Raw genomic sequence first — 71,232 nt, forward strand, 5'->3', positions numbered from 1 at the left:
CCGTGCGGCATTCTTCCCTTCTATTCCCAATGTTTTTCAAATCCGTGATTATCAATGTACCTATCACACAAAATTCTGTTTATATTCATTATGTCTTTTAAAGTTCTATGTTTTTCTTTTCAATTATGCAGAAATAGGTATTTATTTATATTAAAATTTTAAATATGCGAAGCTACAGTTTACAAACTTTATATATACTTCTCAAACAATCCTAAATATTCAGCAGTCTAATTTGTTTGTAGACAAATGCAATTTTTATTGTAATTAGTAACATTAGGTTATTATTTTGGTTTATAGATTAATATACTTGTTAGGAACTGAATGCTAATATATGATCAGTTTTCAAGTCAGCGTTCATTGCGGATTTTATTGGGTTGCGGTGTTCGAAAATTGAACCAAAATTCACTTACATATTTTTTTGTCCTCGGAGAAGTTTCTCTTTAGAAAATTTCAGTAGATTGTGTTTTTTGTCCTTGGATTGTATCATGTATGGCTTTTGTTCTTATTGGGTCTTGTTTGATTTAAGTGATTTTTAATTTCACTGTTAAGGTTTCAAGTTTGTATATATAACGTAGTATTCAAAATTCATCTCCTCCTCATTAACAGGCAGTCAGATTGATTACAATGGGGGCAAATTCCCAAGAAAAGAAAAAACAAAAAGTGGACACACAGGTTGGATTTGAAGATCTATGTCCGGAACTTGTAGAAAAAATCCTCTCTCATATCCCCTTAAAACCTCGTACAATATTGAAGTGTGTATCAAAGACTTGGTGTGATTTAATAACCTATCTTCGCCACTCGAGCTCCTTCAAATCTTCCACAAGCATAGTTTATGATCGTAGGAGACAAGACACAATGGGTGAAGCCATTTTCATCACATTTGAAGACCAAGGGGGAGTAACTTGGGGACAAACCTCTCTCTCACTCAGTCACACATTCCATGGTGGCTTCTTGCTCGATTCTTGCAATGGCTTGCTCCTATATTTGGCGATAGATGAAGAACGTGTTACAAAGGATGGAGAGGCTTGTACAAAGTTTGTTGTTTCAGACCCTGTTCTTAACCAATGTCTAGAAATTCCTTTCCATCAGAGATGGCACTGTTTAATTTTTGCAGCTCTTGTCTTTGATGGGTCACAAAAACACTTCAAGGTGAAACATTACTCAACATACAGATTCAGCAAAGTAATCAAATGCTACATTTTTTCATCTGAAACAATGGAATGGAAAGAACATGAAGCAAGAGTTTTAAACTCCTCGTTTTCAAATGATACTAGGGGCGGCAGTGATGCTTCACTTTACTGGAAGGGAAAACTCTATAGTACATGGGGCAATAGCATGCTGGTTTATAATGTTGAAAAGGGTTTCTTTAATCTCGTGTCATTACCCAGAATAGGGCATTGACTTAAGGAAGAATTATTGTGGGAGGCCGAAGGTCAATTACATTACTGTCAATCAGGATTTGGAGGATTTCATATATGGACTTACGAAGACTTAAACTGCAAGTGGTTGCTCAAGCAGAGTGTGACAGATGATGAATTGAAGTTGCAAAATTGTGTGTTATTTCTTGATAATGAGGAAAAGATAAGGTTCCTAGAAAGTTCACATATACATGTTGTTGCCTTTGATGACGACTTGCAAATACTATATCTTAAAATTTCGGACGCTATCTTTTCTTATAGCCTAGAGACTCGACAATTAGCAAAAGTCATGTGCTCTGATCCTTCTTTTTCATTTGACTTGCACGAATTCGATAATTATTCATTAATCTTCAAAGCTTACCAGTTTAGACAATAGTCTTCTTTCACATACTGGCCAAGAGTAAAATGCCTCGTAGTTTCATTTGCTCCAAATGTTTTGTCAATATATTCTAAATTTGCTCTAATTTTGACGTACTATGGATTTTGTGACTCAATTTTCAAAATGTAAAAACTTCATAATATTGTGTTTCTTTAGCTTATAGATCTATCCCTTAGGTTTTATGTTTTATGGCTTTGGTTCTAATTTGGTCATGTTTGGTTACTTTGGTAAAATTCTTACTAAAAGGAATCAATGTTTTAGTAAAAGCATTGTTTCGTTGATAAGATAACAACTTGTTGAGGAACAAATTGTACCATTATGGTGATTTTTGGAGCTTCAGACAAAAATTTGGAAGGAAGTCTTGTATGTTATTTAATTAGATATTTCATGTATTCAAAGCAACCTCTTGTTACTTTGTTTTGATGTTTACAAGCTATCGTTACTGCTAAATGAGCAGTAATTTTGGCTCGTTTTTTAATGGGAAAATTTATTTTTTCAACTTCTTTATCAAACAAGTTTGCAAATTTTGGTTTTAATAACACAGTATGACCCATACCATACTAAATTTTTTAGATGGAAGTAGGCTTGAGCTCTATAGTTTATGATAATTTCCAATTGGCAAGACACTTTTTTTAAGAAACAGAAATTGAAGGAAAAAAAAGATATTTACCAAACATAGCCTATTTATCTTAGTATTAATAGAAAATAATGGTTGAAAAAATTTGGAAGCTTTCAGTACAAGCACCAATTTTTAAATTGAACAGTCAATTTCAAAAGGCTGCATCTGGTTCCGGGAAGAAGCTCAACGTAAAGGACTCAACATGCTCACTTAAAACTGAACAAGCTCAAAGCACATTTAACGTAGGGTACACAGACCCAACTTCTCGAGCAAGCGAACTTCCGGGTCAAGATCAAGCAATACCATGAGTCCAGGGCCAACTTATCCAAACACAAACAATCTTGGCTCAGATGATAAGCACCCTACCCGCACGGTAATTGTTAAATAAATTATACCAAACCTCTACATCTGCCTCCCTTGCATGCTACACTAGTAAAGTGTAGACAAATGAATAGCAAAATGTTGACGGGTTAAGGTTGTTGCACAACTATATTGACCAGAAGTTGATATTTCATAAGAAAAACTAGCAGTTTGACAATCATTGCCAGTTTGCCACTGAGCTGGCCTTTACCAGGATATCAGCTCACTTATAAAAATATACAGTGTCCAAGGGAAAAGGAAGCTCAAAGTTTCATGAATTGCAGCCAATTAGAAGCTGTTTGTCTGATCTTGACAGATTTCAACATGCAAATGAAAAATAAAGAATATATATTCTAAGACAATTAAATCTCCAGATTCCATGTACTTTCAGCAATTAATTTCGGCACCTTATTTTCCTCAGCCAAATTGACAGACGCTGAAATCTGGAAGATACAAAAAGTGAAAGTTAGAATACAACCTAACAAATTGTTTTTTTTTTTTTTTTTTTTTTAAGGGAATCTAAAAAATTGCCTAAAAATCTAAACCTTTTATTTATTTATTTATTTATTTTTTTAATAGTTGTATCTGACAAATCTAACATACAGTTGAAAGTTAAGTGGAGACATCTAACTAAATCATACGAGCATTAGAGTTTAAAAATCTCATTAACTCTTAACTGTACATCCAAATTGTTGAAAGTTAAGTACAAAACTTTGTTTAGCATTATAAAAATAGGGTCCTATAATAAGAAAAGAACATTCCTGAGAAGCATTTCTTAATTTCCAATAGTTTCTAGACTATGAAATAATTAAATTATACTCTATACGTAGACAGCAGACCAACAACATTTCTACGGACCTTTTAAATTACATAGCATATAATTTAACACTTATCAATGATATTGCTACCATTACTATCATCTCCACCACACTAGCAATGCAGCTACAGGAATACAACCTAGTTTCACCTTTGACATCACCACTACTGCATTCACTCCAAATTCATTGCCAGCATCAAAACCACTAACACAACTTTTGCCAGTACCTCAACTATCATTTCCTGATTGCCACCTTATTTAAGGAATCCCAGCCAGCCATTTCCAACACTACCCCTGACAATTGCCACAGTCAATCACTCCTACAGTACCATCATGACAAACACCAATTTCAAAAACATTTAGAATACTTTTTTATTGATAAGTTTACACAAGCACCCGGTGGTTTTGAACCTGCAACATTACCTTACCCAAGTAAGTCTAGAGACAAACCCAATTACACACCCGAATCCACAACATGCTTAAATTTCACCTTGTGATTGATGTGCCTAATTTTTTTTTTATAGCAAGTACCCGATGTGGTCCTATGTGTAAGTGCTGAAATCCAATCACAAATTGACACCCAAGCATGTTGTAAAATTAGGTGTGGATTTGGGTGTGTTCGTAGGCGAACTGTACCTTACCCTCTACCCTTTCTTATGAGTGGATAAGGTGTTGTTTGAGCAATAACTCATTTGCAAAAATTTTAAATTTCTAATACAATGATCATGATCCTCAATGCAATTGCATGTAAAAAATAAATAAACTATCTATTGCATCATCACAGCCAACTGGCCCTGAAATTATTGAGAGAAGACGTTTGACATTAACGCATTTTCAATTACAGAAAACCCCAGGTCTTTTGCAAATGATTTAAAAAAATAAAAAGAGCAAAGACTTAACCCATCTTCAAATTCAAACCATGCCAGGAGACCACCATTTATGAGGAACAACTGAGAAATGTTGTGCTAAAATGGTTTACTTATACTATTTAGTTACCTAACAGTAACAAGACACAACGACAAGAATGTAAAAGGTTTGCTAGCAGGTAATTCTTATTCAGCATTAAGTTTCTAGTAGAATTTTAATGTTGTAAACCGCTGAATGTGTGTTTAGAGGAGATAAGCGTGAAAATTAGAGAGCAAAAACTCATATGATCTGACTGATCAAATATACAGTCATTTTATATAAAATATGGATTGCTTAAAATATGTGGATATAAAGACTTAAATTTGAAGAAATCAAAACAAAGACATAAACTTGTTTTCTTTTTCTAGTATGCAATTAAATTTTGTTACACACATGCAAATGCATAAACATACAGTCAGATCTTCACAAAATCCTAGCTTTCATGAAAATAATAATTTTTAAACAAAAGTATTGGGCATGTAGTAAGCTGTTGTTAGCACCAGCCTCCAAATACTAAGAACCCACTCAGACCATAACTAAAAAGATAGTGAGACTTTGACAGATTTTTCTAGCTTAATCATTTGAAAGGTTCAGGTATACACTCCAACAAGCTCCCAAAAGTTACTAAGTCATGATTAGAACTTTGCCTACCAATAGATTAGCACATCCAAATTCCAAAACTTAACCACAACAACCCCATTTTTAACTTAAGAACACTAATTATCAATTCAATGCAGACCTATAGTTCAAAAAACACATGCTTCTCTAAACATCCAAATCCAAATGCAAATAGGGAAAGCAAGATTAAAAAACTCTACTGATAACACAAAAACAGGAATTCATATATACCTTGAAAGCCCCTTGGTGCTTCGAGTTCCTCACCCACTCCAGTCCAAGCACGTTGCTCGACGTTTGATATGAAGCCCTAAACACATCATCATCATAAACCCTACGTGATACCGCAAAGTCCCACGAATTCTTCGCCAAATCATAGCTCGGCTCAAAAGTATTCACTCCTCCATGCACATAAGTGTACTTCAGCTTGCAATTCCCCGACCCAAGGGTGTGATTGGCCGACAACTTGTTAGCCGAATCCAACACCAATGTCCCATCCAGAATGGTCCTGTTGTCCCCTCTGCTGTGAATGTAAGTCAGATTCAACGGTTTCTCCAGAACCCTAACCGAGTTCATGAACTGAAACCGAAAATCCTGCTCCACACACACACAATATCTAACTTATTATGTCTGTCTATGTGTATATTAAAATGTAACAAACCATCTACTCTGTTTGGTAACTGAAAAATCGAATTAACTCACAAGACAATCCGGAACCAACCTTACGGTGCGTCTATAAACTGTTGCAAAACTATGTTTTGAGTTTAAAATGAGCCTTTATAACTTTTTTTTTTTTTTTTAAAAAAAACTGTGAGGAGTTGCTGTTGCAAAATGGAGTTTTGGGTTTTAAAAACGCTCTTTTAGGCTCCCAAAATGACTAACCAAACCGACCCTAAGGGCCCGTTTGGATTGACCGGAGCGGAGGGAGAGTACCAAACGTAGCATAAGTACCTTACAAGTTACAACATGTATTTAAAGTTTTCTCGGGTAAAATTGTTACAAAGAAACAATATAATGGAAAACAAAACCCATTGAAGTCTGTCTGAGACTGAAATGTTTCTCAATTTTCGCTTAGTTTGGGTAAGACTTATGAGAGTGACCAAACAGGACTTCAAAATTAGGAGTGGTGAACAGTACCTTTTTGGGAACGTTGTAATCGAGGATGAAGAAGCCGGGTTTTTCGACGGCTAGAGCCAAGCCGTTTAAGCTGGGGCCGTTGACGACGGTGGCGTCGGTGAGTGAAGCTCGGAGCTTGACATCGCCGGCGTTGAAGGCGATAGTAGCGGCGGCGGCTGGGCTGTTGGTTTTCTCTAGTTCGTATCTGCCTTTCAAAGATGCCTTCATTTTTGGGAGAAATGGGAGGGACAGACTGACAGACAGCGAGAGAGACAAGCGGAGATATCAAGCCTTATTAATGGGTTGTAATTTGTAAAAGGTAAATACAAAAATGTTCCTGCGGTTGGTGGGGGTTTCTTTTCTTTACTTCTTTTTTTCTCTTTTTCCTTTTTCTTTTAAATGCTTTTAAACAAAAATGCTCCCTATCCCTGTTTTCTCAAACAAATTGGAAAAAAAAAAAGCCCTTTAATTTTGGGATTTAGCTTACCTAATGTGCATTTATACGGGAATTATGTGTCTTAAAATGATAGTATTCCATTTTGGGAATAGAAATGGAAGCCTTACCCCAATTTTAATTTAATTTTTATTTATTTTCATTTCCAGTTGGTCAAAACTTTAATGTGTTATCTTGTCCAATGGTTGCATACACTCTCATTCGTTGAAGTCCACCTCATGTGACATGGATGTTATATATAACCATTACACAAAAAATATGGACTATGATGATGCATAATATCATAGAGTTGTACGTTTAAATGAGATTTAGAAGGCATGCAAAATAGAGCACACGAAAACTAGGAATGGCACAGTGTGGTGTCAACCAAGGTTAGGGCGTAGCTATAAATTTTTATTTAGGGGGGGCCAACTTATGATACTAATTTATTAGTTTATACAAATTTTCATAAACACATACATTTATACACACATAATTTAGTATGTTTCATAGTGAATCCTTAAAATTTTCATTTTTAATATAAGTTATCAAATTGTCTACTAAAGTGAGTAAAAAAATTTCAATTGAACTAATGAAGTATTCAAATATATGAAAGATCCAAGATTTTAATAGACACAAAAAATACATTTTACAATAAAAAATAAATGCGAGGAAAAAAAAAATTTCTCTCCGGAGAGTTTCACTAATCACCTAAATTTGAATGAAGGACAAAAGAATTCAGAACTTGTAAGCTGTTAACAATATATATATATATATATATATATATATATGTTAAAGATAATAATGATCATTGTGCTACTCACTTTGGCAGTGTAAGGCATTTTGTTAAGTTCAGACCATGTGAGATATTCTCCATTGGAAAACTTTTTTAAGAACATCATTGGACTAGCTCAAATTTTTTGGGGGGGGGGGGGGTGAGTCCCTTTTTGTAGGCTAATAATTAAAATGTTAAATATTTATATATAGTATTAAAGTATTTTTAAAATTATGCCCCCCCCCCCCACTCATACAAGTAGCTCCGCCCCTGGCCAAGGTTCTTCTAATGCTTAAGTATGCATTATAAATCCATAAAATAAAGTATTAAATTGTTTAGGAATTTCTTTCACATATTGGCATTGTGGTGTTTGGCATTCTTATGTGAATTCTTGATTATTACTCCAATATTCTCACCCATTCCCTTTAGTTGGGGTGTGGAAGCGTCATGGCTACAATTATAGATAGTTTTATTCGGGCGTGTGCCCACGTTTAGGAGTGGTGGATTAATTTTGCGTGGACGATGCTCTTGTATCATGAGGATCGCGCTTTCCAAGTTAAGGAGATAAATCCATTAGTAATTGTATGATATAACCGATGTCATCCAATTTTGAGGCAAAAATTGTAGTGTATCTAAGGAAGTTGTTTCATTGATAAATATAAAAACAAGAACATGTGAAAAGTACCTGTGCAAGCCTAGGACCCAACGTGCTTGGTTAGCTCTACGGTTAGGTCCTCAATTTACTTGTATAAAGTGGGGAATGAGTTTCCTACAATGGGAAGACCTCCTGACGCCAATATGGCGGCACAAATGAAAGAGATTTTGACCCGGCTTGTATCCCTCTACCCCTTCGTGTATCCCCTGAGGAGGCCTAAGCGTGATAGTGAGCTTCTTATCTTTTGTTAATCCTCACAGCTTTTTCTCGTGTGTGTCTCTCATCTTGATTTCCCCAACCCCCTTTCTTACTCCTTCGGCCCCTATCTATAGACTTCCCTTAGTGGGATTGTCATGATGATGTGGAGGGTTTTTAGGTTGGTGGGGCCCTTCTAGGATATATTCTTGACTGGATGGGACCTGTTTCTCAAGATAGATGTGACTATCTTGATTGGTTTTCGGTAGGTGATTTCCCCCAAGGCATCATCGTTACCAAATAGTCAGGTCCTTGATATGTAGCTGATTTCTAGACCGGCATGGCCTACTACCCGTTATTGGGCACGGGGTTCTCGAGTATACTGAAATTGATGGGCTAGGCCTTTATATCATGCCTACACAGTACCAATAATATATAGAAAATATATGATTGAAATCAACACACACAAAAATAGACTAGTAAAATTCAATAATTAAAATCATTAGGGTGTTGGGGTTTGTCCGCTAATGTCATTAATCATTCACTACCAATCCAATTTTAGTACACAATTGGGTAATTAAACACATAAATTATACAATTGGAAGATTTAGAAATAAGCTTTATTGTCAACACTCTATTTGGTTGATTCTATCAATCAATCGTCCCAACAATTTAGTTCATAAAACAATAAGTTTATTAGAAAAACTCAATAATATCACTTACTTTGGAGGAAATGCAATTGCAAAAGCAATACCTAACAATATTATTGCGTTTTGCTAGAAATGTTGTAAAACCATATTTTAAAAAGTTGTTTTTTCTAATGGCAAATTGAGAGGTTGGTTATGAGAGAAAGGCCGAGCTAATTTTAGGCAGGTAGAATATCAAGTTTTGAATCACGGATAAGAAATATGAAAAAGAGTCTAACTACATGTGAATTTACTACAATAAATTTATAATCAAAATTCATTTAATTTAAATAAATTAAAACTATATTTTAATTCACTTCATACTCTACCAACTACAATGTGCTACTGTATATTATTTTTACTTTCCTTTTAAAAGTAATTAAAGTTTAAAATAGAAAAAAAAATCATACATATGAGTTGGAGGATTTGTATTCATTCCCAAATCCACCTCATTGCCTCGTTGGAACCTTTTATCATCACCATGATAAAACAATAATAAATCAACGGCAACGGTAACATGGTAGGCATACAACATGTTAGCACTCAAAAAAACATGTTTCCCTGGTGACCTTTTATACATTTATTTGAGACAACGCCCCCCTCACCTTCCCGCCAAACAAATTGGCGCGAGCGCGGGCGCGAGAAATCTGATTCTAAATCCCTTTCAAACCCTAAACACTCTTTTCCATCACTCTCCCTCCACATCTCTCTCTATCTTTCACCAATCTCTCTCTCTCTCTCTCTCTACCCATTTTCACGATCTAGCTCCAGATTGCTCTACCTGACTCTCCCAAGCGAAACGGTGCGTTCAATCCAAGGTCCATTTTCACGATCTAGCTCCAGCTTGCTCAACCTCACTCTCCCAAGTGAAACGGTGCGTTCAATCCAAGGTCCATTTTCACGATCTAGCTCCAGCTTGCTCTACCTCACTGTCCCAAGTGAAGCGGTGCGTTCAATCCAAGGTAAAGCCATTCAATGTAAGCTTATTAGTATTATGATTATTTGAAATGTTCACATTAAGCAGCTAGATCTGTATCTTCTGAGTATTTTCTCTTATCTAAATGGGATTTGGAGATTTTTTTTTTTTTTTTCGGTTTTTTCAGTTGTGTATGTTTTAAGTTTTTTTATCGCTCTGATTATAGGGTTTCTCTGGGTTTGGTTGAATTTCTGCATTTGCATGTTGATGTGTTTTTTTTTTTGGAACACTTTCAGAAATTTTGAAACTAAGGCTGTGTTTGGTTGTTGGGATTTGGGGGGTCTTGATTCAAGTTTCACATACATGGGTGCTTTGTGGAATTCAATTTTGACTCCTTAGACTTAAAAACCTCAACAACTGTTCTACAAGATAAGTAGATTGCTAGAATTCCTGAGAATTTCCAAAGTCCCATCCAATTTTAAGCAATTAAACACAGCTTTCAAGAAGCAATGTGAATGGATTAGAAAATGAATTTACCCAGGCTTACAAATCAAATTTTAACGATATCTCATTGCTTTTGTCAACTAAAAGTATACGTTTTGTTGTCCTTGAAATCTTATTGTTATTAGAAAACGAATTATTTGCTTATCTAAAGTTGAAATTGGGTAATTATACTTGAAATATTGTAACTAAAGGTATTGGTTTTGCTGTTCTTGTTTGCACACTGGTTTCCACCATATGGAAAACTGAGGTTGTGGAGAAATGCATGAAATCAAGCATGCTAAAAATCAAATTGGCAACACACCTACACACATGTGCGTGCTCAAGCTTGTTATTAAGAATTTTAACACTCGCATAATAGGGTCTTTCTCTCTTTATCAACTTTCTATTTCTAACTTTTTCTTTTTGATCCAATCCAATGATTTTCAGTGGGGTCCCTGCCTCCTGCCCAATAACAATGCAGCTCCACCCTGATTGTAGTTATGTTGTATAAAATTTAAACTCTGCATAAGAAATGTCCGATATTATGTTGATCTTTCATGCCTTAGTTTATGTGCAGTGGACATTTTTTCAGAAGAAGAATATCTAGAAGTTGTTTCATATCCTAGTCTGAGCTAGCAATTTTTAATGGAAAATTATTGTTTTATTGTGAGTGTTTGGTTTGTGAAGCAGCTCTTAAGATAAAGGGTATATTTAAATCAGAACTTTACCATCATTTATCACTGTTCCATTTACGATCACATTGATACTTTGTGTTATTGCATTTGGCCAGTTAATGAGTAAAGTTGCCGTTTGCTTCAGGCAGGCATTATAGCTACGGTACTGAACATCCCTAAACTACTGCAAAGAGTATAAGTTTCGTCTTCATCTAATGGAGTTAAGGAGTTGCAATCATTTGCACTTTATCCAGGCCATTAAAGGTAGTTTTGTGACAAAAATCCTCAATGTTACTCGTGGAAGGCCTTCACTCACCTTCAAGAAGTTAGAAGACATATATGAAGTTTTAGATGCCAAAAATCATGATTTGCTTCCAATGCTTCAGCCAAAGGACAAGAGTGAAAGTTTGTTGTGTGATAGTGATACGACTGAGGTCAAAAGTCCCCGGCTACATACAGTGGAAAGAAGAACTGTCAAAAGGGAGCCTGAAACATATGACTTATATTGCCATGGTGGTGACAATGGAATTAACAATGACTTGGCTGATTTAGAATTTAGTGATATGACATTGAAGCAAATTAAGGATAGATGCAAAACAAAGAAAAGGAAACGTTCAAAGTGTGTTAAATTAAGTATAGAAACTGCTGAAACTTCCTCCTGTCCAAGACAAGAATTTTCTGACTTAGAAACAGATGAAGAAGATCTTGACCTCCAGGAGCCTCTTAGTTGTTGGAAATCCAAACTTTCAAAGAAAATGAAGGCAAAGAAAAAGCATATGAGAAATCATGCCTCAGCTTCATCTCAAAGTTCCATGTCAATTGCTATATCTGAACAGGTCCCAACTGATACAGTTTTGCCCCAGTCTAGTGGGGATTTGTGGTCAGTTATTAATATTAAAGTTGAGGATCCTGAATCTGATCACTCAGATTGCCAAAATGTCATGTGTGTTGGTGATGATTATTCCTTGCCTTGTCGTGAGCCAAAGGGTTCTTGTGGAATGGTAAATAATGAAGTGTGTGGGAGAGCTAATGAATGTGTTACGGAGACCCAGGTGTCAATTTCATCAGTGGAAGAGCCCCAATATTGTGTTACTAATGAATTGTGTTACGAGTATATGGAATCTGCAGATCCCAACTTTCTTCAGATGTTAAGGGCCTCAGGAGGGAATTCTATGGAGGTGGAGTCCTTGCCTTGTCATGAGACAGAGGGTGGTTGTGGAATGACAACTAGTGAATTGTGTGAGAGGGCTGATGCAGGTGTTTTGGAGGTGTCAATTTCAAATGAATTTGTTACGGAGACCCAGGTGTCAAATTCATCAATGGAAGAGCCCCAATATTGTGTTACTAATGAATTGTGTTATGAGTATATGGAATCTGCAGATCCTAACTTTCTTCAGATTGTAAGGGTCTCAGGTGGGAATTCTATGCAGGTGGAGTCCTTGCCTTGTCATGAGCCAGAGGGTGGTTGTGGAATGACAACTAGTGACTTGTGTGAGATAGCTGATGCAGGTATTTTGGAGGTGTCAGTTTCATTGACAAAAGAGCCAGAATATTGTGTTACTAATGATATGTGTCTTGAGTATGTGGAACCTGCAGGTCCCAAGTCCATTCAGATTGTAAGGACCTCAGATGGGGATTCTGTAGAGGAGGATAACACAGAAACAACCAGTCACGAGTGCTCAGGTTTTCCTGTAGCAGATTCTGAGAAAAAGGAATATTCCCATTCAGTTCTGCATGACATCTCCCCAGGAACCATTTCTTCAAGCATCAATCATAGTTCTTACATTTCTGATCTCTCTCAAAGTAGTTCTCCTATGGACGAAAACAATGATATTAACGTTCAAGCACCTCATATGAGCATTTGTAAGAGCACTCAGTTCATTGAGTTAGGATATGGAGGTGATGCATGTGTGTTTGAGGATGACATTGTGGCTGATTTACCTTCTAATCCCAAAGTCACTGTTATTTCCAGCCCATCTGGTGACAGTAACTTGAGTCCTGATAGCTGTTTGGATTCTGTTGAGGATAATTCACCTACATCTGAAGAGAAGCAGCCCCAAAAGTCTGCCTGTGCTAATGCAGAAATAAACATCTCAGCAGGGATTCATCCCTGTGATGCTACTGATGAGCTTATGATGCCAGTTGATTTTGAATATTGTCATCATTCAAAGCCGCAGCATCCTCCTGAGAGGCTGCTTGCAACCAGAAAGGTATGTGACTATCTATGTGATAATTATTTGGCTTGATTTACATATGCAGATTTTGTGTTTCATCATGTGCTTTCACTTTCAGGTCATTTCTCCAACTTCCCAAGAAAGACTCCGTAAGGCTATGGATTCCCTTGAGTTACAAGACAATGAATATCACAGTAAGTGTATGCATTACCATGTTTGGATCTATGGAATCTTCATGTTTATGATCAATGCATGTTCTCCAAACTGGTTTGGATGGTGATGAATGATGATACTGTGCTGGCCAAGTGGACAGGGTATGCCAAATATTAAAAATAAAAAGCCAAACTGAATGATATAAATAAAATATATGGCAAATCCTGCATCTCATAGGCAGGAGGGATATATATATAAATCATTTAAAATATTTTTTACAATTTTTTCCTGCAATGTTGATCCAAAAGAGAAGGAAATGACAAAGTAAAGAAAGCCTGACATGGAGTTCATGGAACTGCCCTAGAGGAAATCCAGTTGAATGGTCAGTAAGAATTCTTGACTATCATTTCTGGTTCCTGGTACAGTTTTGTAACAACTGTTATTTGTGGAACAACAAACAATTCCTGTGTGGCCAAAGAGCAGCAGGGGGTTTTCTAATCATATTGAATATAAGTAAAGAGTAATTTTTCTCTTTACAACTTTTTAACAGTAAGATCATTACTGAATGCTAAGATATAACAGGTTCTTTTATTCAATGTTCATTTTGGTCATTTGATTGTAATTCCATTATGTGAACTCAAATTTAGTTATAATTTTTTATATTCTATTTTTGTTATTTGAAATATTTACACATTCACTATCTATTTTTTTGGGTTGTAATGATGTCAGATTGTCGTGGGAAATTAGATTTTGAGAAGAATAAAATTGGTAGAGTTGAAGGACCTGATCTGATCAGGGGTGCTGAACTTGGTATTAACCCTCAACAAATTACAAGGAAACGAAAGAATGATAAGCGAGGCACCCCTCCCAAAATTGTTCACAAGGTTCCTAATCTTTCTGGTGCTGTACCACGTTTTAGCACTGGGTGCACCTCTATCCAAAGTTGTTCACAGAGTGCCATAGAATTCTCACAGCAGCAGATGAATGACTTTGAATGTCTTGCCGTGAAACTTACAAAAGAGTTGAAGTCCATGAAGGAAATTCTGGAAGAGAGGTTGCTCCCTGAAGCCTGTCCAGCATCTTCCTTCAAATATAATGTGGATAGGGTGAGTTATTATACAATTTGGAAATCGTTGTTTACTTTTTTGTGGGTAAAGAGGCATGGTATGCCAGCCTGGGTTTTGAAGCCAAAATGTTTTTTTTTTTTTCAAAATTTTTAGGATGCCTCAATTCTGGTAAATATAAACCCAATTAACGTATTAGTTTTATTGCATATCTTACCATTAAAATTTGACACTGGCATCCGAATTGCTATGCATCCTTGACACAGCAGTTGAATCAAAGACATGTATACTCATACTTCCCTCTCTCATTTAATCTTTTGTTGTCTCATAATGGTCTGTAGAGGTATGTACTTGTCAAGTTGTCTAAATATTGGCTTGCTTGATTGATAGGGTCTGATTTTTTTGGTATCTACCATTCTTTTTCTAGTCCATTGTGTGAATTGTATGGATGTTTACAGTCCAAAGATTAATATACTTTTCCTTGTCTATTTTGGAGACTCTTTTTGAGCTTTGCTGCTCTCTTTCTTGGATTATTTGTAACTGGGTTCCATAGAAGTGAAAACTGGATCCATTATTCGTAAATCACATCCAACTTTGACAAAACTGCTGGGAATTTAACCTTGTATTTCACCTGTCTTTGTTTTAATGATCCTATAAATTTTGCATAATGCCTTTTGTCTCCTTCACAATACTCTCTTGCATGCTGATTATCTTGTGGGGTTGTATAGAATATACGTTCTTTGTTCTGCATACTCTAAAAGGAAAATTTACGACTTCTATCTAAACTTTATTTAGGCAAAATAATTGTTTTTGCATACAGATTATTACACATAAAATGTTTTACATAATTTTACAACTTCACACAAATGCATGGGTGCATATAGAGATCATGCTTTTAAATTCTTTATATTGGCAGGCAAGAATGGCCATTAAGAATGCAACTCGAATGGAAGAAAGCACAAAGAAATGGCTTTCAATGATGGCAAGGGACTGCAACCGCTTTTGTAAAATCATGGTTTGTTCCTCTTCTCATACTATTGAATTTAATTGGATCTTGATTTTGGAAACAAAAAAGTTTAATTACTTGCTTTTGGTTTTATGGCATATTTTAGAATTGCTTCTTATTATTAATTGCAGAGAATGACTGAGAAAGGTTCTGGTTTTTCTGGAAATGTTGCCCAAAAGGAAAGGAAGGAATCTACTTCTGCCTATGAAGCAGTAGGAATTTTGGTCAACCAAGTACAGAGATTGACTGAGACAGGTTCTTCTTCTTCTGGAAATGTAGTCCACAAAGAGAAGAAGAAAATTACTTTTGCAGATGAAGTTGGTGGAGAGCTTTGCCATGTCAAGTTTTTTGAGGATGACATGGTATCTTTGTCAGAATCTATTACTGACACTCAGGAATTGCCGGTTAATTAGCTTTGAGATACTTGGTTGTTGTACAATAGCATTTCTGGTATCTAATTGATAGAAGCAGAAGGAAATTGCTCGAGTCACGGAGGCTTTCCATAACGCTTACTGCACATAACTTCAAGGTTGGCCCGAAGCAGTGATATCAACCTCCTTTTCCTGTTATCTACTGATTCTTGTTCATATTTCCATTTATTTGCACTGTATTGTATGAAGAGAGCTAAATCTTGACATTAAGGGATTAGTGATTGCTTAAAAGATAATTTATTTGAAGATTCACTTTTCATCTGTCTTTTGCTTTTAACATCAATTCAGTCGCCCTTTGTTAACTTCTGCAAATTATTATTTCATACAAAAAATGAAAATAATATATCCCCCCACACAACCATATCCGGTATCCCTTTATTTCTCTTAATCCTTAAACCTCACGAACTGACTCAAATCTCCTTTCCTACTCTAAAACCACTAGGAAATTTTGGATGCTTTGCGTGTGTGTGTGTGTGTTGGGTAATCCTGGGTTCGTGTTATTAGTTCATTTACTTGTGCCCAAGATATTGTGTTCACATATAACCTGCCGTTAGAAACTTAGAATGTTGTGACACAGTACGATTGATGTCATTACCGGTAAAGTCAATCATTGATGTCAGCGACAAAATAGTTTTCGCATTATATGCATGGCGTGTTCGACTATAATAACTAATAACATACAATGTATTGATTTTTATTTTTGATAAATATTAAATATACAGGTGACAGTTTTTTATCATTACAAACAAACCAAAAGATTAAATTATGCCTAGAGGCTAGAGGCTAGAGCTTATTGGCTCACTGACAGGTCAACTGTTTATAACTGTATATATAAGATGAGCTTGGGTTGCTTGCTCAAAAAGAAAAAAAAATGACCTCAGGTTTGCTTGAGTGAAGGGAAATGAGGATTTGAATTAATTTATGTTTTTTCTCTATAGAATGACTTGGTAATTTTATTGAACAACAAAAAGTTTAGCCAAGATAAAATTATTTTAGGCGTTTAAAATTTTTAATTTTTCACAAATGATATATAGTACGCAATTGCTTTTTTTCTTTTTTTCCTTTCATTTACAGGTTTAGTTTATTTCTAATATTTTTTTTTAATGGGTACTCTTTATTTTAATGAAAAAATTGTCACATTATTTACTAACTAAATAAAATATGAATATTAAAACTAACTACTATTTGTTATTGTGTATTTAAAATAAAAGAAAATCACATTTAAAAAAAATATAGAAGGTAAGCTAAACAATAGACTACATTACTCAAACATATATGTCTATTGATTCTGATTAAAAAAAAACATATATTTCTATTGTTCACCCCGTGAAATCTTCAACATATAGCCACAAGAACAATAAAAATATTAATAAAAGTAATTAACTTTTAGCTTGAAGTCCAAAAGAAGCTCGGTTGTCCTCAGGTGAGTCACAGAACAAGATTTCCCAAATCTCAGAGAAGGCCTCGACAATAACTCCGTGATGTACGCGTGAATTCAAAGACAAAAAACAGTGCAAAAGTTCTTCCAAGTCTGTGGTCTCAAACATTTGCTTCTCCAGTATCATCTCCAACATAGACCTCTTGAAATCCTCGTATGGATTCTCTGTCTTCTTCACCACCGCATGGCTCTCCCTCACTTTCCCATTCCCACGCACACCACTACACTCACTTTCCAAAGCATACCTTCTCAGCTTCCGACCCTTTTTCACTTCATCACTTTTACTTATTTCCTTCTCTTTGCATTTCTCGCTTACACTCACCAAAGACTCACTCACAAACTCATTAGAACAATCCTTCGTAGAAACTAAGGTTTCTTTCTTCCAAGTGCATTCTGCTGGAGATGATGATGACGATCCAGTGATGCTGCGGTACTGTGTGCATGGTTTTAATCGGCAGCCACAACCGACTGATACGGTATTTGATGACACGTGGCGATTATTTGAGGGAGGAGAAGTGTGTTCTGGTGTTGAAGGTGGGGCTTTGAGGCTTGGGTAAATGATGTCTTGTGCTGTGGGGTTGACCGGAGATAGCCGGTATATTGCCGGCGGTGATGGATTGACTGAGAGAGTGAGAAGGTGTTTGGGACGACAGAAATGGAAGAAAGGGAATTTAAGCTTGAAACGTTTAGCCATGTCTGAAATGATTTTGAGGTTAATCAGCTAAGGCTGCTTAAGTCAAATATAGTGTGTATATATACTAAAAGAGAGGCCGGCATTGAAAATAGTAACCATGCCCTTAGATAGAAAGTCTAACTAAGGATATGTTATTAATTATGAGAAAACATTAGGTCAGGCTGTGGCGTAAAACACTGGTTTTACGCCATCCAATAGCCTTTCGCCACGTCACCTATCACTTAAAAACAGAACGATTTCAAAAAAAAAAAAAATATCACGCTGTTTTCCTTTGCTTCACCGCCTCTTGTCCTATATACGTTCCCACAAGTCTCACAACCCCTCTCTTCGCTTTCCTCTTTCTCTAGACTCTTCCTTTCCTCTATATCTTCCTATCTCTCTCTCGCTCTCTTTGTGTGCAAGCCATCCATGGCGTCCGATTTGGAAATTAAGGCCAAGGAAGCCTACATCGACGACCACTTCAAGCTCGCAGCCGAGCTCTACTCCCAGGCCATCGAGCAAAACCCTGAAAGCGCTAAGCTCTTCACTGAACGCGCCCAAGCTAACATCAAACTCAACTGCTTCATTGGTTTTTTAGCCTTTCTTTCCTACCCTTTTTGAGTTTTTCTCTTTCTTTTCTCTTTTGGGTACTGAAAAAAATTGTGGGTCTTTATTGATTTGACTATCTCCTTTTATTTTTTTTTTTTTCCTTGTTTGGTTGCTGAGAAAACATGAGGAAAATAAAATTGAAGACGTGGGTGGGAAATAAGTGAAGAATTTTAAGTCTATTGTGTTGAATTGTTGTGTTTTTTTGGCATTATTGTTGTTGTTGTTGTTACTGTTGTTGGGTTTTACCCCATCCTCTTGAGTAAAACTAGAAAGAGATGGGGTTTTCTTTTTCTTTTTCGTTTTTGTTTTTTCGGTTTCTTGGCAACCAAACATACTTTAGAGTGTTTCGTCCTTACGGCAAAGGACACGGTGTGGTGAAGTAGAGGAAAACGGCGAGAACTTTTTTTTTGGAAATCATTTTGTTTCTCTTTAGGATTTAAGTGATGGGTGACGTGGCGAAGGGCTATTGGATGGCGTAAAACCAGTGTTTTACGCCACAGCCTGACCCAATGTTTTCTCTATTATATACGTGCATGGTTTATACTCTATAACCTGAAAGGAATGTTGAATTCCTTTTGTGAATGTAGCGTGGATTGGGCATTTTGTTCAATCAATGCGTTTTGTGTTTTTTTAGTGGGCCTTATGGGTATTGTACTACCAAACTTAGCAAAATACAGATTTTTAGGTAAATTTGGGTTCTACAGCATTGTTTATATATTTGAAAATTATTTTACTACAGTATTTTTAGTAATAAGTTTTTAATTTTCAGCAAATGTTCGAAAAAGTTTGTGTAGTAGTTATTAGGCGTTAGGGTTACTTAAAAATGAACTCTGAAGTGAAATTTTTGTTGAGTTTCTCTCCAAATTAGTTTAAAAAGAAACCTTACAAACTCCTCATATATCTTTACATTGAGTGTGTCTTCTTATATCCTTCATACTTGCAAAATTTTAAGAAGATTAAATAATATCCGATTTGAATGAAATTTGATATGCATGTTAAGAATATAAGGAACATAAAATTCAGCAGTTAGATTTTCTAAATTCACACTTACAAAAAAGATATATGAGAAGTTTTAGAAGTTTCTTTCCAAACTAGTTTAGAGAGAAACTTTGTTTATGATGGGGTGTGGTTTGTTGAACTTGTACAAGGTTGATTGGTTTTGAATTTTTTTTTTTTTTTTTTGGGTTGTTGTTGTGAAGTGAAAATGACTGTTTATGTAACTATAGTTAATTGTAAAAATAATTGAAAATTTGCTTACACCGGGTGATAGACAATTAGACATTATCATTACTTGTTAGTTGTTATATTGTTGATGTAGCTCCAATTATATTTTACTAGCATATAACCTCGTGTATATGCACGAGTACATTTAAAAACAATCATAAGAATTACAACTTACACATTTTTTAACCATGAATTTATAAAATATGTAATGATTTCTCATTATATATACATGATTTAGAATTTAATTAGATCTAAACTCTTCTATTTTTGCACCCAATAATTCACTTGCCATAAACATTTAAAAATTAGATGGGGGCACATGCTCAAAATTGAACTTCAATTAAATTTCAATTTAGAATCTAATCGAATTTAGACTCTTTTATTTTTGCACTTAATAATTCACTTGACACACAAATTTAAAAATTAGATAAGACATGTGGTGCAAAATTAGATTCAAATTTAGAATTTAATTGAATTTTCTTTCAGTTTTGACAATATACATATACATACATACATATATATATATATATATATATATAGATTACTATATCAGTTTGTAAATCTTTTTATAATAAGATTGACAGTATAAATTATATAAACATTTTATATCTTGAAAATGTAGAAAATTTTCAAGGAGGAGAAGGGAAACCAATAATGTTTGAACGAGTCCTTAATAATTATAATAAGACCATCTAACATCAATTTTTTTTTTTTTAAGAAATGTGTCTTATTCTCTACCACGGATCCATCGTACAAAACAACATTGATGATCATCTTTTTTTTGACGCATACATCCCAAACTTATGCACAATTTTAACCTGTTGCAAAGGGATTTATACAATACTGCCGATTACGTTGTTTCTACTACTACTTCAAGCAAATATTATTCAGCTTTCAATTAAAAAAAAAAGATACATTTTTATATAAAAGTGACAAAATAATATTCAAACTCCTTATTGTAAACAAAAAAGAATATCAACAGCATTTTATATGATTTTAAATCTGTTCCAGCTTTCCAGGTTAAAGGAAACAAGTTGTTTACAGCCTCTACTTTAACAGATTCCATACGATTATTCAATCCACAAAAATCTTGGGGCCCCCCAATATATATTAGTTTCACACTATGTTAATTGTACAAAATATAAGCCTTTGGTTTTCTCTCGAGCTCCCTGAGATGCATGAGAGGACGAATTCTTGTACGTCTAATTTCATTCCTACGTGGACATATGAAACATTCACAACAATACAGACGAGAAGATTTTGTGACTATGCACACGCGTTTTGAGTCTTTTGACAATTTGACCTAATTAATTTACAAGATTACCACCACATAGAAAGCTGGAGTTACTAAGATTTCAACTCCAGAATTTTTTCTCTTTTAATGAATACTTCAACTCTCTTTTTCTATATATTAATAATGCTAGAAATGAAGCTAATTTACACAAAAAATTGACATTTCTTTTGGAGGTAGCCATTAAACAGATGATAAGGTTTTTTTTGTTCTAATTTTTTTAAAGGTCATATTGAAGAAGATTATCTCATCTTGTATTGTTCACAGATTAAATAAACCTTTAATGGAAAAGGAGAAAATAAATATTCGTATTATATGCAAGATTTCCCTGGCATCAGGAAAATAGTATAAAATTGGAATAACTAAACCAAGTAAAACTTTTATACTATGCTTCAAACAGAACAGCAAATGTGCTTGAGGTTTCCACTTTCCTTGTAATAAAAAATTGTTTGTATGCTTCAGATTCTTTCATAGTCCTACAGATTTTGGGTGTAGCATGTTTAGTACATTGTAATAGACCCCATAATAAAATAATTAATACATAAGAATTAGTAAAAAAATTTCAATAAAATACGATTTTATCAACAAAACAAAATGATTTCTTCTCTCTATCATTTTATTTTGTATGTGTGTATATATATATATATATATATATTATGAAATTAACTTTATCATTATGATAGTTATTAATAGACATTTCCATTTATTTCAATTTGTGTTTTTATATGAAATATTAAAGAGATGTGCTAAATCCACAATATTTTCACAACAAATTTTGGTGATAAGTTGTTGACCTATATTAGAACCAGTAATTGCTTACCACAATATTTTAGTGATTGACTTATATTAGAATTAGTAACAACTTACCAACAATATTTTAGTAATTGACCCTGTGAGGACCAAATTTAGATCCCAAGCCTAGGAGGATGGATGGACTTAGGCCCAAAAAGTCCAATATAATGAATTTGTAGAGAGTGAGTTAGAAAACTGGGCTTTAATGAGTTGGATGACAAATGTAACAAGTTTATGAGACAAGAAAAGGAAGATAAATTGATTCAAACTAAAGAAAATCGTCATCGGCACAGTCCAAATAGATTTGTTCTTATATACTTCTTTCAAGTGTGATTACAAATTCAGTTCTTGATGGCTACAGTGTTTTTCTCTTAATTTCTCGATCCCCTTGTTCTCAGGGGTCTCTTACATTATATATCTCTCTTTCTATGATTTGGCCCTCCGGTTTTTGACCATCCAAGGCACTACTTGAGTGCTTGTCCCATCGAACACCCCCTCTAACTCTCTGTGAGTTGGGGTAGTCAAGGCAGCACTGTTTAGGAGTCTTCTCCACATAAATACGACCAGAAAGTTAGATGCAGGATATTCAATACGGTGGCAACAGCTTTTTCTTAGATATTTCTAAGCTTTCATCCCTCCTGTATGTTCATAACGCTCGTCCCATCGGTGGAATTCCCTGGAGGGTCACCTTAAATGATGGGATATACATTTGATCTGTGCTTTGTATATCCGAGGAGATGCTCCTCCTTAGACCACCTTCCCTTACCTTTCCACTTGCAACCTACTAATGGGATTCTGAGCTTGACACCTTTACTACTGTTTATTCGTTTTGGGACCAACCAACGTCCTCGGCCAAGGCCGAAGGCCCAACACATAACTTTGGGCCCTTATCCCTACAGACCCATATTAGAACCAATGACAGCTTTTCACATATGAATTGTTGTGAAAATATTTTGAACATAGCACTATTCAATATTAAATATAAAATTTGATAATTATGATATTTATTAATATGTATTCATTATGATTGTGTAATTCTATAGAATTATTAAATAAATAATTATGATAATTATCAATAGATATTTATTATGGTTGTATTTTTATAATAAATTATCTACTCTATCATTTAATTGGCGGGTTTATACAGGGAATAGAATATAACTCCAATTAAAATATATATTAGAATATTGATATTTAAAATTGTGAGGATACACCACCGCGCACCCTTGGTGCGGTGGTCACTTTACAAGTATAAATGCTTGTGGGGTGTGGGGGCAAGGGCCGAGATTCAATTCTCCAGAAAGGAGCTTCACACACATATACACTTAGATTAGGGTAGAGTAGAAATTCTATCTTATATTAAAAAAAAAAAAAAAATTTTGAGGTCACAAAAGTTTAGGTGGCAAAATTTTATGATAATATCTAAAAGATAAATGTCTTTGACTTATATATATATATATATATATATATATGAGTCGTGTTTATTACACATTGCCCTATTATACACAAACTCATAAAGTACACATTTCAGTTTTTGAATTAAAATTATAACTTCAAAAATTAATTAGTGTGTATGGTATATTTAACAAGGTATGTGTAAGAAACATCTCTCTTTATATATATCATTATAGATAATCATTTAGTAGTAATTTGTTGTGCTTTTATAATGAGGAAATACTATTCCTTAGAAATAACCATTCTTTAATAGTTATTCTTTCATCTATAAAAATTAAAATCCTTAAAAAGATCCAAGCACATCAGCTACTCTCTCTTCCTCGTCAGGTTATCTCTTTCTCTCTCTCTTCCTGCTAACATTTTTAGTCATGGCTTCATTGTTCTCATAATTTTCCATGGCTTTGTTTTTTATCTCACTGTGTTATGCCTCCACACTAACAAATTAAAATTAGAAGAAGTCATGCTCTTGTTAGTTCTTTAGTCAAAGATAGCGCTATGATGTGATTCAAGGTTTTCAGACCCAAATCAAACCGGACCGGGAGGTCGAACCATGAAAACTGAGAACCGGGATAAAAATCGGTTTTTTAAGCATAAAGAATCGGATTTTTTGTTAATTCCATGAACCCCTAAAACCTAGGTTGGACCGCACGAACCGGTGAGAACTGTGCGGTCCAACCCCTTAGCAATTTTTATTTTTTTATTTTAAAAACAACTTAACACAATTTTATTCTACTTAATTAAATTATCCATCTCTTATAAGGAATAAAAAAAAATTATAATTAAAATCTTTCAAAGATATTCAACTTTACTTCAAAAATTAATCATAAATTTTAATATTTTCATGGTTATTATTTTATTTTATTAACTTTCTTATTTAATTATTAAATATATGCTTGAAAATCATTAAATTTCCCTCACATATATAGATATATTGTCAATTTTGCTAGTTTTATAAATTTAATATCTATATTTAGGCTTTAATTAATTATTAAATTAATTATGACGTTATCACGGTTCGACCTCCATTCGACCTCAAAAATCTTGAACCTCTCCCTTTTATGGTTCAATGAACGGTTCGAGTCTGAAAACCTTGATGTGATTAGGAAAAGTCGGCTGGCTAGATGATATGTGCTTCTTTTTTACGATTTGATTTTGATTTTTATAAAATTGAAAAATTGTATCTAATTACTCTAGTTTTTATATGTTCATATCTATATTCCTATAAGTAGAAACTGACACCATCATTTAATTTGGTCACTGAGTGACTGACTCACTAATATATGAAATGAAACCAAACATAACCCGGTTTCCACAAATACTCTTTTAATTAATCAACTAATGCTAGTGCTAATGCTACAGAAATAATTTATTTTTTTGTCACAAAATATTGACATGTCAAGTTGTTATTGATTTCGTTTACCATTTATACTATTTTATTGTTTATTATTAACAACATCCCACCTAGTAGATGTGAAAAGATTGTATGTTTATTAATATGAAATGAAACCAAACATAACTCAGTTTCCACAAATACTCATTAATCAATCAACTAATACTACATACAAAACTGTTTTTTTGGTCACAAAATACTGAGGTGTTAAGTTGTTATTGATTTTGTTTACCACTTATACTATTTTATTGTCTATTATTAACAACTTGCCACCTAGTAAATGTGAAAGATTGTATGTTTGGACTCTTGTAATCAATATAATACATGGTGTTAGGCATGTAATTGGTTACATACAGATGTAGAAAGTAAGTCAAATAACATATTAACTTATTCATTGTTAATCATGTGTGTTTTTAGCCGTTAGTTTGATTCTCACCAAAAAAAAAAAAATGGTGAAGGTTCCTTAAACAGAGGAAACTGTGCCTGTTCGAAAAAACCGTGCCCATACGAGACCTACGGGCAAGGAGCACCCTAGGCAATACAAAACTCTCCCTCCCCTCCTTCTCATTACCAGTTCTCATTTGCATATACATACAAAATCACCTGCTCCATTCAATCCCAACATCAAGTTTATGGTGAGAAAGAGGAAGGTAATTACCATTTTGTAATTAGGATTACCTTTCCTCTTTCTCCTTAATTTTTTTTCTTTCTTTCTCGGTGCCTTTCATAACATTCTTCATAATTCACATACAACTTATAAGTCATGTTTATTTCCATGAGGAAACTGTGTCCAAATTATGATAAGGAAGATGGGCTTGATACCGTGCTGGAGGTTCCTATACCTGAGGAAATGTTCACCAACATGGGCAGCAATGGCGCGCTGCGTTGGCAAAATTTGCGTGCTTTGATGAGAGCTCAAGGTGTAGATAAATCAACACATCTTGCGGCTGCATCAAACAATGAATTTATGGCATTGCTAAAGCTTGTTGGTACTCCTCTCATCCCTTTTCAAGTCCAACCAGACCAACCGTTAACCCGCCCCATCAAAGATTGTTCGATTGTAAGCATACATATAAACTTTTTTTCATTGTTTCAGAATAAAACATACATTGTTGTATCATGGAGTTATACCATTTTTCATATGTTCTCAATGATATGTAATCAAATTTACAAGTATGGAGGGTCTGATAAGTTTTTCTTTCCCACCTTTTGATGGTACACATTATGCTATGCCACACAATTACCACCTTTTGGTCGTTAACATTATACTATTGGATGAGTCTTGAATCTATAATCCTATTTTATATTGGTCTAAATGATGGAACCAATGGCCAAGACCATTTTTTTTCTTTCTAGGAGGCCAAAATATGAGTGACCTCTGAAATTTCTAAATGAAATTTTGGCCGTATATAGGGGTGGGGGTTTTCAAAAGAGGATGGCATATATGGCTCTCCTGGCCCATTGAAGTATTTTATTGAAGTCTTTATATGTGTTAATATGAGGGTAAAGGACCATGATACATTGTTATTCTTGCTATTGGTAACCTATACAAAAATGTTACTCTTTTTTGTTTATTGCCACTTGTTTGAATGTTGTGAAATTCACTCACCATCAATCCATGAATGCCTAGTGTGTTTAGCTAGCTTATTTGCTGTAAGTTTATCAGCTTAAAGACGAGACAAAAGAGATTTAAGTAAATTTAGTTTACTTTATGCAAATAAGTCACTTTTTTCTCCCGTTTTAAGAAAATATGCTGCTAAAAGCACCACTAGAACCCTTCCAATTTACTGATTTATTTATTTAAATAAACCCTCCATCCCACCACATTAGTTTCTTAAAAGGATTCTTTACCCTTAATAATGCTTTTTCGAATGCCTTTCAATAGGTTTCTATGCATTTTTCTATTGAAAAAATAATAGGGTGGAAAGGATTTTTTTTTCTTATTTGAGATAGAAATATTACTTTAGCCTAACTTAAGTATAAGAATGTGAAGTTCCTTCTTTGAACCTTGACATTTGCCTACCATTTCACAAGAACTTGTATTTGTAAAGTAAGCATCACGTTAATAGTGTGCAGTGACGAATGATTTTATTTTTGAAACACACTGATCACTACCTTCATTGATAGCTAGCTAACAAAAAAAATTTCTGTTATACGAACAGGAAGCTTCTACAGCGAAATATATAGTACAACAGTATGTAGCCGCTACTGGGGGACAAGCAGCATTAAATTCAGTGAAAAGCATGTATGCAGTGGGACAAGTGAAGATGGTTGGGTCGGAAATGCACCAAGGTGATGTTAGTTTGCATACCAAAGGCAATTGTGAGGTTGGTGGATTCGTTTTATGGCAAAAGAACCCGGATTTGTGGTATTTGGAATTGGTTGTTTCTGGTTTCAAGGTCAGTGCAGGTAGTGATGGCAAGGTAGCTTGGAATCAGTCTTCTTCTCAACCTTCTCATGCTAATAAAGGTCCTCCAAGGCCTCTGCGCAGGTTCTTCCAGGTATATATATTATTGCTTTCAAACTAGAATTGGCCTTCATGGATCATCTTTCTAATGAAATATACCTAATGTATCTATGTTTTTATATATAGTCATATATGCATCTCATATTGTTGAGTAACTAGGGATGGCAATGGAATTTAATGGCTCTTCTGATAGTAAGACTTAATAGTTTTTTAAAGCGGTTTGGGAAGGGTTTAGTTCTAAATTTTTAAGGCTTTAGAAAGAGTTTAGTTTTAGATGATTAATCTAGTGTACAAATGTATACTAATGCAAACAATATTTTTGTTCAATTTTACGTCAACTTGACTCAACCTGTTTGACATGAATCACAGTAAGATAAATGGTTGAGTTTGGAATAGAAATTTATATGAATTTAATATGTAAAATATTTTAAGGGTTTAGATTTGGAGATATTAATGTCATTCATATCAATAACTTATACAACATTTTCAAGCACCATCAAATATTGTACATGATCCTGTTGGACATACCTCAAAATGTGCTCCTTTGCATTTAACATGAATTATTTTCACTTTGTGGTCTCATCAGGGATTGGACCCCAGGTGTACAGCTAACTTGTTCCTAGATGCAGTGTGCATTGGAGAGAAAACCATAAATGATGAAGACTGTTTCATACTCAAGCTCGAGACTGCTCCACTTCTCCTCAAAGCACAATGTACACCCAACACTGAAATTGTCCACCACACAGTTTGGGGCTATTTCAGCCAACGTACAGGACTCCTTGTCCAATTCGAGGACACAAAGCTAGTAAGAATGAAGTCCATTAAAGGAAATGATAGTGTGTTTTGGGAAACAAGCATGGAATCGATGATCCAAGATTATAGATACATTGATGGGATTAATATAGCTCATGGTGGTAGAACTAATACCACGTTGTATAGGTATGGAGAGGCGTTTCATCACAGGCGGAAGATTGAGGAGTCCTGGAGAATCGAAGAGGTTGATTTTAATATTTGTGGTTTGTCCATGGATTGCTTTTTGCCTCCTTCTGACCTTAAGAGAGAACAAGATGGAGAACAAGGAGTTTGATTTGTTTTGCTATAACAACTTAACGAGAATATAAGTACAAGAAAAAAAGCTTGACGTACAAAATTGCATGTACATATAGGTGAATTGGAAATTTTTTGTCTTTTGTCGGTTTTTTTTTTTCACTTTTGAATTGTTTTGGTTTTGTAACTCCAGTTAGTGAGGAATTGAGGATCAAGCTTTAGGAGACTTGATAAATATGAAACCAGATAGAAGTATAGAACTTGAAATTTATTTACCTTTACCAATTAAATATTCTTCTTTCTTTGAAAAACTTTCTATTAAATGCCAAATCGTATACCACAAATAATCTAATCTATCTCTTATTATAACAATATTTAACAGATTAAGCTTTCGGACATATAATATTTTGGGGGAAAGTATCCATTACTTGATTGCCGACTAATCTTGAACAAATTAACTTTGGCCAAGCATTATTTTGACATCATTTCACTACTTCTTTTGAAATTTTACTGACCATATTTTGTTTATTTATTTATTTTGATAGTGAAATATGATTTTTTTTTTAATTACTTAAACTGTGTTTACATCCATCTGTGTTTGCCTTTCAATGATGGCCGAGGTATCTTATAGCCAAATTCAGGGGTTACAACTTAGAAGACATTTTCAAGTATTGTTCATGTCTAGCAAACAAGTGGTCTACCATATTGTCACCTTATCCAACATTACTTGTAATAAGATCTAAATTCCGAAGTATTGATAGTACAGTCAACAGTGGTACACCTCGTTCTTCTGTAGGCTACCTACAGGGATGGAACCACTCTTGGACTAGGAGGGATATAAGCACACCACTCACATCATTTTTTATTTATTTATCAGTAATCATTTATCACATCATTAATTTATAAAAAAAAACTTGTAATTTTAGCATGTTCCTCATTTTAGTGACTATAAAAAAATTTATAGATCTAAAATCTAAAACAAAATATACAAGCAAAAAAAAAAAAAAAAAAAAAAAACTCAACAACAAAAATTACCAAAACTAAAAACAAAACTAAACTCAATTAACTAATTTTATCCAAAATAAATAACCTAGCCCTTTAAAAAATTCTAAAGAAAAATAATTTTGTTCCTGCCCACACTAAAAAAAAAAAAAAATCTTAGCAACTAAGAAGTATCAAAATTAGAGGTTGAAATTACCGCATACAACCAATAGTAAAACCGCCCCCCCTAATTCAAAGTTCTAGCTTTGTCCCTGACTACCTATGATATGGGGGGACAACACCCATGGAATGGCCTTTGAATTTATTTATTTTTGGAGGGAAAAGATGCTAAACTTTCATTAAGAAAAGTTAATCAAGTCAACTTGGAGTACAATTTCAACGTTTGGTGGTATTTCTTCCATCCATACTATTTGTAAACAAAATAGCTCGCATTGCTAGGAATGTTCTACAACATTCCCTTGCTAGCGTACACGAGAGAATTTAGTACAAGTAGAAAAAAGAGGCAAGAAACTTTACATTTTCAGCAATATGGTCAAAATGTGCAAGTTATAGGTCGTTGTTGTTTAAGGTTTTGATTATGATCTCTGAGTCTCCCTCCAAAACAACCCATCTATTGCATTGAATTTTATAAGAATACATTTTACAAGCCTAGTTTTGGAGAAAATTTATCATGCATCAAATAAATTTATCCACCCTATGACATGGGGGTGGACATGCATCCCCATATGATAAGGTGGATACATACATGCATCTGATAAGGTGGATACATGTATCTGATGCATGTAATACCTAATTTTGAAGCACACATAAATGAAGGTCCAACTATGAGACTTATAATTGGATTAGACAACGGTGGGCAATAGTTGGTTAGAAGTTAGTTTTCCTCATGGGTGGTGACAATGGTTAATCAGGGTGGTCACATGACCATCCTGAATTTTTTTTTTTTTAATATACCTTAAACATTTTTGAGTTTTAAATTAATATGGGTCTTTTGACCACCCTAAAAAAGACTTGACCACTCTAAAAAAAAAACTTGACCACCCTAAAAAAAACTTGAACACCCTTAATAGCAATTGAGTCAATTAAAAATAAAATTCAACCTTTCCAAAATTTTGGTCCGTTGAATGTTGAACCAAAAAATTGCGAGAAATGCTATGTTCACAACATTTTCATAATAAATTCTAAGTAGCAGATTGTTACTACTGAACAGAAAATTAATTTCATTAGAAAGTTAAAGTTAGAATCAGTAAAAATTTACTACCTAGGTTTTGTTGTGAAAGTGTTGTAGAAATTTTGTGGACGTAGCACTTCTCAAAAATTACTCAAACAAACAAATTAGCCTAAAAACCAAAATCAAATGTTTAATTGTGATTTTTTAAAATTGTGTTTTCAAATGGCATATTTTAAAATTGCTATTTTTTATATAAAAAAATGCACACTTTTTAAATAACTAGTCTGTTAGTCCTTGTTTTAGTTTTTAGCTGAATTTGTTGGATTTATGTGATACATTTTTTCAAAAAGATAATGCATTTTGTTTATACTATTACTTGTTTAGGCAATATTTTTGTATTTTAATGGGAAATCAATAGCATAATAATTGTTTGGTTGTATACATTGAAAAAGATGTAGCAGATAACATTGATAGTGAAACTATCATATCACATAACGATTTCAAATTATAAAAACTTGTGGAATGAAATTTTAAAACTTTATGCATTTGTGTTGTTTTTATTTTGTGATGTTAATATATTCAAGTTTTATTTTTATTAAATTTTTTTAATGACCACCCTGAAAAAAATTTCTAGAGCCGCCACTAGTTTTCCTTTCCCTCTTTCTAAGCTTTATATATACAATAATAATGCAAAATTTTCTCTCACCAAATAGATTTTTCTATTGTAGGATTGAACCTTAATATGGATCTATCACAAATACTTGTTGAGTCGCATACGTGACAGACATTAAGGTTATGTTTGGTAACAGTTTTTATTTTCTATTTTTAAAAACTTGTTTTTGGGAATATAAAGAAAAAAACAATCTTCTTGTATTTTTGAAATAAAAAACATGTTTGGTTAGTTAAAATTAAAAAAATAATTTTTTTGAAGAAAAAAATAAAAAATACTAAATTATGTTATTATTAAGATTTGAATTATAATGCTAACTTATTAAATGAGAAAAATTCATTAAATCAAATGCGTATTTTCTTTAACTTTTGAAAACTGAAAACAGTCATTTGCATGTTTTCAGTTTTCTTTACAAATTGAGTTTTTAGAACAGTTTTCGTTTTCTATTCATTTTGAGTTGACAAACAAATTTTTTAGTTTTAAAAATAGGAAATTATTTTTAAAAACAAAAAATAAGAGGAAAAGAACAGTTATCAAACATATTTTAACTAATTTGTTGAGGATATAATGATTTATAGTCACTCGACTCCAAAATAGACAGGCGCAGGCGGGCTAGGCCCAACTGGGTACGACACATCGTGCCTTGACGCATATATCAAACATTCTAAAAAGAAATGGTGCCCCACTCAATGCACACATGAATAGAGATTGTGGATCACATCAGGCCCGAAGTAATTTTAACAACATCATATCAAACGCATCGTTTAATCAAGGTACATCAATAGCGTTCGTTGCAAAACCCTAATTCTTGTTAAGAAGCCACCTATTTAAAACCCTCGTATCCACACCTCTCTCCCCACCTCTTTCTCTCTCAAGTCTCAACTTTCTTCAATTACATATCGAATTCTCTCTTTGCTTCTTCAAAATCCATGGCTTTTCCTCGAATCGAATCGATCATTTGAGTGAGTCCTAACAATTTCTTATTTTATTTTTTCCAATGAATGATTTTTGCATCTGTTTACCCTCTCTTCATAAGGCAAAATCTGAATGCTGGAGGAGATATAACAGGTGCAGAGAGTGAAAAGGTTGGCTTTACCAGCCCATGGCAGACTCTTTTGTCCATTGCCTTGGTGTCAAATGGTCCTTCCGATACTCTCATTCATTATTTATTTTTTTTATTTTTTTATATATGTGTAGAATATGTGAATTGAAATGGCAGGTGATGAATATATTTGACTAAACCGCTTATTGATATTCTGATTATAAACTGTGCTGTCAAAATCTTAAGTCTCTGATGCCTTTTTTTGTTTTTCTGTTTATTGATTTAGTAGTATTTTGTTGATTTTGATTTTTTAAACGCCCAAATCTGCTTGGATGGCAAGTGATGAAAAAAACTCCTTATGCTTAACACTGAACTAAATGTGGACTAACAACTTCGCTTATTATCTGATGCCATCCTTGTTTGTCTTTTATTAGGATTAGTTTTTTTTTTTTTTTTTTTTTTTTTTTTTTTTGTTGCTTTTTTTAAAGTTTGAACATATAACCAATGATGTGAAAAAGCAGACGGGCGGTCTGAACTGATGCCATGTTGATTGTCTGCAATTTCCACTTTTGGAATATCTGAGGTGCTCCTTGATTATTTATGGTTGTGTTAATTTTCTTTGTGTCACTTTTGTATTGTTGTCATATGAAACCTATACATACTGCTATGATGAAGTTGCTTAATTATGTCTGGACATATGAGACTTGTCTATGATCTTTATATGCAATCTTGCTGAGCAGAATTGGACATCTCTAAATTATATGATGAAGTTGCTTAATTAGTTACATTTAAGATTTTACTTGACATATTTGCATTCTTGTTCTTTTGAACATCTTAGTTAACACATTTTTTTTAATTGACTTGTGGCAAGTGATGAATTTGATCTTATCCTACACACTGATGATCTGTGTTGACAACAACTCCGCTTATTTTCTGATGCCACTTTAGTTTGTTTTTCACATTGTGATTCAGTTCGGAGTTTTTTTAATGCTTATTTTGCATGTATATTGTTTTCTGAGGTAACTTAATGTGAACCAGTTCATTCATAATTTCAAGATCACTATTCACTTTGAGGATAGATGAGGAGTTCTATTTTCCAATTTTGGAGGCCATGATGCCCCCTTGCTAGTTTAATTTTTTTTGTTCTAAGAGCTTTCACATCGACAATATTTTTAGCCAAATTTAGTTCCTTTTGTTGGTTTAGCTAATCTACTATTCATATATAGCTAACATTAGACTCAATACTCTATCACTATTCTTTTTCGATAATATTCTCTCAACAAAAATCAATATTTTTCATCCTATCTTTTCCCAAAATATTGATTTTTATCTTTGTAAATAAAAAAACCACACTACAAACTCATTATAAAAAAACAGAAACATGAAGAAGACCTCCTCCAAATTGTTGGAGTGTTGGTCCTTTCTAGCCAAATACTGTGCATTTTTTTGCTACTTCTAGCATGCTGGGACTTTGTGGCGAATGATCTAAGCGATCTCTTGTTTGAATTGCACACAAGAAAAGCATTAATTAGTTTTAAATGTTGTTACTAATCATAATTGCACAATATTATTGTATGTATCAGTTGTCTATGGTTCCCTCTAAAAAAAAAAAACTCAGGTGCTGTGTATTCGTTTTTCTATTTTTTAATTTGTGTTTTTTTTTTTCCTTTCCCGATCTTCTCCATTAACTTTTCTATATGCATCTTTTTCCATTCTATGTACCTATATGTACAACAAAAAGCATTTGATGCCATTCTTGTTGGGAAGACTGTGAGCTTAATTAAGGAGTGCATTTCCATTCTTTCTTCATACTACTTAATCCAGTCCAGGGGTTATTTGAGATCAGTGAGCTTCACTCTTATAGAATTCTAAACATCATTGAAAACTGTAGGCCTTGTACCGACAGTCCTCAACAAATGACTTCCTAGTGTAAAATTCACCAGTCTTTCTTCTCCCTCAATACCATCTTGTGCCGTGACCACTCTTCTATTCAGAAAGAATAGCCTGCCTCCTCATACGCTAATATGCTGATTGCTGAACACTTGTGAATGCCTTTTCAGAGCGACCACACCTTTTCAAAACATTTTAAAATGACACCTAGAACCCAAAAAAAATCTTTTATATGAATAAATTTTGCTTGTCAGTACATCATATTAAAATTATTTGTTTTCTCTATATATCAAGCTTTCCTTTTAGGGACAGTAGCACAGTACTGGACACAACTGACATGTGTCCATCTTAAGACTTTTAGTTATAATTAATCTAAAAAATAGGTGATTTTTTTAATTAGGAATGGGGATTAAATTTGGGGGTGTAATTGTCATTAAAAAACAATAGAATTTTATTAAGCCAGTGGAACTTGGATACCTACTCTGCTAAAATGGAATTCACATTTCTACAAATGATATGTTTGGATACCGTTTATTGTTGAAAATTGAAAATACTGTTTGGTGGGAATAGTGTTGTAAGACACAGTTTTAAAGTTAATTTTGCCAAATTTCGTAACTCACACAAAGTAGATGTTTGGTGGGAATCCAAATGGCCATAGATTCACTTCAATTTTTTTTATAATTGGCTTGGGCATTGCATGGTTCTCAATTCTTTGGGAGTATTGATTATGATATAAATGCCATACATGCCAACTTGATATAATTTGAGGTTTGAGATAATAAATTTTAAGAAAGATTGTTTAATATATAAAATAATTAAAGGTTATATATTATTTTTAAAATTGAAATCTATTTATTGTTTTGGACAAAGTTTAGTTACAAAATTAGTTGTTACCTAAGACTACGACCTTTATAAAATAAAAATTACTATATATTTTAAAAATCTAACCGTTGACATGTTTTTTATGCTCTTAATGCATATGTCAAATTTTGTTTTAATTGAATGTTATTTATTATATGATCTATAAGCTTATATTTTATACATAATTTTAAATTATAAAAACTTACAATTTAAACAATTTATTGATGATATTACTATTAATTTTTAATTTTTTAGGAATTTGTAAACATGGGGATATAAGAAAGAAAATATAATCCAATAATAGATTTATCAAAATTTACCTCCAATAAAAAGATATTAAGTAAGGTTGGCAACAATCAATTTTATAGCTTAACGTTACAATCAATTTTGAAGTTAAATTTTGTCTTATTACTTTTTGATATGCAGAATTAATAATAAAAATTTTGTAATAAATCTTTTGTTTAATTGATAATATGACTAATAAACTTAGTTTTTCTTGTGAAATAGTCATCTTAGAAACACTCTTTAAAAGTAACTACATGGGATAACGTTGGTAAACTTTTGTGAGCAATACATGCATTCTCAACTGGTAAGTGAGTTTCAGTTAGTTCAATTGATAATATGACTAATAAACTTAGTTTTTCTTGTGAAATAGTCATCTTAGAAACACTTTTTAAAAGTAACTACATGGGATAACGTTGGTGAGCAATACATGCATTCTCAACTGGTAAGTGAGTTTCAGTTAGTTCAATTGGTAAAGTCTTTGATGGTTGAATAAGAGTTTTGAGGTTCAATTCCTGTCTATAACAAAAATTGATTAGTGTCTTAGTCTGATAATAAAGAGTTATTAGAACGAACGTTATAGATTGGAAAATGTTAATAATTTTAATTAACTAAAAAAAATGAAAATAATAAATTTTTTTTTTATATATAATTGAGTTCATCCATTGGTGTACTCTCTTCTAAAAAATAAATATAAACCATAAATATTTTCACCTTTTTTTTTGTTTTTTTTGTTATTGTTTACTACTATTAGTCAAATTTATCTATAGATCTCTTTTAAGATTCAACTTTTTTTTTTTTATTCAAGTTATCATATCTAGATTCTTTTTTTCTGCATTTATAATTAAAAATTATATATAAATAAAAGAAACACCAACGATAATATAAAATTATATCATGACTAAAATAAAACAACAATAGAACCTGATTTATGATATTGTTGTAGTATCATTTATCGGTAGAATCATCTAATAACCTTAACATTCAAGGATTCACCATTAACTAAATTAATACTAAAATCAAATTATGGGTAAAAGGAGAAGAAAAGAAAGGTAAGTTTGATACTAAACCGAAGACTTCTAGAGAGAGGACAAAAGAGAATATAAAGATTTATTTCACTTTTTAAAAGTATGATGTCGTACAAGACCAAAATTATATGATTTTTCTGCCCTCAAAAGACTACAGGTGATTGCCTAAATAACCTATGGGTAAATCTGTGTCTATGGGAAGAATTATAACTTAATTCCCTCTCATTTAGTTTTTTTTTTTTTTTTTTTTTTTTGGGGGTAAAATTCAACGAGTTTACAAAAAGTTTATAGATCTCAGGGGGTGTAGATTCATAATCGACATATAAAAATTATTGTGCGTCAAATAACATCAAAAGTGTTGGTTTCAGAAAAGGGAATGTCTAGCCTAGTTTTAGGTATTTTCAAAACTTTTTAAAAATATCTAAGGCCCGTTTGGTAATTTTATTTTAGTAACGTTGTTTAAGTGTTGTGAAAATATATGTACATAAAAAAATTATTTAAACAACACAACTTTCCAACAAAAAAAAGGTCACTAATTTCCAAAACTTTCCAACACTTTCTTGCCGAAATTCCCCTACTTCACTTTTTTCCTTCCCAATCTTTGATGTTCAAATGTCGTTTGTGTAGCATCAAATATTAGCCCAAACTTGGGGTGGTTTTGGTGTGTGTGTATATATATATATATATATATATATATGTCTGTGTGTGTGTGTGTGTTTTGGGGGGATAATCTGGTGGCAATTTGTCAATTTGGTCCCTGCAAACAATGATCTTTATTTCCGAATCTTTTCCTGTTAGCTTGTGAAACAGACATGATAACGAGGGCAATGAAAAGGGTTTTTGTCTTTTTCACGATGGCATTGCATTGGCCCTTGTAAATTGGCAGTGGTTACTGATTGACGCTCAATTTCGTTGCTTTTTAATGGCCCAAATGTCGCTTTCCCAGCTAAGATTGGGTTTGATTGAGATTTGGGAGGGCAAGAGACTTCAAAGGATGTGGTGTGAGTTGCTCACGACTTTGTTGTGATTTTACGTTTTTGGTTTTATGTCGTATTTTTATTTTTACTATATTGCATACTTAAAAGGTATGTACGACAGGAAGCTCCAAATAGTATCAATCGGAGAAGCCGTGAGGTTGTTTCCTTCCTCATACGCAGGAATTTTCCAAAACGTATCTTGTATTGTTGAATGAGAAATTCGTGCATTTTTGAATTTAACATACTTTTTTAATTACATTACTCTCCTATAAAGAGAAAATGTAATAAGGATGGTATATTTTACATATCTTTGATTTTGTTGTGTGAATAGAGAATATTTCACCACCACTTATTTTTGTACTTTATGCTAACTTAGTCATTTTATTTAATATAAGCATTTTTTTTTTGCCCAAAAAAAAAACTTTTAGAACTGTGTCAAATTCGTTGCTATTCCCTAATTTTCCAATTAATTAAAACAAATGGTAAAATGTTAAAAAAAAACTTGTCTTTAAACAATACTATTCCAAATTACTCTAAGATCTATTTGGATATTGTTTATTTTGCTAAAAACTAAAAATATTGTAGCAAAATAATTTTTAAATGTATGAATAGTACTATAGATCCCAATTAAAAAAAAATTCTGAATAAAGTACTTGCGAGTCCCATGAACAGTGCACGAGACCCACTAGAAAAGTATAATCTCACATCTGAAAACGTGAAACGCTCTTCTCAAAAAAAAAAAAAGAAAAAAAGAAGAAGAAAACGTGAAACGCAGACGCAAGTGCTTTTCAGCACTATCCAAACAGATGCTAACTAATAGATATATCAAGTTATACATGATATCTTTCTCCAAAAAAACAGTTATAGATGACATAACTCTTTGGGATGTTATACCAATTCTTAACATGAATATAGGTTGTTTTTAACTATCTAATTCACGAATTTGTGTTTGTGTATAATTTCAAAATTTTAAAAAATATATTAAAATTTCAATATTTTATAATAAAATACTTATTATTCTTTGATTATTTTGAAAGCATAGAGTGCAAAAGAAAATAATGTAATTACATGGTCTCAGATGAATAGTATTAATCGCATTAATAAAATATACATGAGAGGGCAAGATATACTACACACTTAAAATTCAAATTTAATCATTCAACAAATTCTTTTAACATTCTTTTGCAGTACGGACTCCGATTTCTCATCAACTGAGTTGACCCACGCAATTTCAAATGGGAAATATAAATGAAGTACAATAAATCAAAGAACTAGTAGGGAAAAAAAAACATTTAGCCGATATTCATACACTGTAATATATTATATTCTAATTAAACTTGATCGAAGAGATATAGGGCTTAATAATTGGGTTGAGGCAGTGGACTAGTGGCAACCCAGCTATCACCTTTCGAGTTTCCGTGGATATAAGATTCTATCTTTTTGCATATTATTTATATACAATATGTTTAGGTTAAAAATGTGTTTGATAAAGTTATTAAATGATATAAAATCATATTTTTTTTTTATTAACAAAAAATAAGATACTCCTTGTTTACCACTCGAGAGCATGACTTAGTGGTAAAAAGCTCTTATAACCTGTCAATTTTGTGAGTTCGAGTAATATTACACCCCACTATTACTTAGTTGATCCCAGACTAAACATAAGTCGAGTTTAAGTGGATTAGGGGCTATGATGCTCCCCTTTTATACACCTTTTATAAAGAATTTTCTTTTCAAAAAGCAACGACATGACAATGTCAAGACGATCTCATAAAATGCTTTTGAAAAATCTTATTTCACACTTATTATTACACATTTTGTACACTCTCATTTGAAATTGTGCCTTAAACGGTAATAAATGTGAACTATAAGTCTATATGTATATATAAATAGTGTTTAAATATCGTTACTAGCATACTTTAACCTTTAAAATAGGTCAAAATTGCCAAATACCATATGTAGAAATCTACTACTGTTTATAAAATAATTAGAAATTTATCACTTTTTTTAAACTTAAGTTTGTAAAATTCAAATCTACCATGTAATTCAAGTTTCACAAACTCCAATTCTATGAAAAATAGTTACTAATTTTTTATATAACTCGAGTTCTATAAAAAATAGTACGACAAATTTATTAAAAAAAAAAAAAAAAAACTCAAGTTACAAACTCGAGTTAAAAAAAAAAAAAAAAAAAAAAAGAAGTTGTACATCCATATAATATATTTTAAGAGAGTCTACATATTTTATTAAATAGTGGTGCGGGTCATCTTGGCCCTTTGAAAGAGGTGTGACCGACACTAGAACGCGGGCACGGCCGTACATACCAAGTCATCCATTCACACATGGAGGTATACAGTATACTGCTCTCTCGTCAAGCTGGATCCTCATATACCTGTACCTCCCTGACCCTACCATGTCGGTAGTTTCTCAAACCTTCAACTATTACCAGTTAATGCCTTTGACACGCCACCTACCATTCCATTATACATTATTATTCGTCACTCCCATTAATAACACACCCATGACCCATCCACCCAAATAACTCTCTCTCTCTCTCTCTCTCTTACTTTAAAGCACACTCTCAGAACCAGTTCTGCTTCTGCAGCAGCATAACTGTACTAAAAATACTCATTAGCTTCAAAAAAAAAAAAAAAATTAAACACAAATGAAGGACGAGGTTATACCGACAACAATACCATCTCCTTCGAGAACAACAACAACAACGTTGAAGAAAGAGAACTCGTCAGATCATGCCGGTCTATTCGGTAAAACCCGGTACAAGTTCTGGGCCTTAGCTGCAATTCTTCTTCTCGCTTTCTGGTCCATGTTCACCGGTTCTGTCAATCTCAAATGGTCCGCTGCTAATCTCGCTCGCTTCTCCGACCACCACCACTCTCTCACTCACGACGATCTTGATATTCTTGTACTTAACCATTGTCTCTGTCACTCTTGTGTTATTTTTTTTTTTAAACGAAAAACGCTAATCATGTCTGCTTTGTTTAGTCAGGTCTTTTTGGATTATAGCGCATACGTGACTAGCGGTTTCTTTGGGTTGTTACAATTTGCATGATAAGAATTTTGTGTTGCTGATTTGGTTTGTTTTGTGTATATTTATAGGAAGTGGAGGAGAGAAAGAAAGTGGTGCGGCACATGTGGGATGTGTACACGCAAAGCAAGAGTATAAGATTGCCTAAGTTTTGGCAAGAGGCTTTTGAAGCTGCGTACGAGCATTTAACCAGTGATGTTCGGGGTGTTCGAGACGCTGCCGTTTCGGAGATCGCTAAGATGTCCCTAAGCTCCATCAATCTCGACCCACCTCCTGGTCGCTTTGAGGTTTCTTCTTGATCTGTTTTTTTTTTTTTTTTTTTGCTATTGATTTCAGAATTAAGATCACCTTGTGAGCTGGCTAGCTTGTTTTTTTGCACAAAATTTCACTTTTTTACTGTTAATTTGGAACTGGGTTTTGCTTCTACAGTTCTCTTAGTATTGTTCAGTGTTCACCTTTCACATAGACACAGAGTAGAAATTTAAGTAGGAGGCTGGGTCTATTTTCGTCAACTTTTTTATTTTTTATTTCTAAGAAAGTATAAAAATTAAAGTTTCTATATATATGTTCGATTGTGTACTTTTGTTGAATTGAGATTCTGATTATCGCAATGTCTGCTCTGGTGATTGAATTTTGTCAAAAAAGCACTAATTTAGATTACTTAATTGTTGAATTTGTCTTCTGCCTTTTCAGTTAATGTCAAAAGTTCTATATCTTCCATTAAAAAAAAAAGTTAATGTCAAAAGTGGATTAGGAATAGTCTTGTTGGTTTAGTCACACACTCACACTGATTGGTCTCCTTTAAAATGAGAATCAGGATCAGGATTGTAACAATATATATATATATATATATAACTATCATTTATATATATAAAACTTTCTTGATTAGAACATACTACAATGGATCAATAGGGTGAGCCCAGAAGTTTGAGTGGATATGCGATGTCATGTCTGTATTGTTTGACTTGTCCTATGTGGTGGTTTTGGTTTATTTGGGGTTAGTGCGTGTCCAAGATAAATCAAAAGCCTAATCCTTACTATCTGGTTTATTACCAAACCCATTATGTTTCTAAAAGTCAGAATCCTAATATTATATTGTATTCCTTTACCAATTTACCATTTTTCTAATGCAATTTGCTCTTAAATGCCAAATGGCATTCTGACATAGCTGTTTAGTTTAATTAAGTTTTTATATATGTGATATAAGTGTTTCTTTTCCATTAGTCTATTTTGTCTTTGTTAGAGACAGTTTGGTAGAGTGGCCATATAAATTTCCATTGTTTGGATCATTTGACTTGTGCAAAACACAAGAAAACAATGGACTGCTTTGTTTAATAAACCTTGTGCAAAACACACTGTGTGAAAGAGTTTTTACCCCTTTGTTTAATTTATTCTGTGAAGTACAATGGTTTATTTTGTACATATAAGAAAACAATTTGATGCATTTTTAGTTTTTTATAAGGGAAATAGATTTCGAACTTCTTGTGGACCACCAATTGTATTTGAGAAAAGGAAAATGAGTTCCATTTTCTTAGAAAATTTTACATGAACCCTCTGTAAGAGTTGACTGCCAGTTGGGCGGTTAGGCTTGAGCTTGATATTCAGCACCCTCAATGTTGATACATAACTAATGGAATGCTTAAAATATATCCCTGACCTCCCCTACCCGATAAAAGTATCTTGTCAGCATTAGTAAAAATGATCTTCCCCTTGTGTTTAGCTATAGCAAGAGCCCCTAAATCATGACCCACTTGGCCTTCAGTGGTGATGAGAACCCTCTAGATCTGAATTGATCCTTCCTGGTTTATTAAATTGCTGGAGTCCCATCCCATATTGAGTTCATGTAGAAAGCAGAAGAGGAGTGTAAAATGATGTTGAATTAATAAGGGGTTCCTCTAAATTTTGTGAACAATGGACTGCTCTCTTGATTCTCTTAGTGGATGTGTAAATTTTGTATCTAGATTTCTAATGTCTGATCAACCAAGTGATAAATATTCCTCCATGACATAACAGCCTTTGTTTTTGTTAATTATAATTAAGATTATCTTCCACGTCTTCATTTTTGTGATTTTGCCCGTGGTTGAACTTAAAGATTGATAGTAGATTTTGCAATTCTCTCACACGTTTTCAAAAGATTTGAATGTTTAATTTTAAGTGAATAGAATACTAGAAATAAGTGTTTTTCTTTGGTTTGTGCTGAAAATCTCAACAAAGTTAATGTATTGTGTTTTTATGCTGTCCAGAGTACTAGAGGATCAAAAAAGATATCCAAGCAAGCAGAAAAAGGAAAGAAAGTAATCGCAGTTGGGAGTAGCCGATGATAACTTAATAATCCCATTTCCTGCTTAAAGTTCGGCAGAAGATGGTGACTACCAGAGTAATACACAATCTATCACAATTTTAGCAAAAAAAAGAAGAAGATATGTTTAATACCACCGTACCAACCTTAAGCTGAAGGATCATGGTGAAAATTAAACTGCTTGTATATATCCCTTTTTCAAATAAGCCTATTAAATTGTGAGTTTTAATCACTTGTATATTGGAATGAATTTCTGTGATGGTTAGGAAAGATCATAAGAAAATTGTCTCTGTAGTATGAATACTACAAAATAAGCATAGTATAAGAGGTTCTTCCTGATTGATTGTTATACAGGAAATATGATATCTGGTTACATTATGTATTGCCCTTCCTCATTGGCGTTCGTATGATGATGTGAATTTATGCAATTATGCTGCACGCTGGTTTTAAAAAATTATTAGCGTTGGTTTTGGATATGTGTATTTGGTTTAATCACTTTAAAGGGGGTAAAAATAAAAATATAATTATAATAATTGTTTTTATTTAAAAAAACAGGCTTTAAAGAAACTAGGAAAAAAAATGATATTAGTGGTAGATCCAAATGATAATTAGTAAAAATATACCAAATTAACTGTTGTGAAAAAAAAAAATTTGTTGTGATATTAAGTGTATGGGTTGAGCTTAGTCTAATTCTTTTAATCATATATGATTTTTAGGAGAGTAAATTTAGCTACTTATACTTAAAAATACATTTACCTATCAAAAAAAAGGAGAGTAAATTCAGCTGCACATCCTTTATTGTGAAGGAATTTGCATTGTGTATAAATAGCCTGTTTCCATTCAGGAATTTGGACTCCTACTCAGCTAAATTATAGTACTATTAAAAAGATATTTTATCTATATTACTATACATTTCAAAGTTTCAAAGTGATTTATTAAATCAAAAGTTTTTAATCAAAATTGATTACAAATATGCAAAAACATGTTTTAGAAAAAGATGTCCAAAACATTGCATCAGAACAAATTTTTGCATGATGGCAGGCCATTCTCTCAGTTTTTGATTTTGATATAGAATTCCCCAAAACAGTATCCTTGATTTCCTTACCTGTGAATTCTTGCAGAATCAAACCAAAATGTCCGGGAAAAAGCCAGCATAGCAACCCCAACCCCCAAAACTACCTAAACAATCACCTCCCAGCAATACTAGTCAGGCAAAGAACCATGGCCAGGTAGTCCTAGTTTCCCTAGTTTCCTTGGTCAATCGCTATGTGGTTTCTACAATCCCAAAACCAAACTATGAAAGGCCACTCCTAACCCAGTCCAGTTTTAGTTCTGCCTTAGTATACACAGTAGATGATCCCTTTGGCCCCTTACAATCCCAAAGATCATCCCAGCCATCCAATGGAAATAATAAGTCTCCTTACATTAAGAAACCTTACATCCAGCACATCTTTTATATTAAACCACACATGATCCATATAAAAGATCCATTAGCCCTAGCAGTGGAAGTTTTGCTATCAAATTGGCATTTTCTTCCAAAAGTCCAGAAAAATCCATTAGTTCTATAAGAGCATCCTCACCCAGGAAAAGTTTGCTCAAATAGAAGACATTAAGTCAAAATTGGACACCTTAGTCGTCCTCTACCACAAACTCATCATCACCAAGTTTGTCAATTGCAAAGAATGGGGCCAACACCCCTCCCTGCTCAAAATAATAGAAAGCACAAGAATTCAATATAGTTACTATTACTATATTGACGCCTTTAAAAAGATTTTATTTTATCAGAATAAGAACTTTGATCATTCATGGTTCTTAATGTTTGACAAAAATTTCAACAGCCAAATACCGACTTGGTTCCTTAAGTGGTGGGAAATGTTCGGATTAATTCCTTAGATCTTCCCAAAACCTCTCCAAGATGCCCTCAGATATTTCAGCTCAAGATTCCAAGTTAACCATCACAATTCCCAGTTTCCAGCAATCTTGCATATGACCATCAAGTATAAAATCCATTGGATTAGCATGTGGTCCTATGCAATCAGCAACAATCTATTAAACAAAGAGTTCTCAATAAAATGGTAGGATAGCCTCAAAATTGATCCAGTCATCGATCAGATAAATAAAGATTTCCCTCCTCCAGTCCACAGAGCCATTACCTAGAAGACAAGGTCCCAGTCTAGCCTAGAATCTATCTCATTAAAAGATCTTGCCGACCAGTTGCTCCTCCAGACTTCTCAGTTAGAAGAAGAAGAAAAGACTTCTCCTGCCTCTTCTGAAGCATCTACCAGTCACTAACCATTTGACTCCTTCCAGGATTCTCAAGATCCCTACAAGGGCCATAATTTGGATAGTCTCTAGATTATTCTAGTAGCACCAGTCAGTACTCAGAATAGCTCCAAACAGCTCCAAATTCGATCACTATTCATAAGAAGACAAAAACAATACCAACCGACACAAAAAGATAAAAATGAACAGTGACACAACTTCGTTGCGCTTTTGAGGGTCTTGTCTACTTTCGATGAAAAAGGTTTCCACCCAAGGAAAAAGCAAATTACCCCCCTAGAATTTCAGGAATCTTCAGAGCTCTTTCTAGAGGATCCTAAGCTCCTCCCAGTCTATATAAAGAAGCTTAAGTTCCATTCAGAGATAGGCTTAGTTCAACATATCTCCTTCTTACAAGAATCCCTTAGTAATCTTGTATTAGGAATATCCAATTTTGTATTACAAGAATCCCTTTGATTGACGGGATATTGTATTAGTGTGGAAACGGATAGATTGCTCCTCAGGTGTGTGAGTGAGCAAGAAATCGAAAAAATTATGTTTCAAGTCCATGATTGATAGAAGTAGGCTATGGCTCACATCAAGCAGGGCATAAAATGCGTTGGTTGATCAGAAGGCATGGCCAACCTTCTTGTCTAATTTCTTTTAATATGCTAAAGAGATTTCAGGCCTGCCAGAAACATGGACCAGTGCAACATGCGAATTAAGATGTGAGTGTCATGTCATAAGAATAAAAGGATCGGGGAAAAAGAATAAATATTTTTTTATTGAACGTTTTATTTGTTCATTTTGACGACTTTATCATATTATTTGATTATATATTATCCTACTAATTCCTATTCTACCTTCCCAGAGTTAAATTTACAGTCCACTCCATTAAAATTTAAAACATTCCTATGGAGTCTTTCCAATTGTCGTCTGCTAGGGTGCCATTGCTTGAGTACTCACACAACCAGACCTGGCTCTACCCAAAGGGTTGGGTACGGTTTTCACAGGTAGGTCAGACGAATATACAGTGGGATTTTTTTTTTTCTAGGTTTCAGGTTTAATTCTGGGTGTGAGAGATTTTCATCCTTCAAAACCGTCCCAGCCAGGCAGCCAACTTTATTTTTTAAAATTTTTTATTAATAATATATGCTGTGCTGATATGATTTTTTTAGACGATTGTTTAAATTTAATCATGTCTTGCAAATTGAAACATATGATCCAAATCATTTATTCATCAATGCAATTACAATATTAAATTTAACTACACAACCTTAGGTACAACACTAAAAAGTTCTTTTAGAACTATATATTTTGCCACAACTTGCATAAGTGTAAAATTGTGATTGAATTACACCCCTTACACATAGATCCACCATTGTTACCTGGTAAAAAGTAATCCAATTACCACTTATTACATACTTCTGATGCAGCAAAATGTGTAGTCATAGACTTTTTGCCCAAGGAACCGTAACACAATAAACAGCAGAGAGAGGGCAAGATGAGGAAATAAAGCGCATGAATTAAGGTAAACTTGATTTAAAAATATACCTTGCTCAGGTTTTGTGTAACCAAAAAAAACAGATAAAACAAAGTACCCTACTTCGGACTTGACAACTGCTTGAGCAGATATCAACAGTTCTGCCCAGTTGCTCTATGAAGGGAAACAAAAATCCTAGTGTCAAAAAACCATTTACAAACAGTTAAAAGTCAAAACGTATTTACAATTGGCTCTAGATTGAGAACCACTCCTAATCTTCAGCACCCTGAATCTCACCCATCATGATCCGGTTGCTAACAACATTAAATCCCAAAACAGCAGGGCTAACCTTCTTTCCTTTCTTCCCCTTCTTTTTTCCTCCCCCTTTCATGGACCCATCAGGTCCCATTTTGGTATCTCGATCAATGTCCCCAACGCCTGCATTGCCCGAACTCACATCTCTGGTACTGAATCCAGTGACCTGATCATTCTGACTTTGAAATGCAATTTCAAGGACATCCGCTGGTAATAATTCCTTGTAGTTGAGGAATTTGTCAATGAACTCATGATCAGGATCATATGATCCAAGGTTCTCAACCAGAAGCATCTCAGCCTCTGATCTGGACTGCTTCAAGCAAAATTCAAGGACACTCGTATCTAGCAAGTATGAAAGAAAAATGGCATTGCATTAGGTAAAACTAAAAGCTCAATTACTTCTGGGCTCAAAAGCTAGCAAATTTAAAGATTACTGGACCAGCAAGCTTAATTTGAACCACTGAGACATTGCAAGAGGAACAAAACTAGGCCAATCATTTTCCCAGCATTAAAAAGGCCAATGGACAACATCTGGCAAGCCATACCCACCTTTTTATATTGTTAAATTTCTGGGCTAATGCAAATTGCAGAGCATAATTTCCTAGTAACCTTATAATAATAATTTTTTTTTTTTAATTAGGGAAATTTTGAAGTGATATATTATATACATTAGAAGTGAGTTTTGGCCCCAACAAGAGGGACAAGGGAGATATGAACTAAAAACCTCCACTGAGTTGTACCTAGCTAATTGTGCTACCCTTGGGATTAGTATCCTTATTTTTCTGTAGCCAACACACTCAAATTTCATGTATTTGAAATATTTTACATATAAAATTTCAGGCAATGAGTGAAATCAAGCTTACCATTTGTCCCAATAAGCCTGAGACACTCACTCTCGCACCAATCTCTGAAATCCATGGCCTCTGGAAAGAGAAAAAAGACCAGTCAAAAAAATAGGCTAATGGACAGTATATGTGATGAAAGGATAACCAATCATGCAAAGGTTTACCTGAATGATTGGTCATGGCATCTCTTTTCCCTTTTAGGTAAGCCTGGGCAGTGGCAGGTGAGGATGAAAGAGATTGTTCAGCAGGTTTGCCACCAACTGATTTTTGTCGGCTTAACGATCCAGCTGAAGTTCCTTTGACAGGAGTACTTTTCATTACCCTATTTCCCTGGCTTGCAAGATGAGGGAAATCCACCCTGCTTACAGGAAAACAGCAAACTCTCACTTTTCAACAATTACAACCAAATCTCATCGGACTAATATATTAATAATATGAAAGACAAATGAGTATGGTTCTTAATTGATTCAATGGATGGACATGATAGTAATAGTCAAAATCAAATGCAGCCAATGCAATATAGCTAACATGTGGGTGGAGGGTGAGGTTGTAACTTCAAAACCCATTGGGTCTGTAACATACCAATAAAAATTAGTTGAGACAAACACAAACCAATGACAAGATGCAGCATACATGATCTTTATAAACGTGACTATATTAAATTTTTTGATTAAACTCCCAGGTCTGATCTTTATAAAATGGCCATAGAGTGGAATAGCCAGACAAACTTTCCACAACAGTGCCAAGTGGTTCAGAAGAAGGCTTTGTTAATACTTTATATTGACCATGGGGAATGCCATCATTACTCCACAACTTACCCAGAAAAAGTTTCTATGGTATTTAATTCACTATTACTAGACACAATCCAAAACTAAATAACGTAAGATCAGAGAGAATAAAAATCATACTGCTTAGTTTCTTGCTTTGATTGATCAATTGGACCCCAAAATAGGTCATCATCTCCTTTATATTTTGACTGAGAAGCATGGGAATTGATTTGGATTGGAGATGCAGCTTTCGCAGGAGAAGCAGCAGAAAGAGACCATAACGGAGCACTGTTGCGGGCAGACAGAGATGGCTGGGATTTTTGTGGAGTTGAGATCTGATTTGCAGCATGGGTAGAAGAGGCTCTTTTCTCCTGCTCCTTTTGGATGTCCCTTAAAGATGTAGGTTTAGTAGGCTTCCCGGAGTCAGTAGACCATGCAGGGGATGGGGAAGAGTTTGCTGACTCACCCTTCCAAAGAACAAAGTCTCCCAGAGAAGGCCCTGATGGGATGGCAGACAATAGTTCCTTCTCCTGCTGTGTTTGACGAGAGCTTTTGCCTTTCTCAATGGGACTTGAACCAACAGTAACATCAGCAGAAGGTAGCAATACTGGGGCCTTAGCTCCAGCACCCTTAGATTTTGCTGACTTTTTGCGACTCTTTTTAGTGTCTTTAGCCTCAATAAAGTTATCATCATCTACAGATTCCAAATGGGAGGTCATAACTTGTGGGGTAGCCAGACTAGATACACTGTCAGGAACATTTACATCTCTTTCACTAGACTTCGCCAAAACTTCTTCTGCCAATATATCATGTAAATGGCTCTTCTTGTTCTTTTGATTCACGGAGCCTACAGATTGCCCTAGACCTAACTCAGTATTCCCTGCATCTTTGTGAGATTCTCTAGATATTTTTGAGTCCGGATTGGCCACAACTCCAGCCCAAGGAGTTGACAAAGTCATGGAGTTTACAGAAGTTGTGATCTCAGATACCGCCATTTCTGTATGTGCCTTCCTTTGTTCTTCCTGTTGAATTTCCAACAATGACTTAGGCTTGAAACCAGGAGCAGGCTTCCAAGCTCGTTGTCCAGTATGTGTCTGGGTATTCTGCACTGAGGCAGACCCAAGTACTCCCGATTCACTCTTGACTTCAACAGTTCTGCTCTCATCTGCCAAAACTCTTGCAGGCATAAAGCTTTGTCCTTGCTGGAGTCCCACACTTTCTATAGTAGCAATTTCAACTTTTGCGTCCCTTGTCCTCTGCGGAGATGTTCCATATAGTGCATCTCCAGCATCAAGGTCTGTCTCGACACTCTGCTTATTAATTTCAGATTGCTTTAATTGCAGAAGCGAAGCCTTAGGTCCTTCCTTTACCTGGTCAGAAGAGGAGTGCAACTTGGAAGACTTTTGCTTCTTAGACTTCTTCTCAGAAGCTTTTCTTGGCTCACGCACTTCAACATTCTTAACTTCTGTCACCATAGAGGGCTCTTGATGTTCTTCAAGCAAACCAGTGGACTGAACCTTTGCATCATTGGTATGCTCAAGCGCAGGCACTTCACTCTCACAAATTCCTGCTGATGACACAGCAACCGCACTTTTAGGAGGTATGGATACTGCAATATGTTCAGTGGTCACAGCCGCAGCATTTCTGTCGGCCCTTAAAGTGTCATCTGATGTCTGCTCCAGAGTTCTAGGATCATGCAATTCAGAATCAGGGACAGATTTCTGCACAAGCTGAGGCTCCTCCGCAGATATGTTCATGGTTTCAAACAAAGGGGAGGTTTCAACAAACGAAGACCTCGGCAACAATTCTTTATGACGGGTATCAGTGGTTTCTTTTGGAACAGCTGCACCCCAAGTTTTTTGAGGTGTAATATTCCCAAATAATTGATGAGGTAGATTTAAAGAAGAGGCTTCAGGACTTGCACTATAATTGACATCCTGATTAACTTGTGTTGGCAATTTCACAAAGTTAGTATTGTGGTCATCTTGCATACTGGGAATTGGCATCCGTGGCCCTACCTGGAACATCTCTGGAGATGGCTGTAGCCGAGAAGGATCAACAGATGCATTCCCTGTAGGTATTGCAGCTGCCTGTAACTGTCCAAAAGATGGCTCACCAAAATGCTGGTGAGGTTGATGCTCTGACAGAACCTGAGAAAGTAATTGCTGTTGTTGCCGTAATAACTGTTGCTGCTCCTCCTGTTTCTGTTGCTGCTTAAGCAATAAAAGTTTATCCAACAATAACATCTGCTGTGTTGGAACCGGTGCCTGTGAATGTAACTGCAACAAGTACTGTTGTTGCAGCATATTTAATACTTGTGGATCTTGTGACAAGCCAGATGATAGTAACTTTTCTGGAGTAAAAATACCAGATGGATTTTCTATAGCTTGGGCAACTGGATTTGTTAAAGATGGTTGGTTTTGTGGTTGCAGCCTCTGTTGTTGGATCCCAAAAGCTTGGGGAGGGAAATTCTGATCATGATGAAAGTCAATCTTATTCTGAAGTGGATCTGTTCCACCTTGGACAGGAAAATTCGACCAACCAGCAAGACCATTATTTCCACCAGAAGATGACCGGTCAGATAAGCCTTGGACAAGGGACAAGAAGTCAGCATTTTGAGAATGAGGCTGAATAGGATTGTCATTTAGGGAAGATAGAAGCTTTGAATGTGGCGTTGGGGAGTCTGGGACAACATCGGTCTTTGAAACCAAGGATGCAGCATCTCTTCCGGGCCAATATGGATAAGGATTTGTTAAGGACCTCTGCCGTTCCAGAGCCATTCTCTTTGCCAACAAGTAAAGGTTGTTTCCACCATCTACTCCCGAAGGGGGCATACTATTAGAATTATTTCCACTATATCCTTGCATACCTACAAATTAAACAAAATTATCCAAGTGAAATTAACCTGCTATATGGTAATGATACATGGCTTGGCTAAAGCATAACATGCCCTTGCATTTTTTTAATTGGTAAGTTACACAAACACCTAGTAGATTCAGAACCCATGACCTCAAATTCCATCAATTCTTAAAAGAGAAGTATCATTTGAGATAGAGCTCATTGGCCACAATATGCACTTACATTTACAATCCAAAATATATTTAAAAAGAAAATTCATTAAAAAAAACAAACCTTCAGTAAAGGCAAACTTCTCCAGTGGTGAACTGCTCATACTACCAGACATCAGTGACTCCAGAAATCTATTCTCAGCTTCTGTTGTCGAACCTTGCCCTTGCCCTTGCCTTTGCCTGGGTTCGCTCCTCATAATATCAATTTCATTTATGCCAGTGTGAAGGTTACCAAAGGTACTGAAGTTTGGCCTGCTAGATGCATCCGCAAATTCGTTCTGTTTTGGTGCAGTAAATCCAGGTGGTGGCCCAGCTTTAGCTCGTAAATGGGGCATAACATCACCAAGTGACAACCACGGCAAATCACTCGGGCTTATGCTGACTGGCAAATCTAAGCCAAAATATCCATTCTCGAACCATGAAATAATATCACTCCCACTAAAAGGGCCTTGAATTCTTCCCTGTGGATCTTTATAATAAAGCACTAACTCCTCTGGAGAAGACTGAGCAGCTTTCCTGGCTTCATGTTCCTTGTCCATAACTCCAGATAGCTGTCTCTTAAGAATGGGATCCTCACGGGATTGCCACTTGGTTTCGTCTTTTGTTTCAGAAGGGTTACCCAAATTACTTTCCCAATCATTAGTTGGTTCCTTGGATGAATCTGACCAGCCCATATCAGAGGACCTTGACCTGCCATCATTTGTAATCTCTCTCCAATCATGCAAGGTGTTATGTGAGCGTTCCCCCAGTGGAGGGGCTCGCCATGTGGTGGCAGGAACAGAAGAATTCCCTGGGAGACTTGATTCCCTATAAATGGGCACATCCTCGACCTTCCTATAGGCATCACTATCTTCTCTAAAACCTGCAGATAGAGAATACAAAGAAACACCATAACAATACACACTTAAATGGAGACATGTTTTTATCCTTATGAGATACAGATAGTGTACCATCTAAATATTAAGAAAAGAAGGATCTCAACTCCAACCCAAATCACACATTAAAGTTGAAACCAAAATAGCCAGGGTCCACATTGCTATGGAACTCAGAAAATAGCAACAGATTTTTTTTTTTTTTTTGAAAAAAACAAAAAAAACAAAAAAAACAAAATAAAATTCAACCTAAATCAAGAGTCAAACCAAATTAAATTATTATAATCTTGCAAAGCATAGTGTAATCAGACCATATGGAAAAGTGGCTGTTCTTTTTCTTTTTAATTTTGGCATCAGCATACCTTCGGCTTTAAACTTGTTATCAGAGAATGTCTTATGATCCCATGGGGTTTCCATTTTTGAGTTGGTTCCAGGATAGTGTGTGTGCCTTTCATAGGAGGAGCCTTCTGCAGAACCAACTCTTGAATTTTCAGTGCTTTCATCTTTGTAATCATCAGAAGCAAGTGGTACATCCTCCCTACTTCCTGCTGAGACAATACAGTATCAATAAAAGTTAATCCTTACCTAAAAATATGTGCAAGTTACTATTTTAAGACATCTTGGTAATGTGAACCTACCAAGCTTGGTCCGTCTTGACTGTGTAAAGTCTGTTGATGTCCTTCCATCTTTAGTTATCTGTGGTGCACCACTACTTACAACGTCCCCTTTGTCAATTCCCTTTAAAACAGCCTACTCAAGAAGAAATAAATCAAATCAACTGCTGAGAGTATCAAAAGTATTCGCAAAAAATAACTCATAAATAAAATTACCAATTCCTCAGAATCTGGCGCACATAATGCCAAGGGCTCTAATGGTCCATCTTGCGTAAGGTAAGGCCCTTGTGCAATCCCATCAACTAATTTTCGATTTGAACTCATATCAGTCATTCTGTATACATCAAGCAACTTTGTCCTACTATATCTTAAGCGGTAAGGCTCCCCATGACTACTCTCAACTGAGTCTGCCCCAGTTCCTAAAGGTTGAGAACGCATGTTTATGGAGCTGCCACCATAGCTGCCTCGTCCACGTCCTAGAGAAAAGGTCGGGGGAGTACTTTCCCCACGCCCACGACCATGAGAAAATGTAGGAACTTGTTTGATTGGCGTTAGGCTTTGGTGATGTGGAGGCTCCCCCCGTCCTCGGCTTTGTAAGGAACTAGATCTCCATGGCCGATAATGATCCCCCTCCCTCTCATCCTTTCCATGATTGGCAACATGAGACAACCCCTTTTCAACATGCACATCACCATCTTTGCTAGAGTCAAGCCACTTCTCACGCAAACTTTCAGTCTCCTTATCATCAGGCCCCCAACGCGTGTTCCATTTGCTCTCACGTCGTTGATCGTGATTGGCATCCCTGTTACTCGAGTCAGACCACCGGTCAGATGGAACACGACGTGCTTCTCCAGGGTGTCTTGTAGACAAATTTTCCATCCAACGATCTGCCCTACGAATGTCACCAAGGTCTTTGTCTCCATCCCTCCAACGATCTTTGCGGATGGAGGAATTAGTGTCTCTTTCTTCATCACGCCAACGATCGCGGCGACCACTTTCCATATCAAGCAAAGATGGCCTGAAAACATCCTTTTTCTTATGGGTTTCATGCATGTCCTCACCATTTCCTGATGACTTCATGATATCTGAGCGATTGCCATAAGCTGGATGGGGGCTGAAATGGTTTTCCTGAATTAAGAGAAAAAAAAAAAAAAGAGGTAAGATCACATGCTGATAACATATACATCCCAGTAAGTGAAAACAGGGCACATATAAACTTCTGTTTGAAAGTATGCCCACTTTTCAGGCAGGTAAATATACTGTTGAAAGTAGTGACAACACACCACATTTCCTATTCCAGGCTTACTCTCCCCTGGCTTTGGAAGAAGCCACTGTGGTGAAAGTGGAATAACATTGTCAGTCCCTTGAAGTAAAATTGGAATAGCATTGTCAGACCCTTGAACATCTGCACAAATCAAACAGAAAGATCAATTATAATAACAAATTTGAGCCAACCGTTGATGGGGACAGGGTCAACCCCAGATATGGGCAACCAACTGCAAGGCACAAGTTACTTATATCGCCAAACTAGCCCTTGATGGTAATAATAACATTAAATTTAGGGTAAAATGCAAAACTGACCCTCTAAGTTTCTTCAAATTTCATTTCAGTCCTCTAACTTTCAAGTTTATTCAATTAAAGCTTTTCCATCAATTTTTGTTATATGTTGTGGTTAATTTTTCAATTTTATATATTTTTCTTCAAATTTTTTAAATTAAAAAAATTCAATTAATGATTGAAAAATATTTTCTAGATTTTTTTTTTCAAAAAATTTTAACAAAAGTTAACAAAAAGCCTTAATTGAATAAATCTGAAACTTAGAGGACTAAAATGAATGAAAATAAAGTTAAAGGACTAAAATGAAATCTAAAGAAAGTTAGAGAGTCAGTTTTGCATTTTAGCCTTAAATTTAAAACAAAAAAAATTGAAAATTAACCAAAGCAGAATCTGGAAGGTCGTACATGACCTTGAATGATTGACACCAGAAACACAGTATCACATTGCTAATAATAGAATCACTCATCTTCACAAAAATAAACATAAAATTTTTTGTTAGAACCATTGTAAAGCATTAGTCAGTAATGTGACGCGAGATAAAGCTCCATAATGGAGTTAAATGCCAAAACTAAAGGGGTCTTCTTTTTTTTTGGTGAGGGGAGGATAGGCATTTATTAAGAAGAGATCACCCTAAGTATGATAAAGCTACAAAGGAAATCATGAAATCTTTTTATCTTCAATACTATGTAGTATAGTAGAAATTTTTGGTTTTGCCGTACAATTCGAACTCTACATCAAGAGTAAACACCAGAACTACTTTAAGGTTACAAAATATACTCTATGTCTATCGCACAGAACCATAATGCATGATTTGTAACTAATAAATTACCAATTTTTTCAAAAGCTTAAATAGTTAGAAAATGGGTAATTTAATCTAATACTCCACCTTCAAGCGTGGGCCTAAACCACCCTTATTAAGTGGGGCCCAACACATGGAAATTTTTTAAATGGAAGCTAATATGAAGGGAAAGTTAGAAGCCAAGACCTCCTGCCTTGATACCATGACAAATTACAAATTTTCCTAAAAGTTTAAACTGTTAGGAAATTGTATAATTTAATCGGTTGATCAAACAGAGACTCTCATCATAATAGCAAAAAGGGCAGGCCAAGAACATGATGATTGATCCACAACCCACCCATGCATTTACAAGAGTTCAGTCAAACACCAATTTATATTCCTATTTGATGGTCCCCCTTTGAGTAATAATCATCAACGAAAACTATTGTATAAAAGGTCCCTCCCAACTTCCAAGCACCGAAGAAACGTATTTTATACAAAAAAATAAATACAACAGAGAAGTGCAATGCTTCAATCAATAACTCAAGTACTCAACAGGCCATGTTTCATGGAGTCTAGACCATAAACAAAAGATAGATTCTTTACAATTATTTAGAGCTTGACTATGTTGTCCAACAAGACACCTTAGATTTAGTTGGTGTCACAATATAAATCAAAAAGCTAGCAACAGTGGCTCCCATAAGACCCTGACCAACAAATAAAGAGCTAAATATCATCCAATCAAGAGCAACAACTCAAAATAGTACTGGATAACAAAGATCCCAAGCATCAGTACATGTTACAATCTTGCAAAAATGATCTTGTGGATCTACGAAGGCCAAAGCAAATGCACTCAATAAAATTAATAATAATAAAACTCTAAGGAAACATTATATCTTGATCCCTTCCATCTTAGGTGAATACAAAATATATGTATTTCATTGTTTTTCCCCAAGTCATCTTATTCTTCCCTATTTCCCTCATTACAAACTTCTTTTTTTGAGAATTTGATGATCGGGGGTTGGGGGGATTTGAACCTCCATTGGAAACACTAGAAGGTGTCAACCAGTTGAGCTACAAGGCTCTTAGCATAAACTAATTAACAAACAATCAAGCAATCGCATTTTTACTATAGAAGGGAAGCCTGGTTTCAATCAAATTATTATTATTACTTTTTTTTTTTTTTTTTTCGATAACTAGATTCCAATCAAATTATACATATCTTTCTGAGTGGCTTTAAAAACTTTCCAAGAAATCATTAAGGTTTAAAGTATATCTATAGCTACTAAGCAAATTATTTAATCACAGCATACAAAAAATACAGGAACTAAATTTCTAATATACAGTAACAACAAATAATAAATAGCCAACAAATTAATAGGTGTGACATTTTTTGTAACCAAATTTTAATAAACAGGAGTTTTTATGGCAATACCACAGGGGATTAAGAAAATTTTCCTTTCACTTTTGGCTCAACAAATACATGGCATTGTACAAATTAGATAAAATATACAGTTGCCACTGCATATACCAAACAGAAAGGTTAATAAAAAAAAGCCCTCCTTGTCTATATTATGATCTTAATGAAAGCTTAACCCACTGGTTAAAATGAATAAGAAATTCCAACCATGACATTTTCTTGACATAGAGAAACTTAAGAAACTAGGTTGAAAATGAGAAGTTCATAGATGCAACCAAAATATATGGCATTCAATGCCTGCATGAATTTCAAATGCATGAAACTATGTAAAACCTTGCAGATAAAAAATGCAGAGTTTTCACATTGTGAAGCTATATAAATTTCCACTGGATTCTAATGTCTTCTTTCCAATCAACTCTCGGCATATAAAGATTTAGCGATATTTATGAGTCAAATGCCAGCCTTGTAAACAAGATATTTTTGCTCCAAAATTCTAGAACAAAACAATGAAATTGTGTGGAGTTATAAGACACTATAGAGCAAAATGATCAAAGAACATCTTTTTAATATAAAAAAGATTAGCTATAATAGCAAGACCTCCACTTTGATACTTTTCATAAGTTGGGCCACAACCCATGTTTAGGTACTTAGAATTCCTAATTTCTAGCTCCCAAATCCCAAGAAATTTGTTGCATGATCAACTCTCCTTACTCCTAGAATTTTCTCTGTTTTCCAACTTCTTTTCTGGACTAATCCAACTTCACTATAACAATAGCTACCATTCCAAATAGATGAATGGGAATGAACCAGAGTAGAGAGTGAGCAAGAGCTAATACAACTTGCACAAAACAAACAATGAATTGGGAAGCCATAAACTACAAGGCAATGAACAACAAACCCATTTAAATGACAGTCCACTAATGGCCAACAACTAAGAACTAACTTAAAGTGCAGCATATAAATAAGGAGCTTGTTCTTAGAGATTCTGCCCCTTTGATATCATGCTGCAACTGCAAAAAGTTCCCAAGCAACACAAATCTCAACATGTACACGGAAGCGAGTTTGAATAAAATTTAAGCCATAATGCCACCATTTGCAGTCAAATGCTGTAACACATTTTATCCCAGACACTGGCTTAAACGCAAAAAATTTAAAATCCCTGAAAAATCTCAAATTGAAAATAATGTTCTCTATTCAAAGAATCGCCTGCAGTATATCGCGCTTGAATTCTTCACAGTAATGTTGCAACTTCCGAAAATCAAACAAGACGATCAGCTTAGTAAAACCCTTAAGTAACCAAAAAAAACAAAGCAATAAAAAAACCGATCTTTCCAATGCAGTGACATTGACTGTAGCATAAAATTCAAGATAAAGACGACAAACAAACAAACAGCCTTTTAACACTTTTGAAATTAATTAAAAAACTCAAAAAATATAAAATAGCATTTTTTTTAGCTAAGGCGAGTATCAGTAACTAACTATTTCGAAGCAAGATTATTTTCCTCTTCGTTCCAAGAATCAAAACGATAATAACGAAACGCATTACCTTGTACAAACCAAAACCCTAAGTTCAAGAAACCTAAACTCAATGCCTATAATTATTCACATCAACGGAGGGACGCATTTTTCTATACAGTAAAATCAACTAGAACAGCTCGCATCACTCAGCTAAGCTAGGGTTTTGTGCGGAACCGAGAGTCGCGGCGAGAAAGAATCGAAAAAGAACAAAATTGAAGCTTCGGAGAATTAGAACTCGAAACAATACCTTTGGAGATCTGCTGGGGCGGCGGCGTGACGGAGAGGTGGTGGTGGTTGTGGCGGCGGGAATCGGAGTCGGTGCGGTCGGCCATGGATGATCGGCGAAAGCTTCTTTTTTTGTGCTTTAGATAGTTAAAAACGCTTGAAGGAGGTGTGGAGAGAGCAAATGCACGGAGGGGAGAGGAATATAGGTTAAGGCAAAAATGGAAGATAAATGAATGGGTGTAGGATAAGGGATTGTCACTTCGCGTTTAGGTTAGAAAAAGTGTGAGATTATTTTGATGTCTGACCACCTCTTAGTTTATGTTCGACGAGTTCTACTGATTCTCTGGGTGTATTATCCACACGCGTTGGAATATCAAGTGGATGACACGGTTAAGGATGAAATCACGGGTTTGGGTTTGATGTCTTTGGAGAGGTTACTTTCGTGTTATGTACGCGACTTGGTGGTGGGGAGGAATAGAGGGTCCAATGTGAATTATATCGTGTGTTGTGGGTTTGTTGTGAGGGGTGCGCACTGCGCCATTAACCCGCCGTGTTAGGAATTCGAAACGACAGCATTGTATGACTTTTCTTTTGGGGTGTGGCTTTTGGGATTTTTTTTTTTTTTTTTTTCCTTTGTTAAATTGTAAACTATGCCCCTAATTGTTTTAGATTTTAATTCCACAAGTGTCAGAATTTGGACTTTATTCCTGATATTTAGAAGTGTTTAGATTTTACATTTGAAAGTTTCGAGTTTGATTTTACTCTTAAAGATCTATTTTGTTTTCATCAGCAACTATTTCTGTCCATATTTTCTATTAAAGTTGTGTTTGGCAACATGTAAAATATTTTTCAACTGTAAAATATTTTCAGGTGAAAATATTTTTAGAAAAAGGAAATATTTTCAAGTGTTTGGTTGCATTCTGAAAATTATTTTGGAAAATATATTCAAGTGTTTTGTTGCATTCTGAAAATGCTTTTTTTTTTTTTTTAGTAGTTTCTTGTATACCTCAACTTCCAAACAAATTTTATAATAGAGAATTTCAATGTATAAAGTTAAAGAACAAGACTCAAAACAAAACCATTCATTAAACATCATCATTGTAGGGTCTCATCTTGTAACAACTCCAAGATAATATTGAACTCGTATGTAAAGAGGCCCACACAATATCATTTGTAGAGAGTGGGCTTGAAAGGTATGACCTTGGGCACAGGTGAGCGGTTTTGTCGAAGTATTTACAGGAAATAATGCATGGGCGGGTTTGGCTAGACTCCCTCCACCGTCCCTCCTTTTTTCTTTTTTGCAGGTTTTGCTTCCTTCCTCCTTTATATTAGTGTTCCCTCCCCCTTTTTGTGTCCACATGTTCATATTACCTTTTTTTGGGGTACAGGCTTGTCTAGTCATTCCATACCTAGAGTGGTAGAGATTTTTTCTGAAAAAGCACAAGGGCATGGTCTTGGGTATGGGCTTGTCAGATGCAGAATCCCTAATTACTGTGTTGGCGACTTTTCTCTTGCCCTTTCCCTGTACCGAGTTTGCCTCTTTTCCCGTGCATTTTGGGAGGAGCCGAGCGTAAGACTGTCCTCGGCCATGTCCTCGTTCCCTGTCTTGGGCTTTCATTAGGTGTCCTTGGAGGACTGCTCTCCTCGGCCTAGGCTTTGGGCCCACATGAGGGGTGAGCTTGGGCCGCAAATTATCAGGCCCCACAATCATCATCAGTCAAACTGAGAGGGAGGAAGAAAGAGTGAGCAATTAAAGGAAAGAGAAAGGTAGATCGAGAAAGAGATAGAGATCAGTCATGGGTGGGTTGATCTAGAGGCGACGACAATGAGATCAAGAGGAAAAAACGACGAGATCAGTCATGGATGTGTCAGTCTAGAGGTGGTGGCAATAAGATCGATAGGAAAAAAAATACAAGATTGATCATGGGTGGCAATGACGAGATCGTAAGGAGACGATATGACCCAAATTGTAGGGCTTGCATGCATGACGGCAGAGCTATGGGTCGAGGACAACGATCTGGGCTTCACCAGCGCCCAATCTCTCCGTCCTTTGGCTTAGGCTTGGCGTGACTCGTGAGTGATGAGAATGAGAGTAAGGAGAACAAATTTTTTCCAGAGGAGTGTAAATGGGTTAAAGGGAATATTAGTGTGTAAAGTATTTTACAGGTGTGGGTGGATTATTTTATGGTCAAACACATTAATTTTTAGTTTGACCTTATTTACCCGAGTTGCCAAACAACATCATCAGTGTAAAATGTTTTCCAATTTTCCTTTACACCAAAAACAAACACAACCTAAGTGCTGCATAAACTTGTCACTCGTGTTTAGTTCATTCAATAAATTATTTAATTTATTTTGACTACAAAAATGATGAACATTATTTTATTGAATAAACTAATGTGTGGCAAACTTATGTGGCATTGAACGAAAAAATGGACAGAGAGGTTGTTGATGCAAGCATAATAGAACTTCAAGGGTAAAATCCAAACACTCCTAAATCTTGTGTTTATTTCATTCAATGAAATTATTTAATTTTTTCAGTTACAAAAATGATGTGACATCATTTTATTGGATAAATTAAATATGTGTGACAAATTTATGTGGCACTGAACGAAAATATGGACGGAAAGGTTGTTGACGCAAACATAATGGAACTTTAAGGATAAAATCCAAACACTCCTAAATTTCAGGATGTAGAATCCAAATTCTAAACGCCATAGTGTATAATCTATACACCCAAAAAACTTTAGAAATATAGTTTGCAATATAACTTTTTTAATTAAAAAAAGGGGATCGTGGATATGTGGTAATTAGAGATGTCATTCAAATGCTATGCTTGTTTGTAATAAAATGTTTTTTTTTCTCAGCATTTTCAAGTGGTTATTTCAATAAAAGCTTTCATCCCTAAATATGTTTTTGGTTGTTTAATATAGTTGTACAATTTGAAAAATGGCTTATGCACAAAAACATTGTAAAACATATTTTCAAAACATCTCTCTCACTCACATCGAAGCCGAGACCCCTATCTTTTGTAATAATGTGCTCCTCTAGTAACCCATCAAACTCAGTCGAAGGAGGTGGCGACGGTGCCAACATAAAGTTGAAAAATTACATTAAACTCAAAATAAATAAATAAATAAGCCTCATTGTATGTGCAGAGCGCATATGATGAGACTAGTTATTATTATTATCATTTGATGAAATGGCTAGCATTTGGGTGTGCCTAAGTTGATTTATGTATAATTTGTTGTAATTTGCTTTGACCTAGTGTGAATTACTGAATTGATATATCTAATCATTTAGTTTTTTTTTTTTGTGTGTGTGGTGCCAAACACTAACCAAAAAAAAAAAAAAACTCAAGCATGTTCAAGAATCAAACTAATTAACCAAACACTAGAAAACAATTGTGTAGGGTCCCGATTTGTGGCCAAAGTCTAAAATGTATAGGATCTCGGCCCAATGAGCCTAATACAATAAATTTGTAGAGAGTGGGTCAAAGAACCAGGCCCTAATGAGTTGAACAACGGCTAGTATTGAATTAAATGACAATCAAACACAAATAAGAAGTTTTTGATGTCAATGGACTTTCAATCCGAGGAGATCACTATTGTATATATTGATCACAGTTGGATACAGAGATAATTTAGATTGCTTCAATGTTCTCTCTCTATTTTCTTGATCCCTTCTCCATGAAGAGTCTTTCACCTTATATATCCTCTTTTGAACCATCTTTACCATACACCTGTTGATCATCCAAGCCCTTACTTAAGTACCTGTCCCATCAGACACCTTTTCTGGTTTTTTGTGAGTTGTGGTAGCCAAGGTAGTACTATTCAGAGGTCTTCTCCACATAAATGCGACTAGAAAAGTAGCTGCAGTGCATTTAATGCGGCGATGACAGCTTTCCCTTATATATTTTTAGGTTTCCTTCATTCTCGTATGTTCATGAGACATGTCTCTATCATTAGAGCTTCTTGGAGGATCACGCTAACTGATGGAGCACATATTGTGAACTATATTCATCATATCCGAGGAAGAATTCCTCCTCGGACAACCTTTCACTTGTTCTCCACCTTTGAGACTTTAATTGGGAACATTTAACAACTATTTGCTACTCCTCGGACCTATCAATGTTCTCAGATAAGGCTCAAGGCCCAATATACTATTTTGGACCCTTGCCCCTACAAATTGTTTTTAGCATTTTTTGTTGTAAACTATTTTACAGGGAAACAAAAATGTAGCCTAAGTAAAAATGATATGATTCATTAAAAAGAAATTAATGGTATGAAATGTATAAGCATTACAAAATCATCCAATAGACATTCCCCAACCAAAATTATCTACAATAAGATATTTTAACTTATTTTTAAGCCTCAAACATCACAACACAAATTATTAAGACCGTGTTTGGCAATATGTAAAATGTTTTCCAAGTGTAAAATATTTTTAGTTGAAAATATTTGATGTAAAGGAAAATATTTGATGTTGTTTGACTGTGTTGTGAAAATTACACCGGAAAATTATTTATTGCGTTTGGTCTTGATGGAAAAAAATCCATTTTCAGAAAATGTAAACCCAAGCCAACCACCAGCCACCACCACTAAGGACAAGCACAACCCAACACCACCCACACAAAATTCAGATCAAGAAAAGGGAAAAAAACCACCACCACTGCTCCTTGCCATCACCACTCACAGAAAATCTACCACCATCCACACAAAACACACCACCACCCACACAAAACCCACCACCACACCACACAAAATCCACCATTGCCCACCAAAATGCCACCACCCATACTACGCAAAAACCACCAAAACACTACCACCCACACCACCACAACAATAACAAAATTAGAGATCAAAGAAAATGAAAATCAGACACAAAACTTAGTCGGGGGTTTGGTTCGAGTTAGAGAGAAAAAACGAGATGAGAGAGAGAAGACACTAGATTAATGACATGTAGTGTCTGATTCGGCCTTGGTTGGTCAGAGGGCAAGAGAGAGAATGCAGATCGGTGAGTGGCGGTGACAAGATTGAGAGGAGATGATCTGATCCAATGTGCAGCGGTGATGATTTCGAAAGGAGGACAAGACGATCTAGAGTGTGGCAGTGACGGGCTTCAAGCGGTGGCGACGATTAGACTTGGTTCAATCTCTCTCTCTCTCTCTCTCTCTCTCTCTCTCTCTCTCTCTCTCTCTCTCTCTCTCTCTCTCTCTCTCTCTCTCTCTCTCTCTCTCTCTCTCTCTCTCTCTGGAAATGGTTTGTAAGTAAAATAGAAGTGTAATCTATTTTACTCTCAAGGCCCACATATTTTACGGTCAATGAATGAGATTTTCGGTTTGACTGAAATTTCTAAGCATCCCAAACAAAACAGCAAGCACAGTGTAAAATGTTTTCTTGATTTCCTTTACAACCAAAACAAACGTAGCCTAAAGTTTAGATGTCCACAGAAAAGTTGAGACTCGCCTCAACATATAAAACTAATCATATATGATAGTAGCATAACTTGTCCTGCCTTCTTTTAAAAGTTACCATGACTTTTAGTGGAGTTGTGGTGTACTTTTGTGTTAGAACTTAAAACTCCTTTTTCTCTCATTTGTGTATGTAATTTTGTTTCTAAAAAAAAAAAAAAAAGTGATTTAAAACGAACAGTTTGATTTTGATGTTAATTAAATTAGTAATCTTCCTTTTTTGGGTTCTATTCATAGGTGGTTTAGACTTGAAGTCTGGCGTTCACCAAGTTGGAGTTCAATTACAATAGTTAAACACTCTACTTGTCAGCAACACGATAATGGCAAGCAACATGCATATAATAAGATTAGATAAATAAAGTTTGAGACATTAAGAGGGTGCCTTATTTTGAGATCTTAAAACATGTCTTATATATAAAAACGGCAATGCTGCTACAGTGATTTAATACTGTGCATTCAGTGTTAAATCACTGTTTATTCACTGTTCATATACAGTGAAATTTTCGTGAGGCATTTGTCTCTCTCTTTTTTTTTTTTTTTCTTTTTTATATACTGTTATACTGACACAACAAATTTCACAATATTTTCACAATACCGCTATAGTGATTTAACACTATGCATTCAGTGTTAAATCATAGTTCATTCATTGTTCATATACAGTGAAATTTTCGTGAGGCACTTGTCTTTTTTTTTTTTCCTTTTATATATACTGTTATACTGACATAACAAATTTCACAATATTTTCCCAATTATTGAAGTTTCAATTTCTTATAAGTCAAAATAAAATAATAAAATATGAAACTGTGACTAACCACAACTGAAAATAAATGTTTTGTGAAAAGCCGCTACAGTATTTTAGCAATGTTCATTCAGTATTTTTGCATTGTTCATCTACAGTGTCATTTTGGTGAGCCACTTTGTCTTTTTTTTTTTTTTGAACAGTAGCTACAGTTCCAAGAGGCGCTGTAGCTACAGTAGCTACATTTTTCTTTTTTCTTTTTTCAGTCTTCCGTTTGTACTTTTTTTTTTCTTTTATATATATTGTTATACTGACACAATAAATTTCACAATATTTTCACAATTATTGAGATGTCAATTTCATTACCGCTTTAGTGTTTTAGCACTGTTCATTTAGTGTTTTTGCATTGTTCATCTACAGTGCCATTTCAGTTAGCCGCTTTGTCCTTTTTTTTTTTTTTTTTTTTTTTTTTTTTTTTTTAAAGTTTTGAATAGTAGCTACAGTACCAAGTGGCACTGTAGCTACAGTAGCTACAAATTTTTTCTTTTCTTTTTTTAGTCTTTCGTTTGTATTTTTTTTCCCTTTTATATATATATTATTATACTGATACAATAAATTTCATAATATTTTCACAATTATTGAGGTATCAATTTCTTATAAGTCAAAATAAAATAATAAAATATAAAACTGTGACCAACCACAACTGAAAATAAATCTATATATATAAAAGCATGAATGCGCTAAATCACTATAGCTATAGTGCTTTGGTTTCGTGAGCCACTTTTTTTCCCAAGTTTTGAACAGTAACTACAGTGCCAAGTGGCACTGTAGCTACAATAGTTATAGTTTTTTTTTTTTTTTCCTGTAATCGGTTTGTGTTTTTTTTTTTTTAAAATATTTATGTAAGTTGGTATATATATTGTTATATTGACACAACAAATTTCACAATTATTGACGTGCGTGAATGCGCTAAAGCACTGTAGCTACAGTGCTTTGGTTTCGTGAGCTGCTTTTTTTTCCCAAGTTTTGAACAGTAACTACAATTCCAAGTGGCACTGTAGCTACAGTAGCTACAGATTTTTTTTTTTCCTTTTAAATATTTATGTAAACTGGTATATATATATTGTTATACAGACATAACAAATTTCACAATATTTTCACAATTATTGACGTGTCAATTTCTTACAAGTCGAAATAAAATAATAAAATATGAGACTGTGACCAATCACAATTAAAAATAAATGTTTTGAGAAAATGTTACAACACTTATTGTGCGGTGTTTTTAGTTTATTCAACTGGCACGGTATCTACAGTGCCTAAAGTTTTATTTTATTTTTTTCCAGTAGTCGATTTGTGTTTTTTTTTTTGCTTTAAATATTTATGTAAGTTGGTATATATATTGTTATATCGACATAACAAATTTCACAATATTTTCACAATTATTGATGTGTTAATTTCTTACAAGTCAAAATAAAATAATAAAATATGAGACTATGACCAGCCATAATTAAAAATAAATGTTTTGAGAAAATGTTACAACACTTATTGTGCAGTGCTTTTGGTTTATTCAATTGGCACAGTAGCTACAGTGCCTAATTTTTTTATTTTTATTTTTTTTTATAGTAATTGGTTTGTGTTTTTTTTCTTTTAAATATTTATGTAAGCTGGTATATATATTGTTATACTGACACAATAAATTTCACAATATTTTCACAATTATCAACATGTCAATTTCTTACAAGCTGAAATAAAATAATAAAATATGAGATTGTGACCAACCTCAACTAAAAATAAATGTTTTGAGAAAATGTTACAATACTTATTGTGTAGTGTTTTTGGTTTATTCAACTGGCACGGTAGCTATAGTGCCTAAAGTTTTTTTTTTTTTTTTTTTTTCCAGTAATCGTTTTGTGTTTTTTTTTTCTTTTAAATATTTATGTAAGCTGGTATATATATTGTTATACTGACACAATAAATTTCACAATATTTCACAATTATTGACGTGTCAATTTCTTACAAGTCAAAATAAAATAATAAAATATGAGACTATGACCAATCACAACTAAAAATAAATGTTTTGAGAAAATGTTACAATACTTATTGTTATCACAATATTTTCACAATTGTTGAAATCTCAGTTTTTTATATATCAAATAAAAAAAATGCTAAATTCACAACATTTTAACATTAATTTATACAGTGCCTAAAGTTTTTTTTTTTTTTTTTTTTCCTGTTATCGGTTTGTGTTTTTTTTTTTTTTAATATTTATGTAAGATGTCATATCTATTAACTATATAAAAAGAGCCCAAGGCTCATGAATAGTGTTTTTTTTGGTTTATTCAATTAGTGAGGTGCACTTTCTCTTTTTTTTTCTTTTCTTTTTTTTCCCCTTCAAGTATGCCAGTTGGTTTGAGTTTTGTTTTTGTTTTTGTTTTTGTTTTTTGTTTTTTTAAGATCTTTATATGTTTATTTTGTACTTACAATGCAAGTTTACATTGTAAATACACAAAAGTGGTTAATATTATACACATTTGCACAAAAAATGGTAAATATTGTACAAATTTTGTAAATGTGTACAAAATTTGCCAATTTTTTTGTGTCTACAATATAAATTTACATTGTAATTAAGTATAATGTATACATAGAGATATTATGAAAATGTTGTGATGCATGTGTCAATTCCTTATGGGTCAAAATAAAATAATAAAATATTATACTGAGATCTAGCATAACTAAAAATGTCATGACATTTTGTTGTTATTACAATATATTCACAACTATTGAGGTGTAAGTTATAGGTCAAAATAAAATAATAAAATATTGGACTGGGATCTGTCACGGTCTTATATAATTGAAATTAACTTTTTATAACATAATTATCAAAATTCTTAAAATTAATGCCTCTTTTTATTAATATAAATCTCTATGTATTTTAAAAATCAAATGATTTATATTTTTATTTTGTGATACAAATAAAATCTAAAATTGATCTTAATCACTACTTTTTTTTCCTATGTATTTTAAAAATAAAATGATTTATATTTTTATTTTATGATACAAATAAAATCTAAAATTGATCTTAATCACTATTTTTTTCCCCATGGCTAGCACGTGCCTTGCACGTGCTGCCTTGACTAGTATATAATAAAGTGCTTTAAAAACTTTTCGAACACGCATTTGGTTAAAATGCATAATAACATAATATGCACACATAAAAAAAGCATAATAACACACAAGATCTAAATGCAAAACTTGCAACACAAAATGCATCAACCATTGTACACCGCCTAGATTATGTTGAAGGTTTAATACTTGATATGGGCGTGCAGTGTAGTTTATTTCATGGTGACATAAGGAGAAGCTTCAAATTTCATAAGTAAATTGCTAATATTTATTTATTAATTATGTGTTATTTTAAAAACACAAAAATTAATGATTTTATGGATTGGATAATAAATAATATTCATGATGATATTAATTTTGACATGCTTTTATGTATGCTACAAGGAAGGAATAATATCAATTGAAAAATGATTTTATATCATTATTACACATGTAACGACACTCACATAGAACTATGAATGCGAATTCTCATCTGAATGCTGTTACATTACATACGTAACGGTGACTCCAAATATCAAGTCATCATGTACCATGGTGGTATATTGGTATCATTGTTGACTATATATTTTTATTAATAATGATAATCTTATTATTAATTTTCTGAACGGTCATGAATTTAATTACATAAAAAAAGCTAGGGCTCCGTTCACGGTTCACCTTGGGGACAACAAGGTCCAGGTCCAGGTCCAAGTCCATGATTTCTGAGATGGAAATGGGCTACAATGCTATATATGTTAAAAGAAAGCCCCCCCCCCTTTTTTTTTTTATTTTTTTATTTTTTTTATGAAATAAAATAAAGCCCATATAAGCAGCAGAGTGGGCTATATATTAATGTATAATAAACAGGGATGGCCATATCCATTGGGTAATGGATATCCAACCCTATCCGACCCAAATGTTTCGGATAATACCCGGTTCTTAATGGGTAGAGCTTAACCGGGTAGGGTATGGATATTACCCGAAAAAAAAAAAAAAAAAAAAAAAAAAACCCAAACCTCTCTCACCGTCACTCTCTCTCTCTCAGAGCTCTCCAGTCTCTATCTCTCCTCACCATCACTCTCTCCAGTCTCCGCCTCTCCTCGCCGTCGATTCCGCCCCTACCTTCCTCCAAATCGCCGATCGCGTTTTCAACCTCCTCCACAGTATCTCTCTCTCTCTCTTATAGTCTTTGTTTGGTTGCTTAGAAAATTTTGAATTCTAATTTTACTTTTTGGATGTCATATGATTGACTGAGGTGGTGCTAACTTTTGGTTTGGTTGGTCAGAAATGTGAGGAAACATTTTCATACCCATTGGTTTTCCCTCTTTTGCTAGTTTGGCTTCAAAAGAAAATTCTTTTCTGTGGTTATCTGTGTTTGACGTTTTGGGAGGATTTTGTTGATAATTAGCTTTTGTTTCCTTTTCTAGACTGAATTTGTCAACTGGTGAGTTTTTTTTTTTTGCATGTTGTTTACTTGTGTTGTCTTGTTGAATTTGTTGTCTGGGTGTGTGTTAGATTTTGATTTTAGAGTTTGAATTCAGCTAGGTATGTGCCAAATTTGGTTTTTGATTGAATTTTATCAACTGGGTATGTGTTAGATTTGGTGTTTGATTGCATTAAGGTGTTTGATTCTATATGGGGATATGTCTATTTATAGAGAGGAGTGTAAATGCTATGATTTGTCCAGCCATCATCTCCTCATCCACACAGAAGCTTGAAATGACCGCATATTTTAAGTGGTAATCTTCAACCCGTGTGTTCTTATTATTAATAAGAACAATAATTGAGTAATGTAATGTAGCAAATTTCATTAGAATGAGAAGAGTGTAGCTCAATTGGATTTTTTATATCATAACTTTCATAAAGACAAATACGAGATATTAAATTATAAGTAAACATAAATTAGATATCAAGTTTCTTAATCAAGGGAGTTGATAACATAATGGAAATTGTTTTAATTTAGGTGAAAATCACATTTTAGTCCCTACATTTTCAGGCGATTCCCATTTTAGTCCCTAAATTTTATTTTTACCGCTTTTAGTCCCTATTTTGAAAAACACTTCCCGTTTTGGTCCCTACCGTTACTCATTTAACAGAATTATCCCATGTGGCAAACGGTCCAACAGTAAATGCTGACGTGTTCATTAAAATAATATTAAAAAAATTATTTACATTTTTAAAAATGCTGTAAGGTTGAATTTAATCAACAATGTGTTGGCTTTATTCCGTGACAAATTTGCTTGTAATACAGCACTTAGAAACCCTGTATTTAGGTAGGAATCATGTAAGGGTAGTGTGTGAGAGAGTGTGAAGAAATGTTCAAGACTGTGTAGTGAAGCAGGGACTCGCGGCTGGATCTCGCAGGAGGCTCGCGGCTTGCAAGCCGCCAAAAGTTGCACACGTGCAGAGCATGCAGGGGAGCTGAATAGTCATGCCAGCTGGAGCACTACAGGACAAAAATCCAGACTGGCCACTCACTTAGCTCGCGGCTTAAACTCGCGACTCAGTCAAGTCGGGAGGTCAAGTCGCCAGCCAGCCCTGTTTTGGAAAAATTGACTCTTTGCATTCCATTCTCACACCAGTATAAATAGCCCTCTTTCCCACAAAATATGTGTGGTCATTCAGAAAGAAAAACCCTAAGAGAGGTTTCTTCAAAACACCCACCTAATTAGAGAGAGCTACTCATTCTTAGAGAGAAATCTTTGTAGTCTCTTCTCATTCCCTCTCTCATTGTCATACCTATTGAGAGGAGATTTCTATCCAAACACTACTCACACCCATTTAGAGTGTTGAGTGTTTTTGGAGTTTTGGGAAGCATTGGAAGATGCCAAGGATGGCGAATGCTATGGATTATAGCGGAATCTGGTAAGTTAGAAAAGAAAAATGTTCGGCGCAACCTCGTTGGAGTAAGAAGCTTGGAGGGGTTAGGTACATCGGGTAGATTAGGCTTGGAGGGTCTATTATTGTTCATATATCCCAACTACATTTTCTAGTGAATTATTGACCGCTTGGAGGGCGGCGGAGAGGTTTTACGCCGAGGGCTTCAGTTTCCTCTTCGATAACACATCGTGTGTTGTCCTTGTGTTTGCATCTCTCCTGCCTTTATCTTTGCCTTTTATTTTCTGCTGTGGATGTGATTTATAATTGGCTTAGATTGATTTCCAATTCTGTTTATAGCTTATGTTCATTTTTCGCACACTTGTTGTTTGTCATAAAACTTGAATTGGTTATTTTGTATTTGGGGGTCTAAACGTTCAAGGGTGTTTTTACACATATTTGAACTTTCAAATGCCACATCAGCAATTTAATTTTTTTTTAAAAAGCCACGTCAGATAAAAATAATATAAAAATTTATAACCTAATTATTTTTTTTAAAAAGAAAATAAATTAGTTAAATTAATTTTTTTCTTTTTTTGGAAGAACATGAAGAACTCAGAACTATGTGTTCTTCCTCCAAAAGATTGACTCATATTCTTAGCAAATTAACCCTTATTTTCTTCCCTTTTCTTTTTCTTTTTTTTTCATGTATTTCCTTGGCATCCAAACCCAAAAAAATTTCACACACTCAAAAGAAAACCTTCAAACCGGTTCCCCTCCCTTCTAAATCTCAAACCTTCCTCTCTCTTCCAAAACTCTCACAACTCTTTCAACCTCCATGGCCGGCCTCC

General features: G+C 34.3%; 6 protein-coding genes and 2 non-coding genes across 17 annotated transcripts; 5 read left to right on the forward strand and 3 right to left on the reverse strand.

The window, feature by feature from the left end:
* Positions 1-2,878: 2,878 nt before the first annotated feature.
* Positions 2,879-6,570, reverse strand: LOC115974305 (outer envelope pore protein 24, chloroplastic-like). Of its 2 annotated transcripts, none has more exons than XM_031094585.1 (3): positions 6,252-6,570; positions 5,349-5,708; positions 2,879-3,219 (listed from the first exon to the last, which is right to left on the reverse strand). In XM_031094585.1, exons 1-3 carry the CDS (start codon positions 6,456-6,458, stop codon positions 3,139-3,141), a joined length of 648 nt encoding a protein of 215 aa, XP_030950445.1. In that variant the 5' UTR covers positions 6,459-6,570; the 3' UTR covers positions 2,879-3,138. The 2 variants fall into 2 exon arrangements, with proteins under 2 accessions (XP_030950445.1, XP_030950446.1); XM_031094586.1 differs by lacking the exon at positions 2,879-3,219 and adding an exon at positions 3,531-3,887 and having other exon boundaries at positions 6,252-6,553.
* Positions 6,571-9,748: 3,178 nt separating this feature from the next.
* Positions 9,749-16,139, forward strand: LOC115974306. 8 transcript variants are annotated; one of them, XM_031094595.1, is made up of 7 exons: positions 9,749-9,936; positions 11,193-12,556; positions 12,644-13,257; positions 13,340-13,415; positions 14,104-14,480; positions 15,355-15,453; positions 15,576-16,107. In XM_031094595.1, exons 2-7 carry the CDS (start codon positions 11,263-11,265, stop codon positions 15,855-15,857), a joined length of 2,742 nt encoding a protein of 913 aa, XP_030950455.1. In that variant the 5' UTR covers positions 9,749-9,936; positions 11,193-11,262; the 3' UTR covers positions 15,858-16,107. The 8 variants fall into 8 exon arrangements, with proteins under 8 accessions (XP_030950455.1, XP_030950447.1, XP_030950449.1 ...); XM_031094587.1 differs by having other exon boundaries at positions 11,193-13,257; positions 15,576-16,139; XM_031094589.1 differs by having other exon boundaries at positions 11,164-13,257.
* A 977-nt stretch (positions 16,140-17,116) lies between these two features.
* Positions 17,117-18,086, reverse strand: LOC115978274 (transcription repressor OFP7-like). The gene has a single exon (XM_031100298.1). It carries the CDS (start codon positions 18,005-18,007, stop codon positions 17,255-17,257), a length of 753 nt encoding a protein of 250 aa, XP_030956158.1. The 5' UTR covers positions 18,008-18,086; the 3' UTR covers positions 17,117-17,254.
* Positions 18,087-25,279: 7,193 nt separating this feature from the next.
* Positions 25,280-28,527, forward strand: LOC115978231. Its single transcript, XM_031100248.1, has 3 exons — positions 25,280-25,807; positions 26,910-27,248; positions 27,801-28,527. The coding sequence occupies exons 1-3, from the start codon at positions 25,511-25,513 to the stop codon at positions 28,299-28,301; spliced, it is 1,137 nt and encodes a 378-aa protein (XP_030956108.1). The 5' UTR covers positions 25,280-25,510; the 3' UTR covers positions 28,302-28,527.
* Positions 28,528-32,477: 3,950 nt separating this feature from the next.
* LOC115978439 lies at positions 32,478-32,561 on the forward strand. The gene has a single exon (XR_004088724.1). It is a non-coding gene; the product is annotated as a small nucleolar RNA R16 (small nucleolar RNA).
* Positions 32,562-33,008: 447 nt separating this feature from the next.
* On the forward strand, positions 33,009-33,090 carry LOC115978438. Its single transcript, XR_004088723.1, has one exon. It is a non-coding gene; the product is annotated as a small nucleolar RNA R16 (small nucleolar RNA).
* Positions 33,091-39,653: 6,563 nt separating this feature from the next.
* LOC115974308 lies at positions 39,654-42,924 on the forward strand. Its single transcript, XM_031094600.1, has 3 exons — positions 39,654-40,107; positions 40,302-40,517; positions 42,474-42,924. The coding sequence occupies exons 1-3, from the start codon at positions 39,850-39,852 to the stop codon at positions 42,549-42,551; spliced, it is 552 nt and encodes a 183-aa protein (XP_030950460.1). The 5' UTR covers positions 39,654-39,849; the 3' UTR covers positions 42,552-42,924.
* A 3,369-nt stretch (positions 42,925-46,293) lies between these two features.
* Positions 46,294-58,585, reverse strand: LOC115974309 (protein ESSENTIAL FOR POTEXVIRUS ACCUMULATION 1). Of its 2 annotated transcripts, none has more exons than XM_031094602.1 (10): positions 58,273-58,585; positions 54,036-54,157; positions 52,969-53,880; positions 52,777-52,888; positions 52,501-52,683; positions 51,331-52,128; positions 48,340-51,067; positions 47,596-47,789; positions 47,450-47,509; positions 46,294-46,928 (listed from the first exon to the last, which is right to left on the reverse strand). In XM_031094602.1, exons 1-10 carry the CDS (start codon positions 58,355-58,357, stop codon positions 46,543-46,545), a joined length of 5,580 nt encoding a protein of 1,859 aa, XP_030950462.1. In that variant the 5' UTR covers positions 58,358-58,585; the 3' UTR covers positions 46,294-46,542. The 2 variants fall into 2 exon arrangements, with proteins under 2 accessions (XP_030950462.1, XP_030950461.1); XM_031094601.1 differs by having other exon boundaries at positions 52,501-52,686.
* Positions 58,586-71,232: the final 12,647 nt, after the last annotated feature.

The sequence above is a fragment of the Quercus lobata genome, chromosome 2 (genome assembly GCF_001633185.2).
Source record: "Quercus lobata isolate SW786 chromosome 2, ValleyOak3.0 Primary Assembly, whole genome shotgun sequence".
Classification (NCBI taxonomy): domain Eukaryota; kingdom Viridiplantae; phylum Streptophyta; class Magnoliopsida; order Fagales; family Fagaceae; genus Quercus; species Quercus lobata.

Bases quoted from the DNA above. Each gene is read 5' to 3' on its own strand.
- LOC115974305 (XM_031094585.1), bottom strand. From the start codon at position 6,458: ATGAAGGCATCTTTGAAAGGCAGATACGAACTAGAGAAAACCAACAGC. The intron at 5,709-6,251 runs GTACTGTTCACC...TGTGTGGAGCAG, and splicing joins ATTACAACGTTCCCAAAAAG to GATTTTCGGTTTCAGTTCAT. The intron at 3,220-5,348 runs GTATATATGAAT...TGTATCTTCCAG, and splicing joins AGCACCAAGGGGCTTTCAAG to ATTTCAGCGTCTGTCAATTT.
- LOC115974306 (XM_031094587.1), top strand. From the start codon at position 11,263: ATGGAGTTAAGGAGTTGCAATCATTTGCACTTTATCCAGGCCATTAAA. The intron at 14,481-15,354 runs GTGAGTTATTAT...TTATATTGGCAG, and splicing joins TCAAATATAATGTGGATAGG to GCAAGAATGGCCATTAAGAA. The intron at 15,454-15,575 runs GTTTGTTCCTCT...TATTAATTGCAG, and splicing joins ACCGCTTTTGTAAAATCATG to AGAATGACTGAGAAAGGTTC.
- LOC115978274 (XM_031100298.1), bottom strand. From the start codon at position 18,007: ATGGCTAAACGTTTCAAGCTTAAATTCCCTTTCTTCCATTTCTGTCGT.
- LOC115978231 (XM_031100248.1), top strand. From the start codon at position 25,511: ATGTTTATTTCCATGAGGAAACTGTGTCCAAATTATGATAAGGAAGAT. The intron at 25,808-26,909 runs GTAAGCATACAT...TTATACGAACAG, and splicing joins CCATCAAAGATTGTTCGATT to GAAGCTTCTACAGCGAAATA. The intron at 27,249-27,800 runs GTATATATATTA...TGGTCTCATCAG, and splicing joins CTCTGCGCAGGTTCTTCCAG to GGATTGGACCCCAGGTGTAC.
- LOC115974308 (XM_031094600.1), top strand. From the start codon at position 39,850: ATGAAGGACGAGGTTATACCGACAACAATACCATCTCCTTCGAGAACA. The intron at 40,108-40,301 runs GTACTTAACCAT...GTATATTTATAG, and splicing joins ACGACGATCTTGATATTCTT to GAAGTGGAGGAGAGAAAGAA. The intron at 40,518-42,473 runs GTTTCTTCTTGA...TATGCTGTCCAG, and splicing joins CACCTCCTGGTCGCTTTGAG to AGTACTAGAGGATCAAAAAA.
- LOC115974309 (XM_031094601.1), bottom strand. From the start codon at position 58,357: ATGGCCGACCGCACCGACTCCGATTCCCGCCGCCACAACCACCACCAC. The intron at 52,889-52,968 runs GTAATTTTATTT...CTTCTTGAGTAG, and splicing joins CGCCAGATTCTGAGGAATTG to GCTGTTTTAAAGGGAATTGA. The intron at 52,687-52,776 runs GTAGGTTCACAT...GTATTGTCTCAG, and splicing joins GTCAAGACGGACCAAGCTTG to CAGGAAGTAGGGAGGATGTA.